Below are 72,089 nucleotides of genomic sequence, written 5' to 3'. Positions count from 1 at the left end.
GAAGTCTTACGATTACTGATCGCGGGTATCATATACCCCATCTCGATAGCGAATGGGTAAGCCCCATTCATGTAGTTCCTAAGAAATCGGGGAGTTACCATGGTTCAGAACGGAAAGGGTGACTATGTTGTCACACAAGGTCCTATGAAATGGAGGATCCAGTATTGATTACAGACGCTTAAATGCTATGACACGAAAGGATCACTTTCCTTTACCCTTTATAGATCAAATGCTCGAACGCCTAGCGGGTCATGCTTTTTTATTGTTTTTCGGATGGCTACTCGTGCTATTTTCAGATTATTATTGATATTGATGACCAAGAAAAGACTACCTTCACATGTCCCTTTGGAACGATGCCTATAAACGAATGCCTTTTGGCTTTTGTAATGCTCCCGAACCTTCCAAATGTGTATGCTTCATATATTTAGTGCCATGGTAGAGCTTTATGGAAGTTTTCATGGATGATTTTTCTATCTATGGAGACTCCTTCACAGATCGCTTTGTCTAACCGCCTAAGGTTTTGACAAGGTGTGAAGAAAAGAGCCTCGCTTTAAACCGGGAAAAGTGTCATTTCATGGTGAAAAATGGCATAGTACTAGGTCACATTGTATCTAGTGATGGCATCAAGCAGATAAGGCCAAACTAGATAAGATAGCGACTTTACCTAAACCACGGACCGTCCGCGATATTAGAGCCTTTCTAGGCCATGCAGTTTTATAGGCGATTTATTAAAGACTTCTCGAAAATAGCTAGGCCTTTAACTAATCTGCTTTTGAAAGATGCAATCTTTGATTTTAATTTTAACCGTAAGCAGGCTTTTGAAACTTTAAAAGTCACTCTAACCTCTCAAGACCAATTATACAAACCTCCCGATTGGTCTAAACCTTTCGAACTCATGTGTGATGCTAGTGATTATGCAGTTGGTACAGTCTTGGGACAAAAACTAGATAATAAGTCCACTGTCATTTATTATGCTAGTAAAACATTAAACGATGCTCAACGAAATTATTCAACTACAAAAAAAGAATTCTTAGCCGTCATTTATGCTTTAGATAAGTTTCATCCTTATTTGGTTGGTTCTAAAACTTTAGTTTACACGGACCATGCAGCCCTTAAGTACCTTCTTGCAAAGAAAGATGCTAAGCAGAGATTAATCCGATGGATCCTTCTCCTGCAAGAGTTCACATTAGAAATAAAGGATAAAAAAGGGGTCGAAAACGTAGTTGCCGCAATTCACTTATCTAGACTCACAAACGACGATTAGATCGATTCGAGTCCATACCGACTCTTTTTCCCCGATGAACATCTCAGATGCCATTTTTTCAAAGACCATGGTATGCCGACATTGTAAATTATCTAGCGGCTGATGTTATGCCTTATAATTGGTCAAGAAATGAACGTAAGAAGTTTTTGGCCGAGTTAAGTTATACTACCGGGATGAGCCCTACCTTTTAAGTATTGTGGCGGATTAGATTATTCGTCGCCAGTATTCCCCATGGGAATACAATGAAGTTCTATCGCTCGCCATGACAAAGAGTGTGGTGGCCATTTTAGTAGGATGAAAATAGCCGCTAAAGTTCTTCAATGTGGATTTTATTGGCCTACCCTTTTAAAGATGCCCAAGTGCATTGCAAGACGGTATTCGCTGCCAACAACTTGGGCTTAATTACTTAAACGTAATATGATGCCATTAAATCCAATCTTGATCGTAGAAATTTTCGACGCTTGGGGCATTGATTTCATGGGTCCTTTCCCCGTTTCCCACGGTTTCATTTATATTCTAGTTGCCGTGGACTACGGTCAAAATGGATAGAGGCCCTAGCTTGCCGTGAGCAATGACCATAAGACCGCTGTATTTTTATTAAAGAACATATTTTCTGTCGGTTTGGCATTCCTAAAGCCATCATTAGTGATGGTGGTACACATTTTTGAAACAGAGTTGTTGCATCCCTAGTGAGAAAGTATGGAGTTACACACAAAGTAGCAACTCCTTATCATCCACAAACTAGCGGACAAGTAGAAGTTTCTAATAGGAAAATCAAAAAGATTTTAGAAACAACTCAGAAACCCCGATAGGAAAGATCGGTCAAAGCGCCTATATCGGATGCCTTATGGGCGATAGAACTGCTTTCAAAACTCCTATAGGTATGTCTCCCTTTGACTTGTATTTGGGAAACTTGTCATTTGCTTTAATTAGAGCACCGCGGCTCGTGGGCTATAAAAAGCCTTAACTTCAATATTGATGAGGCAGTGTCAAACGCAAGTTGCAATTGAATGAGCTTGAAGAAACTGTGAGCGATTCGCACGATCTCGCTGGCGATTATAAAGCTAACATGAAACGCGTTCATGATAAGCATATCTTGGCGCAAAGAGTTTGTGGTCGGTCAAAAGGTTTTGCTTTTACAACTCCCGCCTACATGTTTTCCCAGTGCAAACTAAAACCCGCTGGTCCGGCCCTTTTCTAGTTATCAAGTCACCCCACGGGCAATTACCTTGGTAAATCCAAATGACAACAAGTACCTTTCAAGTTAATGGTCAACGGTTAAAACATTTTCATGAACTTCGTCCCCCGATGTAGGAAGTCCTTTTACAGATCCCCGCCTATGAGGATCGACCCTTGACATTTGGTGTACTTACTTTCATTTCCATATACCGATAAGTGCACCATTCAGTAACCGGCCCTCCTTATGGAGTGTGTGGTCTGTAAGTACCGGATCCTAAGTCCACAGCTCACATAATTCACGCTTTCCACTTTTGCATGTTTTCTCGCTTTTGAGTCATGTTCCTCTATGGAGTGAATTATGTATTTATTGTTTTTCGTGGTTTCTTATAATAAACAAATAAAATTAAAATTAAAATTTTAAATCATAGAAATAACAATCCAACAAGTCTTGGGAATCTGACTTTAAACGACTGACGCTTGTAAACAAATTTTGTGTTTAAAAAAATTTGTTTGGGGTGGGCAAATCGATCTTTCCATTAGGATTGCTCGAACTTTCCATTGGTTTTGTTTAGGCCCATTAGTTCAATTGGGTTGACGTAATCTAAACTTAGATTTCCTTCGCTCGCATAACTTATGTCACACACGACTTCCGAGGCGTTCTTCCACCCTCTTATACGTCACCCATGGTTGGAATTGAGTGTTTTATGGATCATTGGATTGGAAATTTCTACTGATCATTTCCATAACTCATTCGCCAAAATCGGGCAAGAACGGTTGGCGGCAAATTGAGTTTGAAATTGCGCCAAAAATCGAAAATTTCGCAATTCAAACCGGGCTTGGGCCCAAACCGCGACGCATGTTTGTTGCGCCTCCTTCCTTCCCAGAAAAAACGGACGGTTCCTTTCTTTACTTTCCCTTTCAATAAAAAAAAATTATATACCTATTTTTAAATCAAACTTGGAAAACCAAAATAAAAAATATATATATAGAGAGAGGGAAGAAAACCTAACTACACCTACAACAAGGAAATCAAATCCACCTTAAATCTTCTAAACAATCATCACCACCAACCCAACTTCAAAAACACCCACCAATTATAGTTTCCACCACCACCACCAACGCCGCTTTTAGTAGTTTTCTTCAAACTTGCCTCCCCCACAGTCTACAAACCATTAGTAGTCTAAGAAATTTCAATGGCGCTACGACGTAGAATTTTGCCGAAAAACGCTTGCTTTGCTTCCGATGCTTTTACCCATTTTATGACGCTGAGATGTTCAAGAGACATTGAACGGATCGGGTAATTCAACCGAGGAGTTCTACCACTATGATTTGGTAGAACAGTTTTATAAAAAGCGAAATTGGAAGGGGATAGGATTTTCATAAAGTTAGGAGAAACGCCGAGAGAAGTAACGGTGACAGCTTGTTAGTCGAATCATAGGGAATTACGCTTTGAAAGCAACCTAGTAACGATAATTCAGAACCCCAAGATACCGAGTTCCCGCTTTGATGAAGGATACCGTCGTGGAGGGTGAATACAATCCGACATCCCATTGCGTCCGCCGCATCACCACCACGAACCAATCAACCGGGTCAGAGCTCGATTGGTAGGAACGCCCCTGAAAGACAAAGTCGCTGATATCGGCCCGCAATGTCCGACGTTCTCTCGATTTTGCAAACAAAGAAGTATAATTTCTGCATCCTTGATTTAATGTTTAATGTGATTCGAGGAGTGGGGAAGAGTTTAGCGCCTCTTCCCGTATTGATCACTAAGATCATGCTCTCCTTTAGAGTCATCGCAAGATCTGCTCCTATTAAGATCAAATTGCATTCTAATGCAAGTATCTATACGGATTGCATCCAAGAGACTTGGGCCGTTGTCCAAAGAAAAAATGGATGAGTCGGAGGATGAAAGGGAAGATATGACATGGATGGATGAAGATGCATTAGAGAAGTGTAATTCTAATGTAGAACGATGCAAGTGTTGTTGGAACCGCCTTGCGGTGCGTTTATGGTATTTGTGGAGATATCCCAAATAGACAGATAGTAGTTCAAAAAGAAGCAAGGGAACCTTTAGAGGAGATTTGAAATACTCGGCGGGTTCCGGACGATATCTTGTATAACATGGAGACTATCCACCAGCAACAACAAACCCAGTATGCAGTACTCGGTACTGAGATGGAAGCCCAACACTTGTTCCGAATAGAGATGCTACGACGCATGCCACCCGTGGAGGACTTTGTTTCAGCCGAGTCCGACAGGCATGAGCGTCGTCGCCGAAGGACAGATGGTTCAAGACATTCTCCATCCCAGAGCCAATCTCCATCTCAAGGTCCATCATCATCACAAAACTAGGTGTTCACCCCAGTTGGAGTTCGCTGTTATTTCATATTTCGTTTTATTAGAAGGATTTTAATTCAGTAGTTAAATTTAAATAGTAATGTGTTTATTTAATGTTGTTTGGATTTTTATTTTATTTTATTTTGTCTTTTTAATATAATTGGTTATTTTCGAAAATCGCTTGTTTTATCATTTATCCCACCTTCCCCGAATTTGGTTGGGGTGGAAATATTTAGACCGAGCATAAGTCGCTATATGATCATATATATGTTACGTTGTCTTGGAGGAAAGGTTGATAATTTGGCGATATCGGCATATCTATGACTTGTGTGGTGGTAGCATGAAATCTAGGAGAGTTTAGAAGTTACTATTCTAAATCCAAAGATGAAAGATACCGTGATTTTTAGAAATCATGAAAATGGCTTGTTTCCGCTTTCGGTTTTGGGAATTTTCCTATTTCCGAAATTGCCTTCAAATAAATAGGGAACTTTCCCGATTCGCTTTGGAAGCTCATAACCTATTTAAACTCCCTTCTTTCTACACTAACAAACCACAATACATTCCACCATCATCCCACCCATCCACTCCAAGTTTTACTTTCTTTTCATCTAAACTCCGGTTTCGGCCACGAAAGACACTTTTACTTTACTTTTTTTTTTTGAAGAATTTTGTCGAGAGCCGACGCCTCATACCGAGCGCCGACCCACCCTCATCTATCGACCTAGAGCGCGACCCGCCCTCATACCAAAGCGCCCAATTCGCCATAACATCAGAATCGCGATTTACACAAGAGCCGACCAACCTACACGAAGCAGCTGCGGTTTTTCGTGGAACGCTGAAATTTCCAATTTTCGACGGTCATTCCAGATTTTTGTGAAATTGTTCAAAGAGTTATTGTGATGACATCTCCTATAGTCATACCGAACAGTCTTTCAAGATGTGTTGGGCACCGAGACCTATGGACACCGGTTCCGGCTAATGATCCTGCAGCTTAGGATGGCGCCATCTATCGGTAAGTGATGACGAGTCATATTCACCACAACTTATCGCTTATTTCTATGACCATGTTAAATTCTATTGTAATCGATGGAGATCAAGAATTCTCCGTCAGAGTCGATGACACGACACATGAATTCAATAAAAATTTGGTCGCCTTTAGTTTTAGGAATACCAATACCGATCCTCGCTCACACATGGGCATATATGACCGATAATGCATATCTTTATGATTATACATATTTCCATGATTATTATGGGGGAGGGTATTTCGAAAGTAATGGACCGGGGCTTATATAGCATTGCCCTTGGTAGCCTTTCCCTTAAACGTAGGCACCACCATGTTATTTATCCCCGATGAATATTTTGGGGAATGGCGCTTCTTCGAAACAAGATCGGCTGGTGACATTTTCCTCGCTTTAGCCGGGGACGCCGCCACTATGACATTCCCCGAAGTTTTGGTCACTAGTCTTAAAAGAGCCCAAACCATGAGGCATAAGTATCTTCTTATGCCCGTGTTGGTAAGCCGCATCACGCGAAGTTGTTTACCTCAGATTCGCGCACAATTCACAGATTGAAAAGGGTTGAAGTCATGAGACCCACCAATAGGGTGGTTCGCCATCATAATAATGACTTGGCTGGGATGGCAGGTGCACTCATTTGGTCGCCTGCACATCCCATCGCATATAATAACACTTAACAAAGGTTAGCATTAGTAGATGATAAATGGCGGCAAGCTTGGCAAATTATAATGGACCTGGCAGATGCGAAGGAACCCTCATATCTTTAATGAGGAGGAGGATGCTTAAGCCGGAGATAAGGTAAGTTTTTAGTTTTTAGTGTCCGCTATGTCCCAAGCAATTTCATTTTTGTTAACCCCATAATGGGTGGAACTCTTATATAGAGTTGTGTCGTTAGTTTATTTCCTATAATAGTACGCTTTAACTTTGTTTTGCGATGTTCCCCGAATTTCACAAGTTTCAATGGTATTTTTCCTACCCTCTTTATTTACAATACTTTGAGGACAAAGCATGATTCTTGTTTGGGGGGCATAGAAACACGGTAATTAAGGCATCCGTTAGGATATAGATATGTATAATATGCATTTGTTTTCTAGTTAAAATTTTTAAAATTCAAAAATATAAATAAATAAGTTATGCTATACACTTAGGAATATTGGTATTGTTTTCTTTCTCTATGCTCTTAACAATCTAGAAGTCTCAATGAGCTTTTACATCGTAATAATTGTTAGAAACTTAGGTTAATATGTAGGTAATAATCTTTGCATCTATCTATAAATATATTACATGAGTATCTATGATTGTTAGCAAGAAAGTTTCTCAAATCTAGGCTAGAGTACTTATTCTACAAATCCTGTGAGAATATAGCCTAAAAGCCTTATATGAGAGAAATATTTGAGAAATGACACAAGGGAGAAGTAAAATCGGATAGAGATATTACACGTCCACTTGTTTGATCACTATGCCATATCCTAAGCGAGAATTTAGGCCCTCTTTGGATCGATATAGCCAGAAATTCAAACCTATGAATTATTTTCCGCTAGTCGCCCCTCTGAGCCTTTCTTTAGCCTTCCATAAACCACAATTCCTTTACCCTGTTACAAAAACAAAATAAATAAATAAATAAATCAACCTACCCAATTTAGAATAAGTCTGAGAATAGAATGAGTGAAGAAAGAAGAAGAGAAAAACCTGTGTAAACAAAAATTAGTTAGTTGCTTCAGAAAAAGAAAAGAAGTTTCCATCCAAGGAAAAGAAAAAAATATATATAGAAATAAATAAAAACTCTAAAAATAAAATAAAAGGGAGTCAAAAGCCAAAGAAAAGAAAAAGAAAAATATGGCTAAGGATGGAAACAAAGTATAAAAGAAAAAAAATAACAAGGTTTTCTCTAGTTACATAATATGAAGACTCTATTATCTCGTGACTTGTCCTTTGAATATCCATTTCCTTCCTTCTTAAACCATCTCCTAATCCCCGCAACACCTAATAAAGACCTCTAGCTCAAATTAGGAATAGGTTAGTGTGATAGTAAGTGGCGTGATGTGTTTGATCGACCCTCGCTTCCTTGTTGTCATTGAGATTGTAAGGTAAAGTGTGCCCACCGCATTAATCGGAGTAAATAAAACTTGAGTGGAAAAATCGAGTGGTTTTGTCTTGACATTTATGTGAGGACCTACTAAAGGACACTATTCGAAGTTTTCATAAACTAACCTGCTAGGCATTTCATAGTATTACTCATAGTATATATATTTGTATCATAGATGATTGATTATTATGCATATATTAGCTTAGGTTTTTACTTGGTTATTCTTATTCATTTGCTAGTGAGATGTATAGATAGTTGGGACATGAAGGAGGAAACAATAGTTTTATTTCTTAGTCGTTGTAGTATAGTTGAAGTTTGTGAGTACCTTCATCGAAAAACTCTCACGAGGCTATAACTCGTCCACTAGGGAATTCCTAGTGGTTTAAGACCTTGTCAGATATGGTCAATGCAATCGCACTCAAATAAACGAGTAGAGATAGAACTCCATTTTTGGTCACTTATTTTAATTTCTCATCTTTGCTTGAGGACAAGCAAAATGATGTTTGGGGTGGTTTGATAAGAGCCCAAAAAATGTAGTTTTAACCCTTTAACAGTTATACTTTTGGACCAATTATGTGAGTAATAATTAAGAGTTAACACCGACACGTGTTTTTATGCATTTCAGCTTCAAAGTCCATTATGTGCGTAAATGTGCCACTTTTAGTGAGATAAAGGAGAAAAGGTCGGTTACTAAGGAGTTCCGTGATTAAAGGCCAAGATTCAAGAAGATAAAGCCTTCCTAAAGCCCGGGCAAAAAGCTGAAAAGTCGACACGGCCAAACAAAGACACAAGTCGTAATTAACTTCCGAAGCCGTGATCTTTGGACTCGGACCTCGAATTGGGCCTACCTTATGTCAAAACGACCGCTCGGAAAGAGTTTTCCAATGGTCTCAGCCTTGACCCAATCAAGGAGCAAAAGTGGACGAAAAGTCTGTGGAAGCCAACTGCAGCTGAAGAGGCCTTTTTGATCGAAAGACTGGGTTTTGGGCCCGATTCTTCGCCCAAAACATGGCTCCAAGCCCATGCACGATTTTTGATCTGAAAGTATAAAACAAAAGTTTAGCTCTTTGTTAATGGTAGCTAGTTAGACCTAAAATATTATAGATAATTCTAGATCTGTTTTCATTAATTAAATTAAGCTTTAGTTTCATTTTCAATTCTTGTTTTAGATTAAGTCTTTGAATCATTGTTCTTGATTGATTAGATAAATAAAATAGTTGTTTTCTCAATTTCGAATTGTGTTATTTCAATTTATAGATCTGATTTTAATTCTTGTTGATTATCATTCCATAGTTTAAATAGATTGAACCATTGTTAGTTAATTTAGTTAAGTTAGAATTTTAATATGATGTGTAGTTATAATGAAATGGGAAATGATGGTTTGATGACTTAAGGCTAAAACCTCCATTAGAAGGGTTGATGAAGCCTTGATGAAAACTTAGTGGTATAGTGTAGAAACATTGTAGAATCTATTCCAATCTAGAAGGTCGTGATTCGCCATGAGAATGGGTGGACGACCTCACATGCTAGTTAGTACTCGGTAGAAATGCCATGAACACTAGGGATTAGAACTCGAATTTCTTGCCGTAAGAACGTAAGAATCGAGATACAAGAATCTATGTTAGGCTATTAAGTTGGATTCGAGGTGGATTCAATTCCCCTCTAATCATTTATCTAGATTCAAAACAATCATATTTCCATAGCATTAGTAGTTTAAAAGTCAAGTAATCAAATTCAGTAACTATCGTAGTAATCACCTTCGTAAAGCTCTCATTGACTTAAGACCGACTAATTAGATTAGAAAACAATCCATGCTAGAGCACTAGGAGTGGAACGAACTTCTTACTCCACTATATCTCGATAGAATTGAGAGTAGGAAACTTTGATAACATAGCATCAAAAATAGTTTAGTTCACTTACGTTTTGATTTCATCGTTCATTTCGTAGGTAGACTATCAATTTTATGTTTTATCAGATGACATCAAGTTCAAAGAAAAGCTTGAATCGCCTATGCTTGATGGACCACCTAAAGAGCTTAAGAAGGAGCCACCTAAGTTAGAATTGAAGCCTTTACCGTCTACACTCAAGTATGTTTTCTTGGGAGATTTGGGAACCTACCCAAGAGTCATTGCATCGATTTGATCATGGAGCAAGAATCCAGTTAGTAGCACTTTTAAAGGAACACAAGTCAGCTATAGGTTGGACAATTGATGATATCAAGGGGATCAGCCCTATGATAGTTCAACATAGGATTCATTTGGAAGAGGATTCCAATACTTAAGCAAACTACGAGGAGGCTTAATCCGAAGATGAAGGAAATAGTTCGAGAAGAGGACGTCAAACTCCTTGATGCCAGCATTATCTACCCTATTTCTGATAGTCAATGGGTTAGTCCAGTTCAAGATGTGCCAAAGAAGTCCGGAACCACAATGATCGAGAACGAGAACAATGAGTTGATTCCAACCAGGATTCGGGACCGATGGAGAGTTTGATCCATTACAGGAAGTTGAATAGCGCATCGAGGAAAGATCATTTTCCATTGCCTTTCATCGATCAAATATTTGAAAGATTAGCTGGACAAGCTTCCTACCGCTTTCTTGATGGTTACTCAGGATACTTTCAGATCCATATTCACCCTGAGGACCAAGAGAAGACATTCACATGTCCTTTTCAGGATTGTCTGCATCATCTCTCCTTAGTCCTTAAACATTGTTGAGATACCAACTTAGTTCTGAACTGGGAAAAGTGTCACTTCATGGTAAAGGAAGGGATACTGCTGGAAGGAATTCTAGTAGATCGAGCAAAAATGTCTACATGAAGTAAGCATGTTGTCGAAAAGATCCCGTTTTGAGATGGAAACCTAAGTATTCCCCACTGTTAGTTTATGGGATTTACTCCCCGTTGACCTTCAAAGGAAGATTATTTCTATGGCTCGTGTAGGGTTGGGTAAAAGTCCATTTGCACATAAGAGGAGAGTCGTAAGCTAGGTTGTTGTAAGAATTGCCATTCAAAACTTGTCCCGGGTTACCCATTAAGAGAAAATTGTTGGTACAAGGTATACTTTTGTCAATCACATCTTTGAGAGATCGAAGAATTCCTACGAAGTGGAACCGAGTGGGTGGGAGTACTAGTCTTGAGGATCTGACTATAAAGGACTCAAAAAGTCTTGAGGATCGACTTTAAAAGACTCACATTATGTCTTGAGGATATGACTTTAAAAAGACTCACATTACGTCTTGGGGATCCGACGTAAAAGACCTAAAAATTTGTTTCTTGAACTAATTCGATATTAGGCATCAATGGTAATATCCTACCTTTTCTCATCCATTTCATTTTACTTCTTTATACATTGAGGTCAATGCATGCATAAGTAGGGGGAGGTGTACTTGAGAAATGAATTTCAAAATTAGTTTTCAAAACAAAAATATTTTTGTTTCTATATCAAGATAGCATGAGAAAAATGAATTTTAATGATGAGTCTGGGATATATATTCTATACTACTTAGTGTTGAGTTTGATAGATAGTTGATATTATTGATTTCATTACCGCTTAGACTATTTATTATGCTCAGGCATAGTTCTTATTGATAGAATTCTTTATCAAGGCATCACAATAATACTTGGTCAGTTTTGTGTACTTTTACTAGAAGAGAGATTTAAACCCCTAGTAAACTAGAAGTCGATTTTTCAGACTTAGCCCGTGAGACTTGAGCTTTATACCCATTCTTTGGAGAGTTCTTACGAAAAATCCGAGTCTTAGTGACTTAACATCTTTCAGTTCTTTATGTCGTTGTAATATAGTCTCATTATTCGTTGATTTGGTTAATCACGAAGTGACATCAACTGGGGAGATAGCCATTAGGTCTTGTAGTCTATTCGAAACAGAGTATCATACTGATAAGTCAAGTAGTAAACCCATTCAGCCTTTATCCCACCTAGTAGGACCATCATGTTAAACCCTTTTATACTTTTACAATAAGCCATTTTCTTTCATAAAACCCCCTACCCTTTACCCAACTCGCATTACCGCGAGTATAGCCAAAATCTTTATCAACCATACCCATATGTTTTACGAGAATACGAGGGACACAAAGAGGAAGAAATAGCACAAAAGGAAGATTACAAGGAAATACCGGAGAGATACAATAAAGACCATCATTCTGTTCTAAAGTGAAAGAAGCTAGTGGAAAACAAGCATATCCAAGACTAATCAAGGATATACCACCGAGTAAAAAAATAAAAAATAAAAAATAGTTGAAATGTAATGGATGGAAAAGCTAAGACAAAGGAAGAATTTTCTCCGCAATACTGAATTTAAAGAAATCTTCCAAAGAAAGAAGCAAAACCCTTAGTGTTTTTCGAAACAACCTTAGAATCCTTTTTACCTTTTCTTCATAAACCAATACCCAAACCAAGTTACAACCCATGAATTATCACTACAAGATGTAGTGCGAAGTCTAGAATAGGTGAGAGGATGCTAAAGTGAAGGACCCGACACTTCATATGTGATTGACATTCTTTCCATGAGACTACTTTTATTCGGAAGTCCGTTTTTCAAGGTAGTATGTGGGATGTTCAGATGTATTATTCTTTTCCCTACATACATGAGGTAAAATAGTAGACCATCTCCCGAGATTCTTTTAAAGGTATGACCGGTGAGGATTGAAAAGTCGAGATTATCTACCTATGGTAAACTAGTGGATTCCGTTTCTTGGATAGGAGAGTATAGGAGATTGACTAAGTACACACATAAGCCTTGATTGAGAATTTTTGTCAATTTTTACTATCTCTCATCATAATCTATGAGTCTTTGCAAAATGTAGTTAGCAATGGAGATTGTCTATTAGAGTAAAGCACTAAGTGGGTAAGGAATTTCTCTCTCTGAAAAATACTATCATTCTTGAACATGCTATTGATTGATTTTGTGGGTATATCACTTCGAAAACCCTCACGAGACTATAACTCGTTCTTTTTTGGGAACTTAAAGGTTTAAAGCCTTGTTGCATATGGTAAATGCAATCGCGATGCCCCTTGAAAATGAGTTAGGATTTTATTTTTGTTATTAGGATGTGATTTTGATCACTTATCTATTTTTTCATCTTATTTGCTAAGAGACTAGCAAAAGGCTAGTTAGGAGTTGTGATAAGTGCTCAAAAGTGCTATTTAACCCTCGATTATGCCTCTTGTTTAGCCATCTTAGTGGACTAATAGTGTTTATAAGTTGTGTTTTAAGATTCTACAAAAAGAGAGTTTTGTAGAATATTAGAAAAATGGGGTAAAACGAAGCAATTCGAGCATCAAGGATCACATGGGAGGCCCGTGGACAATCATGGAGAAGGCCAAGGAATTGAGCTGTTAAAGATGCGATTGGACCTATTTTAAAGTCTATTTGGAAGCCCAAGGCCAAAGGATTCGTTGTTTGGACCAAAGCCCGCAAAAAGAGAGGATAGAAGGATAGAAGCGTAAGAGAGAAAATCGGCTTATGCATCCGGGACGATATATCGAGCGCCCAGACGATTGATTAACGTCCGGGACGATAAATCGAAAGGCCCGTGACGCATTGATTAAGTCCGGGACACATGAATAATGCGCCCAAACGCATGAAATCCATTAATCAGAGCCAATTCCTTCTCGGTTTTGAAGACGAAAGTCGGACTCTGGAAGAAGTCTATTTGTATTAGAAAACAAATGACGGTTTGGAATGCTTCTAGAGATCATTGTAACCCCTATAAATAGAGGACCTAAGTGCCTCATGTAATGGGCCAATTCACTTATATTCTTGTCTCCAGAACTTGAGGCAGAGAGAGATTAATAATAAAAGATCGGTTTTAACTAGCTGAGTCTTAATAAATTAGTCTTTCTAGTCTTATGTTCTTCAACTCTTCTTCTTCTTGTTCTTCCTTCTTTATGGAAAGCTAATCTTCTCCTTCAAGGGAGAAGATGAAGCCAGTGCTTAAGGTTTAATGATTCTTCTGGTTCATGGTGTTCTTCAATCAGGTTAGTTCTTTATGTTTGTAGTTATTAGTTCCATTGCCCACACCAGGGGATGGAAGTATAGAATAGGGTTTATGTTTTGCAATATTAATATCATGCTAGTGTTCTTTACTTTTCTTCTAGTAGTATAGTTCTTTAGAGTTAGGGAAATATTCTTTGTGTTGCCTTAGAAGGGGTAGCTCGGTGAGGGTGCCTAGGGAAGTATTCTTTGTGTGTGCCTTAAGTGGTGTTTCATTGAATGGCTGCCCTATTAGGGAAGTACTCCTTGATGTTGCTCTTGGTAATACATTGAATGGCTGCCCGAGCTTACATAAAAGGAAAGAAGATATTAATAGCATAAACATAGGAACAACCTTAAGTAGAGTTAATTGTTAATGATGTTTCGTCCAAGAGGGCATCGGCACTCGCTCGATTGCCTAATTGTAGTCTACTTCTAAGAACAACCATGAAGCAGAAGGTCATAGATCAAAAGTATTGGTGGATTCTAATCTCTTGAATTCCCTCTCTTATAAATTCTCAACAATTTAGTTAGTTTAGCTTAGTTTAGCATTAGAATCTACAATCTCTACAATATTAGTTTTTAATCCCTCAAACCCCCTTTCCAATCCTGTCCTTCACATAACATACACTTAAAAGTGGAACGATACCCTACTCATCCTTTACTTATTGAGGGATAATTAGGTTTTGATACGCTTCTATTTGTTCAACGATCATCATCTATCTACATCACCCATCATCTCATCTACACACACAAAAAGAGGAAGTGTCAAAGGCTGAAGCCAATATAGTTGGGGCCTTGGACCTGTCCTATTGCCGATCTGCTGTTCACCTTACCAAGGTAAGATTTTCTTCTCTATTCAATGTTCGGTTTCTCTCATTGTGTTACTTACACATCCTATATTCTTTTCCAGTTAGTGAATAACTTTTTGGCTATGAAAGACCCCATCATTGTGGCCTCCGCTGATTCATTCATCCATCGATGCTATGGCTACCGGTGAGGTGATCCGGGTTTAAGAGGTCGCTAAGAAGAAGACTTGAGCTGCAGATCCAGTTGACCAAATCTTGAGAAAAAGAAGAAATGATACTATCTTTAGGAACATGAGAGACACTATCTCTAACCTTCGAGCTCTCTCGAGAAAGCCCAAAAAGAGATGATGTTGCTTGGTTTGGAAAGTAAAGTTCTTGGAACTACGCGCCCACTTCACTACCCTGCAAGCAAAACATGATCAAGTCCAAGGGGAACTTAATCGTAGGAACACTGAGATGAGGACACTTGGGCAAGCTATTGCCAATACAAATGAGGTCATGTCAGGCTATGAGAGGGCTCTAAAAGATAAACGTCTTCGCTCTGATAAGAAGACTGGTGACCTCTTGGCAGAGACCTCTGAGTTCTATTCTCAAGTGGTGAAAGAGGTGAGGAAGAGGTCAGCTGAAAATGTCGTTCTCTTTGCTCTGAGAGTACTTGATGTTTCTTAAGAGTCGTTCGAGGCTGCTAGACAAGTTAGAGGAGGCTATTGAGGCTACTGGATATGTCTCTCAGTTGGATACTCAGGGGTGAGTGACCAACCCTTTCATCTTGTTTCCTAATCTAGACACCAGTATCTCAGCTATCCAGGAAAAACTTATGTCTGATGCCTCCTCATCTTCTGAAGAAGACAGCGATGATGACCTGCCTCCAGTTTAACTTTCTTTTCTACCAATTCCAGTTTTAGGTGAATGTTCTGTTCAACCAGCCGTTCCAGCTTCAGGTGAATGTTCTATTCAGTTAACCATTCCAACAAGCATTGATGGTGAGCCAAAGTTTGATTCTACCCCTGCTTCATAAGCCTTTCAGTTGATGATCCACATAAATAATTATTTTTAAACAATTATTCTATGGGTCGTAATAATATTGAGCCATGTAGCTCACATACAATTTACTTTACTAAGCTCCTCTATTTTATGTATGCCTTCGAAGTATTTTATGTTATATTACATATATCACTATGCATACTCTACCCCTGTTGCCCCCAAAGTTCATTTGGAACAACAATAGGTGACCCTAGCAAGCTAAACAGATTAAGATGAGGCATAACCAAAATCTGATCAGGATGTCATGGGAGCTATTTCAACTTAACTGTAGCAGAGAGTTCGATCGCATAGAGGCATATGCCTTTGCGAAAGCAACTTGGTGCCATGAGCACAACATTGTGTTTAAGAACGATAGGTCCAATTTATTTTTAAAAAATAAAAAGGGTATCACCTGAATAGCAATGGAGGAGTCTTCCTCAGCACCATCATGTCGATATAGTTCCAGGCCAATGATGGTGTTCTAGGATCTGGATCCCACCCAGATCTTCCTAGCAACCCCTTTGTTTGATGTTTTGAGAGCGTTCGGAACTAGCATACAGTTCAGGCTCGCAAGAACACTATCTCTTGCTCCAAGTCAAACCGGCATACAGTTTACTGAATAGTTAGTGTGGTTATATTCCCTAAAGGCTTAACCCATCAAAGATATTTGCAGTTTAAAAGAACTGGCATACAGTTCCAGCTGAGAAAGGAACTGACAGTTCAACTTTCTCTTACTCAGTATCACTGGTTCTAAAGCAAATTGGCATACAATATTCCTGAACAGATAGTGAACAAATAATTCCCTAAAGGCTTAGTCCATTGAGGATAATAAAGAACGTGCAAAGAATATATTCGATTGCAAGGTGAACAACTTTATTGATGATGAAATATGCATAACAAAGCATGACATAAAAATTTACTGATAGTACTTGCGAAGGTGTTGTTCGTTCCATAGTTTGACAAGAACGTCACCTTCAACAGTGCATAGGTAGTAAAAACCAGTTCGACCAACCTTGTCGATGATGTATGGTCCTTCCCAGTTAGGTCCAAGTTTGTCGTTGGGCTCTAGGATCTCCGCGGAGAGCGGATCGCCCGATTTTGAAAGATCGAATCCAGACTCTCTTGTCATGTGATCTCTTCAAAGTCTATTGGTTAGCAACTAAGTGAAGTGCGACACCTTCTCGCTTTTCATCTAGGAGATCCATTTCTCTAGTGAACAGCTCCTCGTTGTCTAGAGTGTGCACAATATCTGACTTACGAGTGGGAGCTACCAGTTAAGGTATGACGGCTTGTTTTCCCTAGGTCGTGAAAATGGAGACTCACCAAATGATCGCTGGATGTAGTTCGGTATGCCTATAGGACCTTAGGCAGCTCTTCAACCCATAAACCTTTAAAGCGTCATCTAATTTACGCTTCATGTTATTCAAGATGACCATTGTTAGAGGTTTTAGCACGGCCATTTCCTTGGGGATACCTTTGGAGTTGAGAACAAATGGGTGATGTGAAACTCTTCACACACCAATTCAAAGAAACCTCCTCAAATAATTGTTGCCCATTATCTGAAATGATAACTTTGGGTATTGATAGGAAATTAGTCGGTCTATTTAATTAGACTAATCTAACCTTAGTTAAACCGCAAGCGCACAGCTATCGTTGAAAATAGTTGCGACGGCAAACGGGTCGATCCCACAGGGATTGCTATTTATGGACAATTGAATACTAAAATATTACTTAACCTAATTCGACAATATTCTTTTTATGGAAAATTGAATTAACTACTCACTAAACTATTTAAACTATGAAAACTATAAACTAAATAATTGGGTTTTATCAAATAGGAAGAGAATTCTAGGACTATTGAATCCACCGTAAACTTCTGTTTATATTTCTAAGAGTAATTTTAATGTTCCGTTTAATAATGAGTAGCACGAGGGAAAGGTAACCCTTGCTTTCGATGATATGATCATGATAATCTTAACTAAACATGTATCTTCTAAAGTTTATTTGACTACATATCAAACTCAAAAGATTACTTTCGCCTTTTACTGCGTACGAATAATATCTAAATTTGACTTCAACAGTTAAAAGAGGCTTAACTAATAGCAAATATAATATCGAACTATAAAGCATCGTGACATACTATATGAAAGATATAAGCTAGCTATCAATACATGAAACTAGAAGAATATAGCAATTTAAACTAACTGGAAATCATTGAAATTAATTCCAAAAAACACAAACATTAGCCTAAGGTTTCATCCGCCTAGACTTGGGTTTAGCTATACATAACAATGAATAGAAAAACGAAATTAATAGAAGAATTAATCATTGCAAAAACCGTAGTCTCGCGTTGAAGTCTTCTCCTCCAATTCGTTCTGTCCCCAAGCTTCAATTCCGACGTTGCTAACTCGAGTTTCTCCTCCCCCAAGATCTGATTTTCTGGATATTCTGGAGCACCTCTTTAAGTTCTAATTACTCTTTCTTATATACTCGACTAACCCCAAGAGTTTGATTCTCATTAGAAAGTTTGGAGTTCGGGTAGAACATATCACGGCGGTTCGAATCGAATTGCAAACCCAAAGATCGACTTGCTCACGCCTCTTAGGAATTGGATAATCGCTTTTTCTCCAAAAGAAAACGGAATTAGAAATAAGGGTTTAAGCCCACGGGTGATCGATGGTGCGGCCTCGGTCGATTCGGATATTTGATTTGTTAAGTCTCGAACTTTTCTGCTGTTGGAATTCAAGGGAAAGTTTGTTCTCTGCTCACAAGTGAGAGATGGGAGGTCATAAGGATTATACTGTGCATCCGGATGGACAGAAGTGGAGTGGCCATTAGTTTAACTAATGAAGGCATGTATCTTTGGTTCGAACATTACAAAGAATGTTTGAAACTTTCTTGTTGGTCACGTGGGTGTACTTTAAGCCCATAAGCCATAGGCCCATTTCCATTTAATTCCTTTTGTCCTTTTTTTTAGCCCAATGTTAAAAGGCCCAAAACCAATAATCAAGCCATCCAACACAAATAGTCTATTCACCGTCTTTGGACACCTCCATCAACGATAGAAACCAATGTCGACCAACCAAACATTGAACTCATGTATTTTCGTTAGTTTTGCCACATTTAATCAACTTAACTTAAATTCCTGCAAAATCACCGAAAATACACTAACTAAATCAAGCGAATAAATTAAACGAACTAACTAATATAAAATTGAGCATAAATATATAACATTTGTGCGCTTATCAGGTATGCCAAACCTGCAGACAATGTTGTTCCAAATGAACTTTTTGATGACGTCCTGTTCTCGAATGAAGACAAGGGGAACTGCTTCTATCCACTTGGTGAAGTAATCCATTGTGACCAGTAAGAATCTGACAATGCCAGGAGCGGGTGGTAAGGGTCCTACAATGTCGGAGTCCCCATCAGGTAAATGGCCATGGGGTCACAAATGGGTGTAGTTCTGTTGTTAGAGTGTGGATAAGTGGAGCGAATCGTTGACACTTTTCACACTTGCGGGCAAAAACTTGTGCATCATTTAGCATATAAGGCCAAAAGTATCCTTGCTTTAGGATCTTGAGAGCTAGAGTCCTACCCCCAGCATGGTTGCCACAAATTCCTTCATGAACTTCTCGCATAACATGTTCGGTGAGATCTGGGGAGAGACATCTGAGATGAGGTCCCAGAAAGGACTTCTTGTACAGATTGTCTCCTACAAGGGTGAATCTTTGTATTTTTGCAAGCTGACGCCTTGCTATATTCTTATCTTCAGGGAGTGTCCCGTCTTTGAAGTAGGACTTATAGGGATCCATCCAAGTTGGAGTAAGGGCAGGAACAACACAAACTGTTGTAACTGGGACCTGAATGCTAGGTTTCTCCTGGAACTCGATAGGGATTGAACGAGACTTGTTGTTACCCAACATTGAGGCAAAATATGCCAAAGCATCTGCGTGTCTATTGGATGACCGAGGCAGCTGATAGAACTGAATATTCTCAAACTTGCTCTAAAGGCCCTTTACCAGTTCCAGGTATTTTTCCATTCGTTTATCCCTGGCCTCATATCCACCATCAACTTGAAAAACAACCACCGCGTGGAGTCAACAAAACCGTAAGGTGTGTGTCCGTCCAGATCGAGAAACCATTGTGGAGGCCAACAAGAGTGGCTTCATATTCACCTCGTTGTTGGAAGCATTCTAACCTAATCGGATGGATTTCTCCAATCGCATATTGTCAAGAGTGACTAACACAACTCCAATTCCTGCTTTGTCATTTCGAGGATCCATCCATAAACAACAACGCACCCGTGAGCTTGGCTCCCAAGGATCTAGAGACGGTTTTTCGAGATTTAGGGTTTGGATGCGATCATCCGAATCGGGGTAGTTTAGTCGCATTTTATGTATGTAGATTATTGGAAAATCTCCAAGAATTTTGCTAGCGTGCACGACCTTCTCCGAGATTCGGGGACGAAATAATATCATATTCAAGACAGGTTGTATAGACTATTTTGCCACCCTCCCTAACATGTTCGGGTCTTTCTAGAACTAACTGCAAATTGGTACTCTATGATTACTCGATAGTGTGGGACTAGAAGTATGGTCGCAACTTTCTGCTGCAAAACAAGTGCTAGAGCGACTCTTTCAAGTTTTGGGTACCTTGTTTTGTTTGGAAGAAGCATGCGCTCAAGAAATAGACGGGCTTTTCAACCTTGTTTTCATCCATGCATATAGTCTGAGAAACTAATACCGTAGTCGGACAAACAGAGATAAAGACCCAAGATTTCTCCTCAACCGCTTGGAAAGAATCGGTGGTGCCCCCAGGTATGTTTGAGTTGATTAAACGCTTTCGCATTCTTCCATCCATGTAAATGGGGTATTCTTTCAGTAGTAATTGAAAGAGAGGTTTGCACTTTATCCAACTCTTGGAGATGAACCTCGCTCAGTACGCCGCTAACCTGCCCGTAACCTTTTAACCTCTTTCATATTTTTGGGTGAAGGTATATCTTGGAGTGCCTAGATTTGATCCGGGTTTGCCTCAATTCCTCTTTGGTAACTAGATACCCTAAAACTTCCCCTCGATGAGACAGCTTAAAGCACACTTTGGGGTTGAGCTTCATCACGCGATACTCCCCTCGAGAATATCGAATGCACGCTTTAGGTAGGAGAGATGATCTCCTGCCTTAGGCTTTTGATCAAAAGATCGTCTACATACACCTCCATAATGTCACCTATTAATCCTTTGAACATCTTGTTTACCAATCGGGCGGTATGTAGCCCCCGCGATTTTCACCGAATGGCACGACCGATAGAAGTACAGCCATCCTCAATTAGAAATAGGCATGTTTGTGGTCCCTCTTCATACAATGGGATTTGGTTGTAACCGTGACGACCCATCCTCGTGAAAGACAACGGTTATGTCCAACCATTGCATCCACCAATTTATCAATTAAGTGGCGGGAGGGTAGTCCTCGCCCGGACATGCACGGTTCGAATCCGTGAAGTCCATACGCATTCTCCATGACCCTTCTTTCTTCTTATCGACAATATTAGAAATCCAAATGGGAAAATTGATTTCTCCGACAAATTTAGTCTGCCTTCAAATTTTCAACTTCGGTTTTTATAGCTTTGGATTTGTCGCGACTCTATTTTCCTTGGTTTCTCGCTTGACTACTATTACATCATTGCGACATTGAGTCGGGCGGGCATGCCACATAGGGATCAATTCTTAGCATTTCTTCAAACGACCAAACAAACACGCCCTTTCGGCTCTTGAGGAACTATATCGAGTCGCAAGCTTCGAGCCTCAACATGGTGCCGGTGAAAGTGGTTTTTGGCAAGTTGCCTCCCCCCAATATTCACTTCCAATGGCTCTAGTGAGGGATCCTCCTCTCTGGGACCAGTCCGGAGAGAGGGGATCCAACCGTAATTGCTATTTGGTGGGTTGCCTCACCTCTATCAAGGTTCAAAAGGAGAGGGACTGCTTTGTTTCCAAAGCATAAAGACGCCTTGGCAGCCACCTTATCTCCTTTGATTGTCTCAATTTTCCCATGATGTAGGAATTTTAGACATTAGTGATAGGTGCCGGAACAACTCGAAGTCCGATATAGCCGTGTCCTACCTAAAATCATGGATATGGTGTGTTAGCTTTTACCACAACAAAATTTATGATAAAAGTTACTGCACTGGGTGGCTACAGGTAACTAGATCTCCCAACCGTGGAGAGCTTTATCCCAACCGAATCCATATGTGTGGAGCCGGTGGCAACCATCTCTCATCCGGGATCCGCAACTTTTGAATGCATCATAGTAGAGTACATCTCACACAACCGTCTGGTCTACCAATATGCGATGCAAATCATAATCTCCAAAAGGGGAGTGTGAGAACCAACGATCCTCATGGACTTTGGATGTTAAGGCACCAACTTCAGTGAAAAGAATGAGCAGATCTTTCCGGGTACCAGCGTAACATGAGCTCCTAGTCACTGCTCATGATCCTCATCTATTTGGCGATCGATTTGATATCGCAGACCTTTGTCGGGCGACTTGTCCACTTCATTTACTTGCTTTTTACCGTAAATCATATTTATCCGAGTCGGCCGCTGAAAGTCCAAGACTGGGGTCCCGAATCGACGCGTCGATCTCCTCGTGCTATACTTGCATTTGCACGCTCAGCAGCCACAAATTGCTTCAAATACCCCTTTCAATCGATCCTCGTAGTTCATTTTGGTGGTCCCGTCCTAAAGCTCGGTGTTGTGACCCTTACTCTTATGGAACTTGGCAGATGTTCTTTGGTCTCCGTACCCATGGAACCTAGCTTAAAGCGGAGTCGCCATTTGAGGTAACTCCGATATTTGATCGAGTCTAGAACCTCATCCGCATTTTGTTCGTGAGGGCAAAGTTTCAGTCCATCGAGGGAAGAGCTTCTTCGCCTTTCCACACGTGCTTCTTCTGTCACGCTTTCCATATGCACATCGGGTTGCTTTTGGTATTGCCTCCGAAGCATTCGTCCCCTTTGATGGGGATTCAACCTTTGGCGAGACCACGCATTACGGTCTGCCTTCTTTGATTTTTTAGGAAAAGAATTTCCATTCCTTCGAGGGAACTCCAGGAGTCCACTAGTTTTCTTAAACTAACCCGACGCCTGTTGAGATTATCTTCTTCCCACCCCGCATGAGTTTCAACCCTATCAAGGAGTTTCTAAAATCACGGGTGGTTTTGCGGAGAGAGATCCAATAAGGCGCTTGTTTTCATCCAACCTTGTTTAAAAGCTATTATAGCAGTCTATTCATCACAAGACTCTATTTGGATTGAAATTTTCATGAACACTTGATGGAATACACTTACGTGTGAGCTTGCATTAGTATGAATGAAAAACACTTGATTGACTGAATGAACGCATACCTACAAAGCGAGCTTGCGTAGAAAGAATAGAAAAACACAAGATTGAATGCACTTTACGTGTGAGCTTGCAACGTAATGAATGGAAAACACCGTATTGATTGATTGATTGTAGAAAACTCACGTTCTTATCGCTTTTTCCGGATACAACCCTATTCTGAAACTAATACACCAAGAGGCGTGTTATAGAGCCAACAGGACCTTTAAAGGGACATCATGGAACAACCGGAAAAAGCACCAAAAATCAAACTGTCAAAAGTCGGCGGTCAACGATCAACGCCATAGTCAACAATCAAAGTGAGCTCAAAGGCTCAAAAGCACTTGCAACACTCCAAGGCTTCAAGGATCAATGACTAAACCCTTTGTAAGACAAGGACTAAGCCTCTAAACCCTAAACCCTAGCCTAGATCATATAAGTTAGATCTTTGATGAACAACTTCCAAACCCTATAACCCCACTTTATACACCGACAGAATGCAAAACACTTGACTGAACTCAACTACGTTGGCATTTGCATTAGAATGAATACAAAACACTTGATTGATTGAATGTATGCGGAACACTTGATGGAATACACTTACGTGTGAGCTTGCATTAGTATGAATGAAAAACACTTGATTGACTGAATGAACGTACCTACAAGCGAGCTTGCGTAAGAAAGAATGAAAAACACAAGATTGAATGCACTTACGTGTGAGCTTGCAACGTAATGAAGGAAAAACACCGTATTGATTGATTGATTGTAGAAAACTCACGTTCTTATCGCTTTTTCCGGATACAACCCTATTCTGAAACTAATACACCAAGAGGCGTGTTATAGAGCCAACAGGACCTTTAAAGGGACATCATGGAACAACTGGGAAAAAGCACCAAAAAATCAAACTGTCAAAAGTCGGCGGTCAACGATCAACGCCATAGTCAACAATCAAAGTGAGCTCAAAGGCTCAAAAGCACTTGCAACACTCCAAGGCTTCAAGGATCAATGACTAAACCCTTTGTAAGACAAGGACTAAGCCTCTAAACCCTAAACCCTAGCCTAGATCATATAAGTTAGATCTTTGATGAACAACTTCCAAACCCTATAACCCCACTTTATACACCGACAGAATGCAAAACACTTGACTGAACTCAACTACGTTGGCATTTGCATTAGAATGAATACAAAACACTTGATTGATTGAATGTATGCGGAACACTTGATGGAATACACTTACGTGTGAGCTTGCATTAGAATGAATGAAAAACACTTGATTGACTGAATGAACGTACCTACAAGCGAGCTTGCGTAAGAAAGAATGAAAAACACAAGATTGAATGCACTTACGTGTGAGCTTGCAACGTAATGAATGGAAAACACCGTATTGATTGATTGATTGTAGAAAACTCACGTTCTTATCGCTTTTTCCGGATACAACCCTATTCTGAAACTAATACACCAAGAGGCGTGTTATAGAGCCAACAGGACCTTTAAAGGGACATCATGGAACAACTGGGAAAAAGCACCAAAAAATCAAACTGTCAAAAGTCGGCGGTCAACGATCAACGCCATAGTCAACAATCAAAGTGAGCTCAAAGGCTCAAAAGCACTTGAAACACTCCAAGGCTTCAAGGATCAATGACTAAACCCTTTGTAAGACAAGGACTAAGCCTCTAAACCCTAAACCCTAGCCTAGATCATATAAGTTAGATCTTTGATGAACAACTTCCAAACCCTATAACCCCACTTTATACACCGACAGAATGCAAAACACTTGACTGAACTCAACTACGTTGGCATTTGCATTAGAATGAATGCAAAACACTTGATTGATTGAATGTATGCGAACACTTGATGGAATACACTTACGCACGTGTGAGCTTGCATTAGTATGAATGAAAAACACTTGATTGATTGATCAATGAACGTACCTACAAAGCGAAGCTTGCGTAAGAAAGAATGAAAACACAAGATTGAATGCACTTTACGTGTGAGCTTGCAACGTAATGAATGGAAAACACCGTATTGATTGATTGATTGATTGTAGAAAACTCACGTTCTTATCGCTTTTCCCGGATACAACCCTATTCTGAAACTAATACACCAAGAGGCGTGTTATAGTGCCAACAGGACCTTTAAAGGGACATCATGGAACAACTGGGAAAAAGCACCAAAAAATCAAACCGGCAAAAGTCGGCGGTCAACGATCAACGCCATAGTCAACAATCAAAGTGAGCTCAAAGGCTCAAAAGCACTTGAAACACTCCAAAGCTTCAAGGATCAATGACTAAACCCTTTGTAAGACAAGGACTAAGCCTCTAAACCCTAAACCCTAGCCTAGATCATATAAGTTAGATCTTTGATGAACAACTTCCAAACCCTATAACCCCACTTTATACAATCCTACGTAATGCAAAACACTTGACGAACTCAACTACGTTGGCATTTGCATTAGAATGAATACAAAACACTTGATTGATTGAATGTATGCGCGGAACACTTGATGGAATACACTTTACGCGCGAGCTTGCATTAGTATGAATGAAAAACACTTGATTGACCTGAATGAACGCATCTACAAGCGAGCTTATGCGTAAGAAAGAATGAAAAACACAAGATTGAATGCACTTACGCGAAGCTTGCAACGTAATGAATGGAAAACACCGTATTGATTGATTGATTGATTGAGAAAACTCACGTTCTTATCGCTTTTTCCTGATACAACCCTATTCTCAAACTAATACACCAAGAGGCGGTTATAGAGCCAACAGGACCTTTTAAAGGGACATCATGGAACAACCGGGGAAAAGCACCAAAAAATCAAACCGCCAAAAAGTCGGCGGTCAACGATCAACGCCATAGTCAACAATCAAAGTGAGCTCAAAGGCTCAAAAGCACTTGAAACACTCCAAGGCTTCAAGGATCAATGACTAAACCCTTTGTAAAGACAAGGACTAAGCCTCTAAACCCTAAACCCTAGCCTAGATCATATAAGTTAGATCTTTGATGAACAACTTCCAAACCCTATAACCCCACTTTATACAATCGCATTTAATGCAAAAACACTTGATCAACTCAACTACGCTGGCATTTGCATTAGAATGAATACAAAACACTTGATTGATTGAATGTATGCGAACACTTTGATGGAATACACTTACGCGTGAGCTTGCATTAGTATGAATGAAAAACACTTGATTGACTGAATGAACGTACCTACAAGCGAGCTTGCGTAAGAAAGAATGAAAAACACAAGATTGAATGCACTTACGTGTGAGCTTGCAACGTAATGAATGGAAAACACCGTATTGATTGATTGATTGATTGTAGAAAACTCACGTTCTTATCGCTTTTTCCGGATACAACCCTATTCTGAAACTAATACACCAAGAGGCGTGTTATAGTGCCAACAGGACCTTTAAAGGGACATCATGGAACAACTGGGAAAAAGCACCAAAAAATCAAACTGTCAAAAGTCGGCGGTCAACGATCAACGCCATAGTCAACAATCAAAGTGAGCTCAAAGGCTCAAAAGCACTTGAAACACTCCAAGGCTTCAAGGATCAATGACTAAACCCTTTGTAAGACAAGGACTAAGCCTCTAAACCCTAAACCCTAGCCTAGATCATATAAGTTAGATCTTTGATGAACAACTTCCAAACCCTATAACCCCACTTTATACACCGACAGAATGCAAAACACTTGACTGAACTCAACTACGTTGGCATTTGCATTAGAATGAATGCAAAACACTTGATTGATTGAATGTATGCGGAACACTTGATGGAATACACTTACGTGTGAGCTTGCATTAGAATGAATGAAAACACTTGATTGACTGAATGAACGCATCTACAAGCCGAGCTTGCGTAAGAAAGAATGAAAAAACAAAGATTGAATGCACTTACGCAGTGAGCTTGCAACGTAATGAATGGAAAACACCGTATTGATTGATTGATTGTAGAAAACTCACGCTTCTATCGCTTTTTCCGGATACAACCCTATTCTGAAACTAATACACCAAGAGGCGGTTATAGAGCCAACAGACCTTTAAAGGGACATCATGGAACAACCGGGAAAAAGCACCAAAAATCAAACCATCAAAAAGTCGGCGGTCAACGATCAACGCCATAGTCAACAATCAAAGTGAGCTCAAAGGCTCAAAAGCACTTGAAACACTCCAAGGCTTCAAGGATCAATGACTAAACCCTTTGTAAGACAAGGACTAAGCCTCTAAACCCTAAACCCTAGCCTAGATCATATAAGTTAGATCTTTGATGAACAACTTCCAAACCCTATAACCCCACTTTATACAATCCCATGTAATGCAAAACACTTGATCAACTCAACTACGCTGGCATTTGCATTAGAATGAATACAAAACACTTGATTGATTGAATGTATGCGGAACACTTGATGGAATACACTTTACGTGTGAGCTTGCATTAGTATGAATGAAAAACACTTGATTGACTGAATGAACGCATCTACAAGCGAAGCTTATGTAAGAAAGAATGAAAAACACAAGATTGAATGCACTTTACGCGGTGAGCTTGCAACGAATGAATGGAAAACACCGTATTGATTGATTGATTGTAGAAAACTCACGTTCTTATCGCTTTTCCGGATACAACCCTATTCTGAAACTAATACACCAAGAGGCGGTTATAGAGCCAACAGACCTTTAAAGGGACATCATGGAACAACCGGGGAAAAGCACCAAAAAATCAAACTGTCAAAAGTCGGCGGTCAACGATCAACGCCATAGTCAACAATCAAAGTGAGCTCAAAGGCTCAAAAGCACTTGAAACACTCCAAGGCTTCAAGGATCAATGACTAAACCCTTTGTAAGACAAGGACTAAGCCTCTAAACCCTAAACCCTAGCCTAGATCATATAAGTTAGATCTTTGATGAACAACTTCCAAACCCTATAACCCCACTTTATACAATACACCCGGCGTAATGCAAAACACTTGACTCAACTCAACTACGCTGGCATTTGCATTAGAATGAATACAAAACACTTGATTGATTGAATGTATGCGAACACTTGATGGAATACACTTACGCGTGAGCTTGCATTAGTATGAATGAAAAACACTTGATTGACTGAATGAACGCACCTACAAGCCGAAGCTTGCGTAAGAAAGAATGAAAACACAAGATTGAATGCACTTACGCGCGAAGCTTGCAACGTAATGAATGGAAAACACCGTATTGATTGATTGATTGTAGAAAACTCACGTTCTTATCGCTTTTCCGGATACAACCCTATTCAAAAACTATACACCAAGAGGCGTTATAGAGCCAACAGGACCTTTAAAGGGACATCATGGAACAACTGGGAAAAAGCACCAAAAAATCAAACTGTCAAAAGTCGGCGGTCAACGATCAACGCCATAGTCAACAATCAAAGTGAGCTCAAAGGCTCAAAAGCACTTGAAACACTCCAAGGCTTCAAGGATCAATGACTAAACCCTTTGTAAGACAAGGACTAAGCCTCTAAACCCTAAACCCTAGCCTAGATCATATAAGTTAGATCTTTGATGAACAACTTCCAAACCCTATAACCCCACTTTATACAATCGGCATGTAATGCAAAACACTTGATCAACTCAACTACGTTGGCATTTGCATTAGAATGAATACAAAACACTTGATTGATTGAATGTATGCGGAACACTTGATGGAATACACTTACGTGTGAGCTTGCATTAGAATGAATGAAAAACACTTGATTGACTGAATGAACGTACCTACAAGCGAGCTTGCGTAAGAAAGAATGAAAAACACAAGATTGAATGCACTTACGCGTGAGCTTGCAACGAATGAATGGAAAACACCGTATTGATTGATTGATTGTAGAAAACTCCACGCTCTTATCGCTTTTTTCGATACAACCCTATTCTGAAACTAATACACCAAGAGGCGGTTATAGAGCCAACAGGACCTTTAAAGGGACATCATGGAACAACCGGGAAAAGCACCAAAAATCAAACCATCAAAAGTCGACGGTCAACGATCAACGCCATAGTCAACAATCAAAGTGAGCTCAAAGGCTCAAAAGCACTTGAAACACTCCAAGGCTTCAAGGATCAATGACTAAACCCTTTGTAAGACAAGGACTAAGCCTCTAAACCCTAAACCCTAGCCTAGATCATATAAGTTAGATCTTTGATGAACAACTTCCAAACCCTATAACCCCACTTTATACACCGGCCACGCAATGCAAAACACTTGATCAACTCAACTACGCTGGCATTTGCATTAGAATGAATACAAAACACTTGATTGATTGAATGTATCGCGGAACACTTGATGGAATACACTTACGTGTGAGCTTGCATTAGAATGAATGAAAAACACTTGATTGACTGAATGAACGTACCTACAAGCGAGCTTGCGTAAAAATTTCACTGAATTTCTGAGAGAGATCAAAGAGGTGGAGATCATAGGTAAGGAAGATCAAATTGTATGGACATCCTCGACTCATGGGGATTACTGTATGAAAGACACGTATGAGAGTCTGTGAAGTGTTAAACAAATAGTTCAGTGGAGGCAGCTGGTATGGTACCCAAATAGAATACCTCGTCACTCCTTTATCAGTTGGATGGCTCTGAGAGGAGGACTCAAGACACTCAAAAAACTAAAAGAATGGAAGACGATACAAACAGATTGTTGTGTATTATGTTGGCAAGGAATAGAGATAGAAGAGCATCTTTTTCATCATTGCCAATTCGCGAGCACAGTATGGAGAAATCTACTGCAAAGAATGGGATACCATCGCACAATCAATCAAACATGGCAAGGTGAGTTACAATGGATTCAAATGAGAACACGAGGTAAAGGATGTGAGCAAGATGGAAACAGGTTGATGTGGAATGCGTTTATGTATTGGATATAGAGGACAAGAAATAACCGCATCTTTGAATACAAACACTCAGATGCACACAAGGTGGTTGACGAGGTGCTTGGAGATGTGAGAACGAAGCTGCTGGGAATGAATATTCGAATGGTGGAAGGACCGAATGCTCAGAAATTCATAGATAAATGGAACATTCAAATTGGCGCGAAACAAAGGAGACATGAGCACTGTAGCTGGGTGCGAGCAGATAGAGATATATGGAACCTTAACACAGATGGGACGCTACAAGGTATTGAAGGAGGATGGGCAGCTGCTTTACGGAATGATCAGGGGGAAGTTATAGCTGCTAGCCAAGGCAACTCGTAACTGCAGAACATTGCACTAATAGAGTTACAAGCAGTACAACAGGGAATGTGGATGGCAGTGCGAAATGGCATCACAAAGATTGTGTTGCAAACAGATTCTACAAGTGTGATTTCGTTCCTGAACAAGAACAAAATGCATCCATGGGCAGCAGAAACGATGATCAGGAGTATTCAAAGATTGCAAGAGCATTTTGTGCATTTTAAAATTATCCATGTATTCAGGGAAACTAATAGATTAGCGGATGGGCAAGCGAGGTTGTTTTAGAGGTCCCCTACCCCTTTTCATTAGAAAGAGTATAAGCTTGTTACATTCGAATATATAGTTTACCTACTGCATAATTATATATTATTTTTTTTACATCCTCCGAAAACGAACTTGGTACTATCTCTACATAGCTAACAGTTGGAATGTTACTTGCCAATGCATTTGCAAGTTTGTTAGCTTCCCGATATACATGTTTGATAGTGAAAATTTCTAATTCCTCTCTCATTTGATTAATGCTCCTCATCAAGTGTTCTGCTTGCCATGGATGTTGCTTCTCCGAGAAAAAAGCAATTACATTTGCTGAGTCCATTTGTACTCTTATCTTTCTGATGCCCTGCGATATAGCCATCTTCAGCCCTTGTTGGACGCCTTGCAGCTCTATTAAGGCAATGGTCCGCTTGTTGGATCTGCCTTTACTTGCTATTCGAACTTGCCCCTGTTCATCCCTCAATACCGCGACCTATCCACCTAACATTCCCTGTAGCGTACCATCAGTATTTCAATTTTGTATTCCCTCTTCAGCGCTGTCCCATTTACAATACTTTGTCTTCTCCACTATGAAACTCACGTCAACATTCCACAAATCGCTGAACTGCTGCTTTTCTGGTCCATCAGCCATCTTTATCTCCATTGATTGCAACTTCGTTCTTACATCACCCCATAATCTCCACACCACCTGAGTCGCAAGTGCCTGCTTATTTTCGAAAATCTTTTCATTTCGTGTTTGCCAAATCAAGTATATATATCCATTCCATCCTAGCTTTATTGCATCTTGTTTCGGCCCCTTCCCCTCTGATTTGCTCTGTACCCATTCAATCTCTGTATGCCATGAGTACGCAATCCTTCTATTGTATCCCATTTTTTGTATAATCAACTGCCACACTTCCTTTGAGTATTCACAGCCATGAAATAGATGTTCTGTCGACTCCACTTCCTTCCAGCACAGTATACATGTATCATTGTCCACTTTCTTCCATTCCTTCATTTATTCTAGTGTTTTTAGTCCCCCTTTGATCGCCATCCAGCTGATGAAGGAATGTCTCGATATTCGATTTGAAAACCAAATCAGCTGGTGCCATGCTACTAGTTGTTTAGTTCCTCTCAATCCTTCATAAGTATCTCTCATTGTATAGTCACCATGAATTGATGCCGTCCAGACCATCTTATCGCTTCCCCCCATTATTTCTGTCTCATAGTCTATCTGCTCCACTATCTCTCTTATGTGAACTTTTATTCGATCCTGGAAGTGCCATTCTCCTTGTAATATAAATTCAGCAACCTTTGCATTAATGTGACATGTGGAGTCATACTTAAATTCTTGTGGGAACTTATCTTTCAGAATTCCACTTGGATGCCAGGGGTCAAGCCAGAAACTTGTGTTGTTTCCGTCTCCTATTTGATGTATAGCCACTTGCTCTGCTTCCTAAAGCTCCATGAACAGATTTCTAAAGCTCCATGAACAGTCATTTGGTATCTTGAGCTGCCAGAAGTTCCGGCCTTTGATCAAGTTCTTGTGTACCCAATCGATGCATAGTGTATCTGCCTTTGTTACTACTTTCCATATGTGCGTCATGTTGGTTGCTTGATTCACCTTTGCCAAATTACTCAAACCCAGTCCTCCCTCCTCATATGGGTAGCACAAATCCTCCCATCCAATCAAAGCATGTGACTGGTGACAGTCAGGCCCTGTCCATAGAAAATTTCTAAACAACCGATTAATATCATCAATAATCTTCTGTGGTATAATAAATGATGCAAACCAGTATACACTCAGGTTGTTTAGTACTGCTTTAACCAGCTGTAATCTCCCTGCATATGATAAAGCCTTTCCCTTCCAGCTCTGTATCCTGCTTGCAACCTTTGTGAGCAAAGGGATACAATCCGGTGATCTCACTCTTGTCGTAATTAAAGGGAGTCCCAAATATTTCACTGGCAGCTCTCCTAATGGGAATTGCAGTATCCCCTCAATCTCTGTACAAGTGCTATCATCCACTCCAGCAAAGAATATCTGACTTTTTTGTATGTTCACTTCTAGTCCTATGCAAGCTTTGAAAGTGTTCAGATTTTCTTTGAGCTTTATGGCTGTTTGGGCATCCCCATTTATGAACGCCATCAAGTCATCTGCAAAAGACAAATGAATAATAACTGGATTATTGCATTTGTGATGTAGTTTATACTCATTTGTTGTTACAGTATAGTGCATGATTTCTGAAAATAGATCTATCACAAGAACAAACAAGTATGGGGAAATTGGGTCTCCTTGTCGAATCCCTCTCCTCCCCTTGAAATACCCATATGGTGCTCCATTAATCATAATCGAGTAATGAGCTGATTCCACACACACTTTTACCCACTCAATGAACCTTCTAGGCATACCAACTCTCGCAATCACAAATTTAATTGCTTCCCATCTCACTGAGTCATAGGCCTTTTTAATATCCACTTTGACTGCACATCTTGGTGGTCCTGCATCCCTATGGTAGTTATGCATGATTTCATGGGACAACAGAATGTTGTCTTGGATGCTTCTCCCTGTAATGAAAGCAGATTGATTCATATTTATCACCTTTGGCATTATCGGTTTCAATCTTCTTGTCATCACCTTTGTTATACACTTGTATACCACTCCACAACACGCTATTGGCCTATACTCCCCCAGATTGGCTGGACTCTGCACTTTGGGTATAAGTGTAACACATGTAGCATTGACTTCTTGAAGTAGCTACTCTGAAGTGAAGAAATTCTGAATATCCTTGATAAAATCATCTCCGATAATTCTCCAAGTACACTTGAAGAACAGTGCTGAAAAACCATCGCTTCCCGGCGCTTTGTCGCTCCCAATATCAGCCAAAGCCTCTATAATTTCATCCCTTGTTATCTACCTTTGTAAATCTTCATGGTCTTCTTCATTTATGGTTTTCCTCAGCCCAATATCTTGGAACACTGCTAGATCAGTTTCTACCATCTGCTCTGGACTATACAACTCCTTGTAAAATCGCACACATTCATCACCTATGTCATTGAAGTCTTGCATGGTGTTACCATCTCTATTCACCAAGCAAGTAATCTTATTCACCACTCTTCGTGCTTGCACTGACCTAAAGAAATAGGTAGTATTGCTATCACCTACACTAATAACCTGATCTCGCGACTTTTGTTTTTGAAACCCCTCTTCTGTTGTCGCTGCACTCACATAGTGTTTAAGTGCTTCTTTTTCCTTTGTAATCAGCTCTCTGTTATGGGGTTGTGCTTGTAGCTCTGTTTGGATTCCATCCAACTCTTTTTTCTTTTCTTTCACTCTATCGATTACATTTCCTACTCTCTCTCAATTCCAAACTATAAGAGCTCCCTTTGCTACCGTCAGTTTCTTCATAAACACGTACATTGGGTTACCCACAACTGCGCTGTTCCACGCCTCCTCCACAGTTTTCATAAACCCCTCTTCTTTGTGCCAGAAGTTAAAAAACTTAAAGGCTTTTCTCTTTTGATTTCGCTGTGTCATCGAGGTTACTACCATGGATGAGTGGTCAGAGATGGCCCCCGGGTTTAGGAATTCAGCTTCATGGTCTTCAAAATCACCAATCCACTCTGAATTTGCCATTACTCTGTCGAGTTTGCAACTTACTCTCGCCATCTGCTTGTTGCTCCAAGTAAGGTGGTTTCCTTTGTACTTGATATCCACTAACCCTGCAGAAGTTACACAGTTCAAAAAATTTGAAAACTGATTCGGTCCTACTTCTATACCTCCTTTCTTCTCTTCCGGGCTTAGAATAGCGTTAAAATCCCCCATAACTAACCATGGCTTTTGTATAAGACATGATAAGTCTATCAGTGCTCTCCATAGTTCTCTTCTTTCATTCATATCCACACTTGCGTAAACCATTGTTATCACATACTCTTCCCCTGTTATAGTGGTCACTTCCATAGTAATTTGCTGTTCATCCTTTCTCAGTAAAGTTGCTGTGCATACTCTAGGATCCCAACAAAACCATACTCTCCCCATTTCACTATGTGCATAGTTATCCTCCATTGCCCACTGATTAAACGTTTTGTTAAACACTCGATCTCTTTTTCCTTCTTTTACCCTTGTTTCCACTAAACCCATGATGCTCAGTTTATACTTCCTTACCATTCCTTCACTTCTACTTGTTTGAAATTCATGTTAAATCCCCTCATGTTCCAGCAGCCGAGGCGTGTACTCATTTACTCGAGTTTGAATGCTTAAAGTGACCGTACTTGGCTGTCACTATGTTATGTCTCCCTCCTTGAGTTGTATTTTTTGTGGTTCCACTTCCCTTGTTTACTTTTGCTGTGTGTGTTCCTCTAGGGGCATTCTTTCCTTGTTCCAGTGTCTGCTCTGTGTCCTCTCCTTCCAGCTTGTCGATTTGCTTTGTCTCCATATTATTTTTCCCCTTTTCTTGTACTACACTCCCTTGAATACCCTGCTCCTTATCATATTCTGCTCCTTCTGACCTCATCTTCTCTGAATCATTCACTTCTGTTTCTATTCTGTCACCAATCTTCTTCTCTGAATCAGTCCATTCTTTTTCTGCTCGAACACCAGTTCTAGGGGTGTCTACCCCTTGCATATTTCTAGCCTTGTATCTGTTCTGTGATTCCCAGCCATTTTCAATCTCCGTGTTCAGAACTTCTGCCCTTTTCTTCTCTGATTCAGTCCCATCTTTTTCTGCTCGAACACCAGTTCTAGGGTTGTCTGCCCCTTGTATAGTTCTGGCTTTGCATCTGTGTTTTTACTGGGTGATTCCCAGCCCTTTTCATCCTCTACATTCAGCACTTGTTGAACTTCAGTGTTTTCTGGGTGCTCTGCTGTTGGTTTATCGATTTCTTGTTGCTGCACTTTCACGCCCTTTTCTTCTTCATTCTTGTAATTTTTTCCTTTCTGTAGCCAAACTTTAGGTGCGTTAGCTGTTTCTACTTTTTCCTTTTTTGGGCATCTTTGATCGGTATGCCCAAACACTTTTACATTTCTCGCATATTGGTGGCTTCCAATTATACTCGAAAGTCACTTTGTATGCTCTCATTTGATCGAGTATCATTGGAATGTGATCTGGATATGGGCACTCCGTGTCTATTTCTACGCAAACTCTTGCATAGCTAGTTCGTGTCATGTTCTCCGTAAGGCAATCGGTGAACATTGGGATACCTACAGCACTCCCTACTTGGCTAAAACCTTCTTTGTTCCACATTTCCATCGGCAAACCTTTAACAACCACCCAAATAGGAATGGTCCTTAATTCTCTCGTTTCTGCTTCCACAAATGTTCTCCACGGCCTAATCACAAACAAGTGACTGGCAATGTGAAAAGAACCTACGTCCAGCACCACCTACCTCTCTTCTTCCTTCTCAAACTTAAACGTAAACATCGCATCCCCATATGGTTTCATAACAAAACTTTTGATCCCCCAAGTTCTACCAACAACATCCTTCACAAAGTTATAATTTAGTCTTCTTCCAACAAAAGATCCAACAATTAAATTTTCAAATTTTTTGTTGTATTCTGAGAACTGTGAACTGGTAACGTGTATTACTGGCTTGACATTCACAATGGATGGGGGGACGTAAGACAGCGCTGCACTTCCTACAGCCTTCTTTCCGATGATACCTGCCCATGAGCTCTTGATCTGTTCCTTCTCCTTTTGTCCATCCTGTGTTCCTTCTGTTTCTCTACTCACATTCACATTGTCTCTATTTATTTCCTCTTGTATTTTTTGGCATTTGGATTGCTCTTCTTTTTCTAGTGTTTTTCGCTGCTGAGTGTTGCTCTTAATAGTCATGGACATACTCTATGTACCATTGATGGTATCTTGTATTGGTAGTAGCGATACTACCTCTACTTCTGATGTTCCTTATGTTTTCTTCCTGCCCTCTATTCCTTCGAGCGCTTCCTCCTTAATCTTAAGACCTTCCAGTTCAATGCCGCCCTCTTCAGCATTAGAATCACTTAGTTGATCATAATGGTCCTTGTTAACATGTCTTTCTCTTAAGGGCATTCCAACTTCCACTCCTGGTGCCCTCGTGGCTTTAAAGTATCGCTCCACATCATTCTGGAGTTTCTCGAGTGCATCTTTGGTGAAAGGCGATGTAATATACGGTGACTTACCTTCAGTAGCTTCCTCCTCATGGATCTTTAGCGCTATATCTAGAGCAAGATCGTCCATACTTTTCGTTTTTTCAGATCCAATCTTTTCGCGGTTTAATATTTCCCTAAACCTCTCCAAAGAACCATCTCCATACTTTTTCCTGATTACAGCTTTTATTAACTCCAAGTCGGCTTCCTCACTCAGAGGTGTTTCTCGGTCAGAATCATCTCCTACATTGCGAACTCTAGCTGGTGTGCTAGGGTTTGCAGCTTCTAAACTACCTAAACCGTGTGGTTTTTGCATGATTTTTTGTTTTTTGGTGTGAAAAGTCCTCAATACCCCTAAGGTAATAAATCACCCCTTAGAGGCCACCATTAACAACTAAACAAGCTAAAAAATAATTAGCTAGGAATATCCCTACTGTTAGTTACATAGAATTAGTTCCAAGTTCATTTTCTGAGGATGTAAAGAAAATTATATTTGAAGATGCTAGTGGTAAACATTACCGAAGATTATAATAATTCAACTTTTTTCTCCTCTATGAGGAAGGGGTAGGGGACCTCTTAATTAAAAAACCCCGCTTACCCATAAAATAAAATAAAAATAAAATAAAATAAAATGCAACTACATGTGAGATTGCACTATAATGAATGCAAAACACCTGATTTATTTATTGATTGTAGAAAACTCTTGTTCTTATTGCTTTTTCCGAATATGGAACTAATACCTCAAAAGACATGTTATAGAGCCAAAAGGACCCTAAAAGGGACATCATGGAACAACTTGGAAAAAGTGCCCAAAAGTCAAACTGTCAAAGGTCAATAGTCAGCGATCAAAGCCAAAGTTAATGATAAAAGTGAGCTAAAGGGCCCGAAACTCAAAAGCACAGGAAACACTCCAAGACTTCAAGGATCGATAACTAAACCCTTTGTAAGACAAGGACTAAGCCTCTAAACCCTAAACCCTAGCCTTGATCATATAAGTTAGATCTAAGATGAACAACTTCCAAACCCTATAACCCCACTTTATACACAGACAGAATGCAAAACACTTGACTAAATATATCTACGAGAGAATTTGCTTTAGAATGAACACAAAACACTTGATTGATTGAATGTATGCGAAACACTTGATGGAATACACTTACGTGTAGGCTTCCATTCGAATGAATACAAAACACTTTATTGATTGAATGAACGTACCAACAAGCGAGCTTGCATTAGAAAGAATGCAAAACAAATGATTGAATGCACCTACTTACGAGCTTGCACTATACTTAATGCAAAACACCTGATAGATTGATTGATTGTAGAAAACTCATATTCTTATCGCTTTTTCCAGATACATCCCTATTCTGGAACTAATACCCCAAAAGAAGTGTTATTGAGGCTAAAAAAGACAAAAGGACCCTAAAAGGGACCTCATGGAATAACTGGGAAATAGTGCCAAAAAGTCAAATTGTCAAAAATTAACGGTCAACGATCAAAGTCATAATCAACGATAAAAGTGAACTCAAGGGCCCCAAAACTCAAAAGCACAGGAAACACTCCAAGGCTTCAAGGATCAATGACTAAACCAATTGTAAGACAAGGACTAAGCCTGAAAACCCTAAACCCTAGCCTTGATCATATAAGTTTGATCTAAGATGAACAACATCCAAACCCCATAACCCCACTTTATACACCGATAGAATGCAAAACACTTGACTAAATGCTAGATTGAATGTATGCGAAACACTTGAGAATGAACGCAAAACACTTGATTGACTACGTGAGAGTTTGCTTTAGAATGAACGCAAAACACTTGATTGATTGAATGTATGCGAAACACTTTATGGAATACACTTACGTGTGAGCTTGCATTATATATTTATATGTTTTATTGGCAAGCTTGTTTTAAATGAGATCAGTAACTCTTTGATGCTGGCGGGGTTCGAGCCCCAGGCCTCTGGTATCGTCACCCAATGGTTTTACCGACTTTGCTATTCGGCACCTGCAAAATGAAGGGAGAAAAAACCTAATAATGAATACAAAACAATTGATTGATTGAATGAATGTACCAACAAGCGAGCTTGTATTAAAAAGAATGCAAAAATAATGATTGAATGCACCTACGTACGAGCTTGTACTATAATGAATGCAAAATACCTGATTGATTGATTGATTGTAGAAAACTCATGTTCTTATCGCTTTTTCCGGAAACAGCCCTATTCTGGAACTAATACCTCAAAAGACATGTTATAGAGCCAAACGGAGACAAAAGGACCCTAAAAGTGACATCATGGAACAACTTGGAAAAAGTGCCCAAAAGTCAAACTGTCAAATGTCAATAGTCAACGACCAAAGCCATAGTTAACGATAAAAGTCAACTCAAGGGCCCAAAAACTCAAAAGCACAGGAAACACTCCAAGGCTTCAAGGATCAATGACTAAACCCTTTGTAAGAAAAGGACTAACCCTCTAAACCCTAAACCCTAGCCTTGATCATATAAGTTAGATCTAAGATGAACAACTTCCAAACCCCATAACCCCACTTTATGCACCGATAGAATGCAAAACACTTGACTAAATGTATCTACGTGAGAGTTTGCTTTAGAATGAACGCGAAACACTTGATTGATTGAATGTATATAAAACACTTGATGGAATACTTACGTGTGAGCTTGAATTATACTAAATGCAAAACACTTGATTGATTTAATGAATGTACCAACAAGCGACCTTGCGTTAGAAAGAATGCAAAACACATGATCGAATGCACCTACCTATGAGCTTGCATTATAATGAATGCAAAACACCTGATTGATTGATTGATTGATTGTAGAAAACTCATGTTCTTATCGCTTTTTTCGGATACAGCCCTATTGTGGAACTAATACCTCAAAAGACGTGTTATAAAGCCAAAATAAGACAAAAAGACCCTAAAAGAGACCTCATGGAACAACTGGGAAATAGTGCCAAAAAGTCAAAATGTCAAAAGTCAACGGTCAACGATAAAAGCCATAGTCAACGATAAAAGTGAACCCCCTTGGCCCAACAACTCAAAAGATCAGTAAACACTCTAAGGCTTCAAGGATCAAGGACTAAACCCTTTGTAAGACAAGCAGTAAGCTTTTAAACCTTAAACCCTAGCCTTGATCATATTAGTTTGATCTAAGATGAACAACATCCAAACCACATAACCCCACTTTATACACCGATATAATGCAAAACACTTGACAAAATGCATCTACGTGGGAGTTTGCATTAGAATGAATGGAAAACACTTGATTGATTGAAAGTATACGAAACACTTGATTGAATACACTTACGTGTGAGCTTGCATTATAATGAATGCAAAACACTTGATTGATTGAATGAACGTACCTACAAGCAGCTTGCGTTAGAAAGAATGCAAAACACAAGATTGAATGCAACTAAATGTTACCTTACACTATAATGAATGGAAAACACCTGATTTATTGATTGATTGTAGAAAACTCATGTTCTTATCGCTTTTTTCGGATACAACCCTATTCTGGAACTAATACCTCAAAATACATGTTATAGAGCCAAAAGGAGACAAAAGGACCCTAAAAGGGACATCATGGAACAACTTGGAAAAACTGCCCAAAAGTCAAACTGTCAAATGTCAATAGTCAACGATCAAAGCCATAGTTAACGATAAAAGTCAACTCAAGGGCCTAAAAACTCAAAAGCACAGGAAACACTCTAAGGCTTCAAGGATCAATGACTAAACCCTTTGTAAGAAAAGGACTAACCATCTAAACCCTAAACCCTAGCCTTGATCATATAAGTTAGATCTAAAATGAACAACTTCCAAACCCCATAACCCCACTTTATACACCGATAGAATGCAAAACACTTGACTAAATGTATCTACATGAGAGTTTGCTTTAGAATGAACGCGAAACACTTGATTGATTGAATGTATGTGAAACACTTGATGGAATACTTACGTGTGAGCTTGCATTATAATGAATGCAAAACACTTGATTGATTGAATGAACGTACCAACAACTTACGTAGTGTTTTTTTGTTAATGTTGGCCTCTAAGGGGCGATATTATGTTTTAGGGGCATTTTAGTCTTTTACTGGAAAAAAATAGAAAAACATGCGAAAATCAATTGAAGCTAGGTTTGCTGCCGCCGCTAGTCCTCATACACCGACTGGATTTGTTGAGGAAGAAGAGATCAAGAGAAATACTCATTCAAGTGAAGATGAAGATATCGATTATTACAAATCTATGCTCATCAAGAAGTATGGAGAAGGTTCGCTGGAGAGATTTAGGAGGAGGCTCGACCAAATCAAATTTGATGGAAGTTGGGTAAATTATAAGGGCCGCGCGATAAAGGAGGAGGCGCTGGATCTTGTCTCCAAGGGCGATGAAAGCGGATGGCGAAGGTGTATCGGCGAACGAAGGTCCGGAAGGGCGGGCGTAGATCTACCAGAAGTGGATGAAGACGCAACTTTTCAACAAATCGGAGATGAACAGAACTTTAATTCACTAGACACTTGTATATGCATGACTACGGGACAAAGGAAAGATCTCGAGTTTGAATATCGAGTGATACAAACTCGATTGGGAATTGAAACTAAGGTATGTGGAAATGAGGCAGAAGAAAAGAGTGGTTCCCAAACAAAGACTCAATCAACAACTGGGTGAGTGATTAGTCGATGTGGCAAAGAAGACGATGATCCATCCTCTAAAGTGATGCAAAGTCGAGAGGGGTGGCTGGCGTAAGAGGAATTCAATTATCAATAGCCACGCAGAACATCAAAATGTCATTACTCATCCATCCCTTGATACCGAGTAGTGCAAAGACAAGGGGTTGAAGTCGAAAAAGACGAAACCAAATGAATTACCAAGAGCCATGAAGAGGAAAGTAAGGATCGCACCAAACACCGCAGAGCGAAACCAATTCATGAAGGAAGCACCATAAAGAAGACATGGGCAGAGATGCTCGGAAGCAACTCGGTTGGAAATGAAATATTAGATTTTGTGCCACCAACTTTGGTGGATGGTAAACCTGTTATTCATGTTCAGAGTGACCAATTTTTGAATACAGCCGATCCAGAAATGATCAGGCTAAGTTTCTTTTTCCCATGATGTAAGAAAATATATATGATGATGAAATGGGGAAAAAGTATGAGAGATTGTAACGCCCGTTTTGTCTTTACTTATTATTTTTAATAAAGGGGTAGGGGACCCCGTTAACAACCTCGCTTACCGATCAAAAACAAAAAAAAAAAAAACAAGCAAGCTTGCGTTAAAAAGAATGCAAAACACATGATTGAATGCACCTACGTATGAGCTTGCACTATAATGAATGCAGAACACCTGATTGATTGATTGATTGTAGAAAACTCTTGTTCTTATCGCTTTTTCCGGATACAACCCTATTCTGGAATAAAGCCCCCAAAAGACGTGTTATAGAGCCAAGATAAGACAAAGGAACCTGGAAGGGACCTCATGGAACAACTGGAAAATAGTGTCAAAAAGTCAAACTGTCAAAAGTCAACGGTCAACGATCAAAGCCATAGTCAACGATAAAATTGAACTCAAGGGCCCAACAACTCAAAAGCACAGGAAACACTCCAAGGCTTCAAGGATCAATGACTAAACCCTTTGTAAGACAAGGACTAAGCCTCTAAACCCTAAACCGTAGCCTTGATCATATATGTTTGATCTAAGATGAACAACATTCATACCACATAGCCCCACTTTATACACCGACAGAATGCAAAACACTTGACTAAATGCATCTTCATGGGAGTTTGCAATAGAATGAACGCAAAACACTTAATTGATTGAATGTATGTGAAACACTTGAATGAATACACTTATGTGTGAGCTTGCATTATAATGAATGCAAAACACTTGAATGATTGAATGAACGTACCTACAAGAAACTTGCATTAGAAAGAATGCAAAACACAAGATTGAATGCAACTAAATGTGACCTTGCACTATAATGAATGCAAAACACCTGATTTATTGATTGTTTGTAGAAAACTCATGTTCTTATCGCTTATTCCGGATACAGCCCTATTCTGGAACTAATACCTCAAAATACATGTTATGGAGCCAAAAGGACCCTAAAAGGGACATCATGGAACAACTTGGAAAAAGTGCCCAAAAGTCAAATTGTCAAATGTCAATAGTCAACGATCAAAGCAATAGTTAACGATAAAAGTGAACTCAAGGGCCCAAAAACTCAAAAGCACAAGAAACACTCCAAGGCTTCAAGGACCAATGACTAAGCCTTTTGTAAGACAAGGACTAAGGCTCTAAACCCTAAACCCTAGCCTTGATCATATAAGTTAGATCTAAGATGAACAACTTCCAAACCACATAACCCCACTTTATACACCGACAGAATGTGAAACACTTGACTAAATGCATCTTCGTGGGAGTTTGTATTAGAATGAATGCAAAACACTTGATTGATTGAATGTATGCGAAACACTTGATTGAATACACTTACGTGTGAGCTTGCATTATAATGAATGCAAAACACTTGATTGATTGAATGAACGTACCTACAAACAGTTTGCGTTAGAAAGAATGCAAAACACAAGATTGAATGCAACTGGAGCCAAATGGAGACAAAAGACATGTTATAGAGCCAAATGGAGACAAAAGGACCCTAAAAGGGACATCATGGAAAAACTTGGAAAAAGTGCCCAGAAGTCAAACTGTCAAATATCAATAGTCAACGATGAAAGCCATGGTTAACGATAAAAATGAACTCAAGGGCCCAAAAACTCAAAAGCACAAGAAACACTCCAAGGCTTTAAGGATCAATGACTAAACCCTTTGTAAGAAAAAAACTAACCCTCTAAACCCTAAACCCTAGCCTCTATCATATAAGAAGGAAAATACTATGGAGAAATTTGGTTCAGATTTCATGTACGGTACAAAAGCCATGGATTATGTTGGGTGATTTTAACTTGGTGCTGAGTTCACAGGAGATAATTGGAGGAACAGAGACAAGACCGCATCATTTTCATGATTTGTCCAATGTGTGACACTAGCTGGGCTCACATACCTTAAGTACAACGGGAATTTCCTCACATGGAGTAACAAACAAGCAGCAAGGGCATGGAGGAAACTGGATCGTGTGATGGTAAACACAGAATGGGTAAGTGATTTTAGTGACATAGAGGCAACCTTTAACAACCCAGGTGCAACATCAGACCACTCGTCAATGGTGGTGAAGTCAAGTAAGGCAAAAGGTCAGAGTAAGAAATCATTCCGATTCTTTAATAATTGGATACAAGAGGATGGATTTATGGAATTGATCCAAGAGTCATGGCACATCCCGGTAGTTGGCAACCCCATGTATATCTTCATGAAAAAGTTGAAGCATGTCAAGGCTGAGTTGATATCCTGGAATCGAGAGAAAGGTTGGCTACAACAAGAAAGCAAGAGGCAAAAACAGAACTGGACCAGATTCAGACGCAACTACAAATACAACCGATGGAAGCAGAATTATTACAAATGGAGAGGATAGTTACACAGAGGTATGTAAGGGTAGCAGTAGTGGAAGAGTCAGAATATAAACAAAAATCGAGATATCAAATGGTAACTGTGGGAGATAGCAACACCAAGTATTTTTTCAATTCAGTGAAGGCGAGAAGGATGACGAATAAAATAACTTGTCTAAAGGACACGCGGGGACGAATACTTGAGGAAATTGAAGATATAGGGGATAAGTGTGTGAAGTTTTATAAGGATCTATACAGCCCGGATCAGATGGACGAAATGGATTTCAATATGCTTAATGACACACAGGTGGAGCAATTAAAACAAAATGATCAAGAGGAATTGATTAAGGAGGTGAGCAGGGATGACATCATAGAATGCTTATCTAACATCGATAGTGACAAGGTGCCAGGGAGTGATGGCTTCTCGTCCTTGTTCTTCAAAGCAACGTGGAGAATAATTGGAGATGATTTTGTGAGGGCAGTAAGGAATTTCTTCAGATCGGGCATGATGCTACAAGAGGTGAATTCAACTTGTATTACTTTGATCCCAAAGGTGCACTCTCCAAGTTCACTCAGTGATTATATACCAATTGCGTGCTGCAATGTGGTTTATAAGTTTATAACAAAGATTCTGACATGCAGAATGAGATCATTTCTACCCAAGGTGATAGATATCATCACTTAACCAATCGGCGTTTACATCAAGGCGGAGTATACAGGATAATATTCTGTTGCCACATGAGCTTCTGCACAACTACCATAGAGATAATGGTCCTCCTAGATGTGCAGCAAAAATAGACCTAAGAAAGGCCTATGATTCAGTAAGATGGGAGGCAATGAGATTTGCGTTGCTTAGATTGGGAGTCCCATTAACATTTGCAAATTGGGTCCAAACGTGTATTGAAACACCTAGGTTCTCGATTATGATCAATGGGACACCGTTTGGGTACTTCCGAAGTAAGAGAGGGATAAGGCAAGGAGACCCTATGTCACCATATTTGTTTGTGCTGGTAATGGAGTTTTTTACTCAGATACTAAGGAGAAGAGTTAAGGAAGGAGGAGAGTACAAGTTACATTATAAATGCATTAATCCGCCAGTTACACACTTGTCTTTTGCAGATGACTTAATAGCATTTATGAATGGAGATTTGAATACAGTAAGAAGTTTAAAAGAATCTCTGGACAAGTTCAAGCTGTGTTCGAGGCTGCAAGTAAATTGGGGAAAGAGCAACATGTTATATGCAGGAATGAATGACACTATGTGTACACAAATAGAAGGGATAATCCAATTCCAAAGGGGAGTGTTGCCAGTGAGATATCTAGGACTGCCACTGATAACGACAAGGTTAAAAGCTACAGATTGTATGTCATTGATAGAGAATGTAAAGAGAAAGATACAGAGTTGGAAAGGAAGAGCATTGTCTTATGCAGGGAGGCTGCAACTAATCAAGGCAGTACTAAATAACATGAGCATATATTGGACTTCTTCGTTTGTGCTACCTCAAAGAATCATCGATGAAATTAATCAGTTATGTAGGAACTTCCTATGGTCTGGACCAGAGTGCACCACTTCACATGCACTAGTTAGCTGGGAAGAGTTATGTTATCCTTATGAAGAAGGAGGGTTGGGTATAAGAGATCTGAACACAGGGAACCTAGCAGCAAGTCTGAAGCACATATGGTATATAGTGAGTGGAAGGAACACACTGTGGACAAAATGGGTACAACAGAATCTGATAAAGGATAGGAACTTCTGGCAGGTCAAGATACCCAATGATTGCTCATGGGTATGGAGGAACATCCTTAAATATAGAAAGGAAGCTAAGCATATAGTTCATCATCAGCTGGGGAATGGGAGGAATACAAAGTTCTGGCTTGATCCATGGCACCCATTAGGTATACTCACGAATCATTTTCCACTATCTCTTACATATGATTCCAGTTGTAGATTAAATGCAAATGTTTCCAATATGATTGAAAATAGTGTTTGATGATGCTAGTGGGAAAGAGTACTTAAGATTGTAATAATTCAAAAAAAAAAAAAAAAAAAAAAAATCTCCTCTATGAGGAAGGGGTAGGGGACCTCTTAATTAAAAAACCCCGCTTACCAATCAAAAAAAAAAAAAAAGTTGTTTGTTGAGGCAGCGGGAACTTAAAACAATACCAATATGGGTAGTTGTGAAAGGTCTGCTAATGGAAATGTGGAATAAGCAATGATTTAGCCAAGTTGGGTGTGCTGTAGGTGTGCCGATGTTCATTGATCGATTAACTGAGAATATGACGTGAACATCCTATGCAAGGCTGTGCGTAGAGATAGATGCGAAGTGCCAGTATCCAACTGATATTCCAATTATACTGGATCAAAAAAGAGTCTACAAAGTATCGTTTGAATACAACTGGAAGCCACAGAGATGTATGGGTTGTGAAGTGTTTGGCCATTCTAACCAAAGCTGCCCAAAGAAGTTGAAAATGGAAAAAGATAGTGTAAACAAGGTCTGGCTGCAGAAAACGCATACTAAAGATGGGGAAGAGCACCTGAGAAAGGAATCACAAGTAGACCAGAAGCTGAAAGGCAAGGAAGTAGACACAGAGGTGCAGGAAATTCATGAGATTGAGGAAGATGGGTGGGAGTCACCGAGTAAGAAACATCAATGTAGAAGGCATACTGTGAATGGAGAAGGAACCTCGAGTGGAACTGAAACTGCAGCAGAGAAGATTGATGGCGATAAAGGAATAGGAAATAAAGAGTAGGAGAAAAAACAGCAAGAAAACAGACGCGATGAGAGCAATGAAAACTCAGCAGAGCAAGACGTGGGACATGAGAAACAAAATCATATATCTACAGAGAAGGAACAAACTAGAAATAGAGAAGGTACAACAATGGGGACAGAAGTGAGAAGAGTACATGTATCAAACGATGATAACCGGTTCAAACTTCTCTCTGAAAACACTCACACAGGCATGGTGCAGAGAAAGGAAGTGGAGCAAGCTATGAAACAGGTAACAAGAATAGGGCAGATCGCAAGCAGTAAAGGAGGGGCAAAACCGAGCCTTTTGGTATACCCAAACAAACGTAAATGATGATAAACCTTTCTTGTTGGAATGTGAGGGGATTCAATCAAGCTTTTAAGCAAGTTGAAGTCAGAGAAATGATAAGCAAGTATGAAACAAGTGTTATGGGACTTGTCGAGACTAGAGTAAAGCAGAAGAATCAAGACAGAATCTTCAATAAGATTTTACAAAGTGGAGAATGGAAGGGAATAGTAATGGAACTGAATTGGGGAATATTTGGTTATGCTGGAATTCGAGAGAGTGTGGGGCAAAACTGATGCAAAAAGACTCGCAACAAATTATGATGGAAGTGGATATAATATCAGGAGAGGAGTTCGACGTATCAGTGATTTATGGCAGTAATGAAATGGGAATAAGAAGGCAGCTGTGGAGAAGCATTCTAGAACTATCATGTACTATCCATAAACCTTGGATTATCTTGGGGGATTTTAATTCAATTTTGAATACCCAAGAGAAGATAGGAGGAACCGAGGTTAGGCCGTGTCATTATGCAGATCTCTTAGATTGTGTAAATGCCGCTGGTTGGTGGATATAAAAAGTAAAGAGAATTTTTTAACGTGGAGCAACAAGCAAGAGGTGAGGATCAGTTGTAAATTGGATCGAGTGATGGCCAATGCAGAATGGGTAGGAGCTTATGGGGATCATGAGGCTGACTTTAGGAACCCAGGAGCAGTGTCTGATCATTCAGCCATGATAGTAACTTTAATAGCACATAAAAATCAGCAACGCAAAGCCTTTAGATTTTTCAATTTCTGGTATACTGAGAAGGGATTCATGGATGTAGTAGGGGATACATGGAAGAGTGCAGTTGTTGGTAATCCGATGTATGTATTTATGAAGAAGCTAAGGTTAACAAATTCGGCACTAATACAGTGGAATAGAGAACGAGTTGGGAATGTGATAAACAGAGTCAGCGAAACAAAAACTTCAATGGATCAGGTACAAATGCAGTTGCAAGCACAGCCCATGGAGCGATCTCTGATCAGAAAAGAAAAGGAAGCAGTTACAACACATGTGCAAGCTATTAACTCTGAGGAGGATATGATACGATAGAAATCAAGGGATCAGGTGATAGTAGTGGGAGATGATAATACCAAATACTTTTTCAAGTCTATGCAAGCACGAAGGGTAGTTAACAAGATATCATGTTTGAAAGATGCGGCTGGAAATGGTATACAAGAATCAAAAGCTATAGGTGATGAGTGTGTTGTGGCTTTCTATGAGGCGCTATACAGCCCTAGTAGCATGACGCTAGTGGATTTCTCAGTGTTTCAGGATATGGAGCCTCGGCAACAGCTAGACATGAGATAATGGGATAGATTACAGCAAGATGTTACAAGAGATGAAATTATAGAGGCTGTAGCAGATATTGATAATGATAAAGCGCCAGGAAGTGATGGTTTCTCGTCGTTCTTTTATAAATGTACTTGGAAAATTATTGGTGAAGACTTTATAAGAGCAGCAAAGAACTTCTTTCAGTCTAACCAGATGCCAAAGGAGGTAAATTCGACATGTATTACTCTTATCCCTAAAGTAATTATACCTTCTTCATTAGGGGATTACAGACCTATTGCTTGTTTTGGGGTGATGTACAAATGCATAACTAAGGTCACGAAGAAAAGAATGAAAGATATCATGCCAAGAGTTATCAGCTTTCATAACTGGAAGGAGTATACAGGATAATATCCTACTATAACATGAGATAATGCATAATTACCACAGGGATCAGCAACCGCCCAGATGTGCTGTGAAAATAGATTTGAAAAAAGCTTATGATTCAGTGAGGTGGGAAGCGGTGGTTTTTGCAATGCAAAGAGTAGGTATACCAGCCAAGTTCATTACATGGGTGAAAGCTTGTGTGGAGACAGCTTCTTATTCTATCATGATTAATGGGTCATCTTACGGCTACTTTAGAGGAAGAAGGGGAATAAGACAGGGAGATCCAATCTCACCGTATCTATTTGTAATGGTAATGGATATGTTCACGGATATGATGCATCAGAGTGCGAGGAATGGAAGGTATAGGTTACACCAAAAGTGCATAGACCCTCTTATCACTCACTTGTCATTTGCAGATGACTTAATGGCATTTATGTACGGGGATGTACAAAGTGCGAACACTCGAAAGCAAACCCTGGAGACGTTCAAAGCTGTGGCAGGACTAGAGGTGAACCAACAAAAGAGTAATATTTTCTGTGCAGGAGTGGATGATATTACAAGTACAGAGATAGAGCAAGTCTTGCAGTTTGAAAATGGAGAGTTGCCAGTGAGATATCTGGGGTTACCCTTAATCACTACGAGATTAAGATCAGTGGACTGTAGTCCTTTGGTGCAAAAAGTGGCGAGAAGAATTCAAAGCTGGAAGGGAAAGCTACTTTCATATACAGGAAGGCTACAGCTGATAATAGTAGTGTTAAACAACCTGAGTGTTTACTGGCTGGCTTCGTTCAAAATCCCTCAGAAAACTTTTGAGGACATTAACAGATTATGCCGGAATTTCTTATGGACAGGACCAGATTGTATACAGTCACATGCATTAATAGGGTGGGAAGCTGCGTGCTTCCCTTACGAGGAGGGAGGACTAGGGATTAGGAACTTGGAAAAGGTTAATCAAGCGGCTACGATGAGGCACATATGGAAAATTGTAACAAAAGCAGAGAACTTGTGGGTAACATGGATATACAGGAATAAGATTAAAGGCCAGTGTTTTTGGATCGTAAATATTCCACAAGACTGCTCATGGAGCTGGAGAAACATCCTAAAATGCAGAGAAGAGGCAGCTGAGATTGTCAAACACCAAATTGGTGATGGGAAGGATACAAGCTTCTGGAATGATCCATGGTACCTAACAGGTATACTGAGGTCGAAATATCCACAGGCATTACTATATAGCAACTCATGCAATGTCCAGAACAAGGTATCTGACTTCATAGAAGCAGGGAGATGGAGTTTTTCGAAAAATGTTCAGACTTATCTCAGAGAATTTATGCCGGAGATTGATGATATAGAGATAATGGGGCCAGAAGATAGAATTGTCTGGACGGCTTCAAACAATGGAGAGTACAGTTTAAAAGAAACATACGAAAGTTTAAGAGGTTCCAGACTTAAAGTGAAATGGACCAATATTGTGTGGTATTCAAATAGAATACCGCGCCATTCCTTTATAACTTGGATGGCTATTAGCTGCGGACTGAAGACACTAAATAAGCTTAAGGAGTGGAAGAAAATTCAATCAGACACTTGTGTGCTATGCTGGCAAGGAATTGAAACTGAACACCACCTTTTTCATCACTGCAGTTTTGCAAAAAAGGTATGGAATTTAATTTTACAGAGATTGGGTTACAATAGAGTTGGTGCGCTGACTTGGGAAGGAGAGGTGGAATGGGTTGAAATAACAACAAAAGGAAAAGGGTTTGTTCAAGATGGGTTGCGACTAGTGTGGAATGGCTTTGTTTATATGAAATGGAAAACTATAAATGAATGCATCTTCAAGAACAAAAATGCAGACGCACATCAGGTGCATGAGGAAGTGATTAACACGACTAGAACCAAGCTAATGGGGTTGAATATCACAATGAAACAAGGCATTGAAGCACAACATTTCATGGAAACATGGAAAATGGACGTGGGGATTATGAACGAGAGAAGGCAGTTATGTGTATGGGGCAGAGCAGAAAGGGATGTATACATTCTCAATACAGACGGTACTCTACAGGGAGCTGATGGGGGATGGGCAGCAGTACTACGAAATGGAAATGGCGAAGTCTCAGCAGCAAGTAATGGCATCTCAAATATGAAGAGTATATCACCGATCGAGTTGCAGGCAGTTGAGCAAGGAGTCCAAATTGCGCTGAGGCATGGCGTCAAAAAGCTTGAGGTACAGACGGATTCTACCAATGTCATATCTTTCTTGAAAAGTACAAGAAAGTATCCATGGATGGCAGAGAAACTTGTGCGAAGAATAAAAGCTATGAAGGAAGAGTTGGAGCATTTCAATATTATACATGTGTTAGGAAAACGAACAGGCTAGCGGATACGCTGGCACAGAACATTCCATCTAGTAGATACATATAATTAGTTCCTAATTCATTTTTTGAGGATGTAAAGAAAATTATATTTGAAGATGCTAGTGGTAAATAGTATCTAAGATTGTAATAATTCAATTTTTTTTTTATCTTCTATGAGGAAGGGGTAGGGGACCTCTTAATTAAAAAACCCCGCTTACCCACCAAAAAAAAAAAAAAAAAACTTGATGGAATACACTTACGTGTGAGCTTGCATTATAATGAATGCAAAATACTTGATTGATTGAATGAACGTACCAACAAGCGAGCTTGCGTTAGAAAGAATGCAAAACACATGATTGAATGCACCTACGTACGAGCTTGCACTATACTGAATGCAAAACACCTGATTGATTGATTGATTGTAGAAAACACATGTTTTTATCGCTTTTTCCGGATACAGCTCTATTCTAGAACTAATACCTCAAAAGACATGTTATAGAGCCAAAAAAAGACAAAAGGACCCTGAAAAGGAGCTCATGGAACAACTGGGAAATAGTGCCAAAAAGTCAAACTGTCAAAAGTCAACAGTCAACGGTCAAAGCCATAGTCAACAATAAAAGTGAACTCAAGGGCCCAAAAACTCAAAGCACAAGAAACACTCCAAGGCTACAAGGATCAATGAATAAACCCTTTGTAAGACAAGGACTAAGCCTCTAAACCTTAAACCCTAGCCTTGATCATAAAAGTTTGATCTAAGTTGAACAACATCCAAACCCCATAACCCCATTTTATACACCGACAAAATGCAAAACACTTGACTAAATGCATCTATGTGGGAGTTTGCATTAGAATGAATGCAAAACACTTGATTGATTGAATGTATGCGAAACACTTGATTGAATACACTTACGTGTGGGCTTGCATTATAATGAATGCAAAACAATTAATTGAATGAATGAACATACCAACAAGTGAGCTTGCATTAGAAAGAATGCAAAACACATGATTGAGTGCACCTACATACGAGCTTGCACTATACTGAATGCAAAACACATGATTGATTGATTGATTGTAGAAAACTCATGTTCTTGTCGCTTTTTCCGGATGCAACCCTATCTTAGAACTAATACCTCAAAAGACATGTTATAGAGCCAAAAAAAGACAAAAGGACCCTGAAAAGGACCTCATGGAACAACTGGGAAATAGTGCCAAAAAGTCAAACTGTCAAAAGTCAACAGTCAAGGATCAAAGCCATAGTAAACGATAAAAGTGAACTCAAGGGCCCAAAAACTCAAAAGCACAGGAAACACTCCAAGGCTTCAAGGATCAATGACTAAACCCTTTGTAAGACAAGGACTAAGCCTCTAAACCCTAAATCCTAGCCTTGATCATATACGTTAGATCTAAGATGAAAAGCTTCCAAACCCCCCTTACACCGACAGAATGCAAAACACTTGTCTAAATGTATCTACGTGAGAGTTTGCTTTAGAATGAACGCAAAACAATTGATTGATTGAATGTATGCGAAACACTTGATGGAATACACTTACGTGTGAGCTTGCATTATAATGAATGCAAAATACTTGGTTGATCGAATGAACGTACCAACAAGCGAGCTTGCGTTAGAAAGAATGCAAAACACATGATTGAGTGCACCTACATACGAGCTTGCACTATACTGAATACAAAACACCTGATTGATTGATTGATTGTAGAAAACTCATGTTCTTATCTCTTTTTCCGGATACAACCCTATTCTAGAACTAGTACCTCAAAAGATGTGTTATAGAGGCAAAAGAAGACAAAAAGGCCCTGAAAGGGACCTCATGGAACAACTGGGAAATAGTGCCAAAAAGTCAAACTACCAAAAGTCAATGGTCAACGATCAAAACCATAGTAAACGATAAAAGTGAACTCAAGGGCCCAAAAACTCAAAAGCACAAGAAACACTCCAAGGCTTCAAGGATCAATGACTAAACCCATTGTAAGACAACGACTAAGACTCTAAACAGTAAACCCTGGCCTTGATCATATAAGTTTGATCTAAGATGAACAACATCCAAACCCCATAACCCCACTTTATACACCGACAGACTTGACTAAATACATCTACGTGAGAGTTTGCTTTAGAATGAACGCAAAACAGTTGATTGATTGAATGTATGCGAAACACTTGATGGAATACACTTACGTGTGAGCTTGCATTATAATGAATGCAAAACAATTGATTGATTGAAGGAACGTACTAACAAGCGAGCTTGTGTTAGAAAGAATGCAAAACACATGATTGAATGCACCTACGTATGAGTTTGCACTATAATAAATGCAAAACACATGATTGATTGATTAATGGTGGCAAATAAGGGGTGATTTTTAGCCTTAAGGATATTTTGGTCTTTTGCTCATAAATTAGATTTTAGGTCGATTTTCAAATGAAATTAGGTCATTTTACTCCATCTGTTGGTGGCGCTGGAGAGTGTTGGGAAGGCTCGCTTGAAAGAATGTTGAGAAAGAGAATGTTGAAGATACATCCAGATCTACTCGCAGGTGAAGGGGAGGAGATAAGGAATCAAGAAGGCATAATCGGAGATGAAGAGAATCTGAAAAAAGAAAATGACGGGGACGTTCTCAAGAAAGGTTCGCAAAGAGGTAAGGATGAAGTCATAAGGTCAGATCCTAAAATTGTGGATCTTGTGATTCGGGATGATGGAGACAAATTGAAGAATGGGGATAAAGAACGAATCCATGATGGGAAGCTTTTTGAGAAGAAAAATGATTTGAAGCAATCTGGAAGTCAAATTCTGGTTCGTGCTACAGTAAAAAATATTCAGAAAGATGGTGATTTTGAATTCAAACAAGTCAATAATGTTGTAGAAACGTTGGATTCTGATTATGTGTTTAGATTAAGAGAAGAAGCAAGTCCTTGTACAAAGCCGCTGCCATCAGCCATAAAGAACAGTGAAGAAGCCATGAATGAATCATCCTATGAAGATCGAATGAAGCACAGTCGAGGGGCTGGAACAAACAAAAAAAAATGTATGCTAGAATCACCGTTTGAATATCCAATGTTGCACAGTAAAGGTGGCAGCGATACTGTGGCATTGTGTGGAACTATAGCAGACAGAAACATAACTACAGAGAATGCTGGAAATAATGCAGGTCAGCAACCAAGATTGGGTGAGAAGAATCAAGGTTTGAAGGAAGGTAAAACCATAAAGAAATCATGGGCAGAGATGCTTGGCAGCAGCGCGGTGGGTAAGGAAAAGTTAGATTTTGTGCCGCCCATGATGGTGGATGGGAAACCTGTTATTCATGTTCAGAGTGATCAGTTTCAGCATGAATGTAAGACTTATGAAAACCTTGTGGTAGGACAGTTTGTAGGAAGAAGAATGGGGTACAAGTATGTGAAAGAAACACTAACCAAGACTTGGAACATTAAGAATTGCAAGATGAACTTATATGGTGATAAAATGCTTACGTTTCAGTTTGAAAAGGAAGAGGATAGGCGGGAGGTTCTTGAAATTGGATGTATTCATATTGCTAGCCAGTTATTTGTCATTAGGCCTTGGAAATTATTTATTGAGAATAAGATGGATGATTTAAAAACACTCCCCATTTGGGTGGTTGTTAAAAATTTGCCATTAGTTATGTGGAACAAGAAGGGGTTTAGCAAGATTGGCAGTATAATTGGTAATCCACTATTTGTGGATAGACTAACTGAGAGCAAATCAAGAACTTCTTATGCGAGGGTGTGTGTTGAAATTGATACTAAGTGTCAATACCCGAATGGAGTACCTATAGTTATTGATGAGCGGAGAAAGTTTAAGGTTACATTTGAGTACACCTGGAGGCCAGCAAGGTGTACTTGTTGTGACACCTTTGGGCACTTTGAACAAAGGTGCCCTAAGAATGTCAAGGTGGTTTCAGATCCTAGAAAGGGTATTTGGCTTAAGAAAAAAGATGTTGAGCATGGGATACTAGATGAAAGGGAAGGAGATGAGAAAGGGGAAAGTCCTAAAGAAGTATTAAATCCTGTTAATTCAGTGGAAAAAGATACCGAGAAAAGTAGTGAAGAAAATGAGCCAGGGACTGAGATAGGGCTTGTGCTAGTGGTTCTAAGGGTTGAAATGGACCAAGAGGGGAGGACTCAGAAGTCGGTGAATCAGGAACATATGAGTGCAAATGAGATTGGGAAGGATGGCTGGGAAACGCCACCTAGGAGGCATATGATCGTGGCAAGGGCAAAGACAAAAGACTGGACTCTTCGAGACATCGGCTCTGATGATCGGAAAGGAGAGGGTGCAAGAACCAGTGAAGGCAGCACTTGTAACCAACAAGGGCACAATTATTGTTGGCAGCAAATATGCGGGGGTGTCCAGAGAGATAACGGAATGGGGGAACCAACGCTTTTCTCACAAACCTACCTAGAAATGGGTTTTAATGCTATGGATAGTTAACTGATCCCTAGCAAGTACCACTACAGCTGATTCATATGCAATGATCAGGCCATGGTCCTTTCCTCATGATGTAAGAGATTATATATGATGATGTAATGGGGAAAGAGTATGAGAGATTGTAATTTCATTTTATTCCATTATTTATTTTCAATAAAATAGAGGTAAGAGACCTCTCAAAAACCCTGCTTGCCTTTCAAAAAAAAAAAAACAAGTACTGTACATTTTCAAGATTTGCTAGAATGTGTAACAATGGCTGGGTTGGTGGATCTGAGATATAAAGGGCACAAATTTAAGTGGAATAACAAGCAACGTGTAAGAATATGGAGAAAACTGGATAGAGTTCTAGTGAATGGGGAATGGATCAGTGAGTTTGAGGATACTGAGGCAGAGTTCTTAAACCCAGGGGCAACATCAGACCATTCATCAATGGTGATGTATCCATACACAAAGAAATCAGAAAAAGAAAACTTTCCAATTTTTAACTTCTGGGTTGAGGAGGAGGGGTTTAAGGAAACTATGGAAAAGGCCTGGGCTATGGAGGCAGTGGGAAATCCGATGTATACGTTTATGAGAAGATTGAAACAAGTCAAGATAGAACTGATTGCATGGAACAGAGAACGAATGGGTAAAGTGCAAAACAAGGCAGAGGAGGCAAAAAAGGCTATGGATAAGGTGCAAACTGAGTTACAAAAAAAAAAGTTTGTGCTTTTGAAAAAAGTTTTTTGCTTTAATGATGGAAAATAAGGGGTGATTAAGTTCTTAGGGGTATTTTCATAATTTAACCCAAAATCATGGAAAAACAGAAAAATATACACGATTTTAGAGGTTTTGCAGGAGCAAACCCTAACTCTCCAACTAGGGTTTACGAGGAAGAAGATATTTCATCTGATGAGGATGATATAGAGAATTATGTGAGGCTAAATTATGGGGAAGGATCTTTGGAAAAGCTCAGAAGACATCTGTGTGAAAAGGAAAAGGAAGCTAGAAACTCTAGCCTCCAAATCGGTACTGTTCATGAAGAAAAACAAATTCGACATATGGAAGGTGAGGTTTCGTGTCAACAGAAGGAAGGTAACCAACAAGCTGTTAATGCTCAGAATGAAGTTGTTGGAGCAATCCACCATGGAAACATGAGTTCGCAAGACCAAAAACTTAGATCCGAAATAATAGGATCTGAAAAGGAGAGTCCTACACGGACTGAAGCAACTATGGTGTCGCACTTGGATGCTAACAAAGATGACCAGGTAGAATATATTCAGAATGCACTCAATGAAGTCTTTGGAGTGGTTGACAATGAAGATATACCCGAGAATTTTACAACCAACAAAACAGCAGAGGAACTTATCCAAGAAGCAAAGGAGTTGTTGGCGGTCTCTTTGGATACAACCTTGAATCGTAGAGCTATATCCCTACTCCCGGGATTGAAGGGGTTGAACTACAAAACGCAACAAGCTAGAGACATTACTCATCTTTGGCGAGGCTGTTGAAAGTAATAAAGGTGGAAGCTTTAAGAGTCAAGACTTACAGGAGATGATCGAGACCAAGCGGTCGGCCGAAAAAGAAGTTTAGCGTAATCGACACAAGCTTCGTGGGAGCCAAGATCTGCTGAGAAGAAAGTGAGACAAGCTTAATCAAAGACGCCAACAAAGAAAGTACACTGGAACCAAGAAGATGATGAACAAGGAAACCATGCACGACTCATTCTCAACTCGAATGCAAAGTCGAGGGATGGAAGCGAAGATGAGGCCGCCTAATGCCGCCGAAAGGTTTCGCGGTGGATCACGCGAACACTAAGTACCCTATCACCGATGGAAACGAGAAGATGATACCAGCACCAAGTAGAGGGGCTGGAAACGAAAGCAAAAGCGACCAAAGACATCTAACAAAGAGCCATACGAATGATGAAATAAGTGTGGATGATGCAGCGCAGTTTAATCTCGAGAAAAAAAAGTCGAGGTCTTTGGACTAACAACAGCCATGACGAATAAACAGAGAGAGCGGGAACAATTATTATTCAAACTTCGAGAGAGGAGAATAGTAGGGGGCAACGATATTGGGACATGCTTTGGCAATCAGAAGCAGCGGGAGAGACTCCGATGCAAATCGCAGCAGATCAACAAATTATGCTTGGAGGAGAAGCACAAAGAGAGAAAATGAAGGAACAACCACAAAGAAGTCATGGGCAGAGATGCTTGGCAGGAACTCGGTGGGTAAGGAAAGTTTAGATTTTGTGACACCCACGTTGGTGGATGGGAAACCGGTTATCCATGTTCAAAGTGAACAATTTATGCAAGAGTGTAAGAAGTATGAACACCTTATTGTAGGTCAGTTTGTAGGAAGAAGACCGGGGTATAATTATGTGAAAGAAACAGTATCTAGGACTTGGAACATAAAGAACTTCAAGATGAACTTATATGGTGATAAGATGTTTACATTCCAGTTTGATAAGGAAGAGGATAGGCGAGAGGTTCTAGAAATTGGATGTTTTTATATTGCTAGCCAGTTATTTGTCATTAGACCTTGGAAGCTATTTGTTGAGTATGAGATGAATGATATAAAGACATTACCTATTTGGGTGATTGTTAAAAATTTGCCATTAGTAATGTGGAACAAGGCAGGGTTTAGCAAGATTGGTAGTATCATTGGTAATCTACTTTTTGTGGATAGACTCACTGAGAGCAAATCACAAACTTCCTATGCAAGGGTGTGTGTTGAAATTGATACAAAGTGTTCTTACCCGGAGGGAGTACCTATAGTTATTGATGAGAGGAGAAAATTGAATGTTACTTTTGAGTACAATTGGAGGCCAGCAAGGTGTGATTGTTGTGACACCTTTGGGCACACTGCACAAAAATTCCCTAAGAATGTCAAGGTGGTTTCAGATCCTAGAAAGGGTATTTGGCTTAAGAAAAAAGATGTTGAGCATGGGATACTAGATAAAAGGTTAGGAGCTGAGAAAGGGGAAATTCCTAAAGAAGTATTAGATCTTGGTATTTCAGTGGAAAAAGAGGTCAAGGAAAGCAGTGTAGAAAAAGAGCCAGGGACTGAGACAGGGCTAGCGACAGTGGTTCTAGGGGTTGAAATGGTTCAAGAGGGAATGGCTAAGCCGTCAGTGAATCAGGAACAGGTGAGTACAACTGAGATTGGGAAGGATGGCTGGAAAACGCCACCTAGGAGGCATATGATCAGGGCAAGGGCAGTATAGAAGACTATGACTGCTGAGACATCGGGTACAGTACCTGGAAAAAAGGAGAGGGTGCAGGAACCACTCAAGGCAGCACTTGTAACCAACAAGGGCACAGTTACGGTTGGCAACAAACCAAAGGGCTAGCCAGTGCTTATCCATATTATGAACAAGTTAGCTGATGCCTAGCAAGTACCACTACAAAACTGATCCATATGCAAAGATCGTGGCAAAGTTCCTTTCCTCATGATGTAAGAAATTATATCACGATGATGTAATGGGGAAGAGTATGAGAGATTGTAATTTTCTTTTGTTTCTTTTATTTTTAATAAAGGGGTAGGGGACCTCGTTAACAACCTCGCTTACAGATAAAAAAAAAAAAAAAAATGACCCAACAAAATGACCCAACAAATCAAGAGCTGAGCATTAAGGAGAGAAGAACCATTGGTGAGTATGTGAAAGCGGCAATATCTGAAGAGTCTCTACAAAAGCAAAAGTCAAGAGACCATGATGTAATCTTGGGGGATAGCAATACAGAGTATTTCTTTAAGTCTATTAAGACTAGAAGAAACAAAAACAGAATAACTTGCCTGAAAGATGGGGGAGGAAATGTCATAGAAGATTTAAATGACATAGGAGAGGAGTGTGTCCAGTTTTATAAGCTTCTTTTCAGCCCTACTTTACCAGAAGAAAGTTTTGTTGATTTTGCTCATACACATCCTAGAGAGAGAGTAACACAAGAAGAAAAACAACAGATGCAAGAGAAAGTGACCAAAGATGAGATTATTGAAGCTCTAGCAAACATAGATAATGATAAAGCTCCAGGGATAGATGGCTTCAGTTCTTTGTTCTTTAAGGCATGCTGGAGAATTGTGGGAGATGATTTTACTAAAGCTATTCAAAATTTCTTCAGGGCTGGCATAATGCTTTCTGAGGTAAATACTACATGTATTACTTTAGTACCTAAAATGCAAAGCCCTTCATCCTTTAGTAGGCCTATTGCATGCTGTTCTGCTGTGTGTATAAATGCATCACCAAGATTATAACTGCTAGAATGAAGTCCTTCATGCCAAGAGTTATACACCACAACCAGTCAGCTTTTATCACTGGGAGGAGTATACATGACAATATTCTGCTATCTCATGAATTAGTGCATAATTAGCATAGAGATAAGGGGCCCCCCAAATGCATGGCGAAGATTGACCTGAGAAAGGCATATGACTGTGTAAGATGGGAAGCTGTTCTGTTTGCTCTAGGAAGGATTGGGGTACCAGACAAGTTCATTGGCTGGATAAGTCAGTGTATGAAGACTGCAAGCTACTCTATAATGTTGAATGATTCACCCTATGGGCACTTCAGAAGCACTAGAGGAATCAGGCAAAGAGATCCTATGTCACCTTATCTTTTTGTGCTTGTAATGGAATTGTTCATTGAAATTATGATGCACAGTGTAGAGGAAGGAAGATATAAGCTACATCATAAATGTCATGAGCTTGTTATTACTCATCTCTCATTTGCAGATGACTTGCTAGCTTTCATGCATGGTGAAAAGGAGACAGCTATATGTTTGTAACAAAACTTAACAAAATTCAAGAAGTGCTCGGGGCTAGAAGTAAATGTGAACAAAAGTCAAGTATTTTTTGCTGGGCTAGATCATACTCAATGTAATGAAATACAGAATGCATTACAGTTTCCAGTGGGGGAATTGCCAGTGAAGTACCTAGGACTGCCTCTGATTACAACAAGGCTGACTTCCTTAGATTGTTTGCCATTATATGAGAGAGTGCAGAAACAAATTCAAAGCTAGAAGGGGAAAACTTTATCCTATGCAGGCAAGCTACAACTCATAAAAGTAGTACTCAATAACCTGAGCATCTATTGGACTGCTTCATTCATGCGGGGAAGTCTCTATCATATGCAGGGAGATTGCAGTTGATCAAAGCAGTACTAAATAATCTGAGCGTATACTGGTTTGCTTCTTTTATTATAGCGCAAAAGACTATTGCTGATATAAATAGATTGTGTAGGAACTTTCTATGGATAGGGCCTGATTGTACCCAGTCACATGCATTGATAGGATGGGAGAGTCTGTGTTATCCGTATGAGGAAAGGGGACTGGGCATAAGGGATCTGTTGAAAGTGAATCAAGCATCCAACATGAAGCATATTTGGAAGTTAGTGACGAAAGCAGAAAACTTATGGGTGGATTGGATTCACAAGAACTTCATCAAAGGGCGAAACTTTTGGCATCTCAAAATACCTAATGATAGCTCATGGAGTTGGAGAAGTTTGCTCAAGGGATGAAAGGAGGCAGCGCAAGTAGCCACACATCAGATCGGAGATGGCAGAAATACGAGTTTTTGGCTGGACCCATGGCATCCAAGTGGAATACTAAAAGATAAGTTTCCGCAAGCTCTCACTTACAGCTCTAGTGGACATTTCAATGCCCAAGTTTCTGATTTTATACAACAAGGGGAATGGAGGTTTCCATTGTACATAGAAACCCAGATAAGAGAGGTGGCTAAACAGGCGCAAGAAGAAGTAGAAATAATGGGTGGAGATGATAAAATTGTATGGACTGCCATGAGTCCGGGGGTGTATAGCGTGAAAGATACTTATGATGGATTGCGAGGGATGAGGAAAGCAGTAGATTGATTTAATTTATAATAAATGAAAACCGTCATTCGGGTCGGTTAATACCGGTTAAACCGTAACCCAATCGGTTCAGTTCGAATATCGGTTCAGCTGGAATTTATTTCGGTTCAGTTAGTATAACCCAGCCGGTTCGGTTTGGTTCCTGAAACAAACAAACCGAATGGGTTGGTTTAGTCCCACACCTAACCCGAATCGACCCGTGCACACCCCTAGTTCCATGAGGTCCCTTTTGTCTCCTTTTTGTCTATAGAACACGTCATTTAATATATTTGGTTCAGAATAGGCTTGTATCCGGAAAAAGTAATAACAATATAAGTTTTATATATTATATAATGTATAATTTTATTAAATTGAAGCATTACAATGGGATAAAAATACATATTTTAGGACATATTACCCTAGTCAACATACCTAATTTCGGGGCTTGTCAACACTTTTATATGTGTAGAGATGTACATAATTGGCCCTCTCATATCGTATCCTACAAGTAACTTAATATAAAACCTTCTTGTGCCTTATTTTAGTGGATAAGATCAAGCCATGTTGGGCCCAAGCCCATGCATGTCTTTGGGAATTTGAGCCCTTAAATCTTTTGAAGCTTTTGTGCTTAGCCATTGTCTTGCAAAGAGTTGAGTCCTTTGTCCTTGAAGCCTTCGAGTGTTTCCTGAGCCTTTGAGTTTTTGAAACTTTGAGTTTACTTTGACCGTTGATTTTTTGACACTTTTTCAAAGTTGTTCCATGAGGACCTTTTTATCTCACTTTGGGCTCTATAACACTTCTTTTAAGATATTTGGTTTAGAATAGGCTTGTATCCTGAAAAAGCAATAAGAATATGAGTTTTCTACATTATTGATTCTATAATTTGACTAAATTGAAGCATTACAAGAGGATAAAAACGCATATTTAAGGATTGATCACGTTAACCAACATACGTATTTTTTTGGAATCTCTACACTTATATATGTGTAGATATGTACATAATTGCCCCTCTCATATCTTATCCAACAAGTAACCTAATAATATATACTAAAATATACATATTTAATTGACTCCAGTTTGGAGAGAAGGCAATTTCATTGAGATCAATTGGCAAAGTACTCGGTCAGTTTGCAAGACAATGATCAAGTTGTTTTTATTGTAAAACCCCCATGGATAACCAAATGGGAGGTTCCAGAACATGTTTATTATAGGTTTTGTTAAGTTCTTATAGTGCTACTGTGTGAGTAGATCCGTAAGTAACTCCTCATGTACTCTCCTCCCCCCCAACCACCTTTATCAATACAATTTTTTGCGTACTGAGAAAAAAAAATATTTAATTTAAAATATATAAAACCCCGTAATTTCGGGTTGGCTAATATCGGTTAAACCGCAACCCAGTCGGTTCAGTTCGGATAATACTTCAGCTGGAATTTATTTCGGTTCAATTAGTATAGCCCAACCGGTTCGGTTTGGTTCCTAAAACGCACAAATCGAAAGGGCTGGTTTAGTCCCAAACCCGACTCGAATCGACCCGTGCACACCCCTAGTTCCATGAGGTCCCTTTTGTCTCCTTTTTGGCTATAGAACACGTCTTTTAAGATATTTGGTTCAGAATAGGCTTGTATCCGGAAAAAGTAATAAGAATATAAGTTTTCTATATTATTTAATATATAGTTTGTTTAAATTGAGGACTAGCAAAGTCGGTAAAACCTTTGGGTGATGATACCAGAGGTTTGGGGCTCGAACCCTGCCAGCATCAAAGAGTTACTGATCTCATTTAAAATAGGCTTGCCAACCAAAAAAAAAAAAAAAATTGAAGTATTACAATGGGATAAAAACGCATATTTTAGGACAGATCACCCTAACCAACATACCTATTTTCGGGGCATGTCTACACTTTTATATGTGTAGAGTACATAATTGGCCCTCTCATATCTCATCCAACAAGTAACTTATTCTAGAACCTTCTTGTGCCTTATTTTAGTAGATAAGATCAAGCCTTGTTGGGCCCAAGCCCATGCATGTCATTGGGAATTTGAGCCCTTTGGTCTTTTGAGGTTTTTGTGCTTAGCCATTGTCTTGCAGAAAGTTCACTCCTTGGTCCTTGAAGCATTCGAGTGTTTCATGAGCCTTTTTGTTTTTGGAACTTTGAATTTATTTTGACCATTGACTTTTTGACACTTTTTTCCACTTGTTCCATGAGGTCCTTTTTGACTCATTTTTGGCTCTATGACATGTCTTTTAAAATATTTGGTTCAAAATAGGTTTGTATCCTAAAAAAGCAATAAGAATATGAGTTTTCTGCATTATTGATTCCACAATTTAACTAAATTGAAGCATTACAAGAGGATAAAAATGCATATTTGAGGATTGATCACCCTAACCAGCATACCTATTTTTTGGGCATTTCTACACTTATATATGTGTAGATATGTACATAATTTCCCCTTTCATATCTTATTCAACAGGTAACCTAATCTAGAACCTTCTTGTGCCTTCTTTTAGTGGATAAGATCAAGCCTTGTTGGGCCCAAGCCCATGTCTTTGGGCATTTTAGCCATTTTGCCTTTTGAGGTTTTTGTGCCTAGTTATTGTCTTGCAAAGGGTTGAGTCCTTGGTCCTTGAAGCCTTCGAGTGTTTCCTAAGCCTTTGAGTTTTTGGAACTTTGAGTTTACTTTGACCGTTGACTTTTTGACACTTTTTTCCAGTTGTTCCAGGAGGTTTTTTTTTACTCACTTTTGGCTCTATAACATGTCTTTTATGATATTTGGTTCAGAATAGACTTGTATCCTGAAAAAGCACTAAGAATATTAGTTTTCTACATTATTGATTCTATAATTTGACTAAATTGTAGCATTACAAGATGATAAAAATACATATTTGAGGATTGATCACCCTAACCAGCATACCTATTTTTTGGGCATTTCTACACTTATATATGTGTAGATATGTACATAATTTCCCCTTTCATATTTTATTCAACAGGTAACCTAATCTAGAACCTTCTTGTGCCTTCTTTTAGTGGATAAGATCAAGCCTTGTTGGGCCCAAGCCCATGTCTTTGGGCATTTTAGCCCTTTTGCCTTTTGAGGTTTTTGTGCCTAGTTATTGTCTTGCAAAGGGTTGAGTCCTTGGTCGTTGAAGCCTTCGAGTGTTTCCTGAGCCTTTGAGTTTTTGGAACTTTGAGTTTACTTTGACCGTTGACTTTTTGACACTTTTTTCCAGTGTTCCAGGAGGTTTTTTTTTACTCACTTTTGGCTCTATAACATGTCTTTTATGATATTTGGTTCAGAATAGACTTGTATCCTGAAAAAGCACTAAGAATATTAGTTTTCTACATTATTGATTATATAATTTGACTAAATTGTAGCATTACAAGAGGATAAAAATGCATATTTGAAAATTGATCACCCTGACCAACATACCTATTTTTTGGGCATCTCTACACTTATATATGTGTAGACATGTACATAATTGCCTCTCTCATATCTTATCTAACAAGTAACCTAATCTAGAACCTTCTTGTGCCTTCTTTTTGTGGAAAATATCAAGCTTTGTTAGTCCTAAGCCCATGTCTTTTGGAATTTGAGCCCTTCAGTCTTTTGAGGCTTTTGTGCCTAGCCAATGTCTTGCAAAAAGTTGAGTCCTTGGTCCTTGAAGCCTCGGAGTGTTTCCTGAGCTTTTGAGTTTTTGGACCTTTAAGGTGACAAGGTCAGTTCGGTCGTCGGTTTAGTCCCAAATCCGACCTGAACCGACCCACTATAAATAATATATAATAAAATATACATATTTAATTGATTTAATTTAAAATATATAAAAACCGATCATTTCGGGTCGGTTAATATCGATTAAACCGTAACCCAGTCGCTTAAGTTCGGATATCGGTTCAGGTGGAATTTATTTCGGTTCAGTTTGTATAACCCAGCCGTAAGTTTGGTTCCTAAAACACACAAACCGATAGGGTCGGTTCTGTGGTCGGTTTAGTCCCAAACCCGACCCGAACCGACCCATGCACACCTTATTTCCATGAAATCCCTTTTGTCTTCTTTTTGGCTCTAGAACACGTCTTTTAAGATATTTGGTTCTTATTAGGCTTGTATCCTGAAAAAGTAATAAGAATACAAGTTTTATATATTATTTAATATATAATATTACTAAATTGAAGCATTACAATGGGATAAAAACACATATTTTAGGACAGATCACCCTAACCAACATATCTATTTTCGAGACATCTCCACACCTTTATATGTGTAAAGATATACATAATTGGCCCTCTCATAGATCCAACAAGTAACTTATTCTTGAAGCTTCTGGTGCCTTATTTTAGTGGATAAGATCAAGTCTTGTTGGGCCCAAGCCCATGCATGTTTTTGGGAATTTGAGCCCTTTCGTCTTTTCAGGCTTTTGTGCCTAGTCATTGTCTTACAAAAAGTTGAGTCTTCTTTGACAGTTTACTTTGACTTTGTTTTTGACCGTTGACTTAGACTGTTTACTTTTTGGCACTTTTTCTCATTTGTTCCATGTAGGGGTGTGCATAAAACCGACCAAACCGACAAAACTGACCGAACCGAACCGGTCAGTTTCGGGTCGATTATGTTTATTAGTCGGATAGGATCGGGTCAGTATATTTGAAAACCAATAGGGTCAGTTCGGTCATCGGTTCAGTCCCATATCCGACCCAAACCGACTCGCCATATATAATATTTATTAAAATATACATATTTAATTGATTTAATTTAAAATATATGAAAACTGGTCGGTTCGGGTCGGTTAATATCGGTTAAACTGTAACCCAGTCGGTTCGGTTCAGATATCGATTCAGCTGGAATTTATGTCGGTTCAGTTAGTATAACCCAGCCGGTTCAGTTTGGTTCCTGAAACACACAAACCGATAGGGTCGGTTTGGTAGTCGGTTTAATCCCAAACCCGACCCGAACCGACCCGTACACACCCCTAGTTCAATGAAGTCCCTTTTGTCTCCTTTTTGGCACTAGAACACATCTTTTAAGATATTTGGTTCATAATAGGCTTGTATCTGTAACGCCCCCAGATCCAACACACATCCCGAGGACATGGAGATGTATCTCAAGGCATTATGTCATCCAAATTTTATAAAATTTTGACAGAGTTTCTTTTGAAATATTGACATTTCAAATACCTAAACCCTGTCATAACCTGAACTTCAAAATAATATAATCCTCATAAATCAACCCGTCCAAGCTATAACTTGACTTTATACATGATAGTGATAATGTATATATACAAGACTATTTGAGTGTGAACTGTTATACATATACATTAGGTATTTACATCGAAATAAGTTGGATCCTTTATCATCAAGCATAGTGAAAACCCCCCAAGTCACCATAACCATCATCACTAGTAGTAGTAATTTTCTCCTCCATAACGGTTTTACTACGTTTATGTGAGAGAGTGAGAATCTAACAACCTTTTACTACATTTATTTTTTCTAATAAAAGGGGTAGGGGACCCAATAAAAACCTCGCTTATCAACCAAAAAATAAAATAAAAGTAATTGTCTCCTCCACTGGGCAGTTAAATCGCTACTCGGCCGCTACTAGGTGGAGGTGCGAGTAGCGAGTAGGTCTACTCGGTCGGGGATTACTCGGGATTACTCGGGCGATTTTTTAAACCGCTACTCGGTCGCTACTCGGTGGAGGAGCGAGTAGCGAGTAGGTCTACTCGGTCGGGGATTAATCGGGATTACTCGGGTAATTTTTTAAAACACTATATTTCTTTACAAATACATGTTACATACTTACATACATATAAATTAACATTGAAATACCAATATTGTACCTGGTAATTGACCACTAGAATTTATATAAAATTTTGTGAACTTGTGCAGCCAATATGGGATGAAGGCATGAAGCGAAGAAGGATGACTCACGATTGTATCTAGGAGGATGAGCTATCATTGTCTTGTTATGTGCGTTTTTGTATGGTTGATTTTAGGCAATACGCCGATGCTGCTATAGATTTCATATGTTTTATAGTTGGACAAAATCCAAGGCAATACAAGTGATAATAAACTAAATATTTTTCGCACTTAAGCAATGCCAAACCCAATGAGTAAAGTCATCTTAGAAATCAGAAGATACACCATTTGATGCTATGTAATGCAAATTCGGTCCCCTGTTGCATAGTTAAAATGCTATGATTAATATGATGAAGACTTGAAAGGTTACAGATAAGGCAATGACTCAATGGAGCTAATAGCCAATGAAACAGAATATAACAAAAGTGTTGAGAACATCTGTTTAGGTGGGTTATCTCTGACAACCAAATCCAATGAAGCAGAATATAACAAAAGTGCACGCCATCAAACAAAGTAGCAGAATATATGCCAATATCAGATAAAAAATGCTTAAAAGCACTTGAGCAATTCTCCGTAGTACTAATAGAGTAGTAGACTATATTACTAATAGAGTAATAGTTCAAACTTCAAACAAAGAGAACATGTTAACAATAAAAACTCAAAATGCCAGCAAAAACGTCCATAACTAATGACTACTAATCATCTCCAACTTCAATATCAATATCGTCATCACTTCCATTGACATCATCGTCATCTCGATTTTCTTCACATTGCTCTCCACCTCCTGTGTGGGCCTCAAAGTCCACCTCATCTCCTTCATCATCGGCTTCGTCATGAATTGTAACCGAGTTTCTGGTCCTATTCCTTGTACTTGGCCCCACATTAATATCGGCTCCCCTCGCTGCTCGAACTTGCTCCCAAGTAAGGTCATCACCTTCCACCACGAAGTCTTCAAGCTGCGTCTCGCTTGGTATGATCCAATCATCATTTTCATCAATTGCTTTCAAAAGAATAGGATCACTATCACTGTCGGCCAATCTTTCTTTGAATCACTTCTCTAACATTCGATTGTATTGAATGTAAACAAGATCATTCAATTTTGATTGAATAAGGCAATTCCTCTTCTTTGAATGTAACTGAAATTGAAATGAGAGAGGAAAGAAAGAAAACATATTAAAAATAATTACATAGTGATAGAGATAACCACTATATAACTAAAGTAGTTTTGGACATTCTAATGTACTTACATTATCAAAGGCACTCCAGTTGCGTTCACATGGTGATGCACTACATGTTTGCGATAAAACTTTAACTGCAAATTTTGCGAGGCTAGGAGCATCACTCCCATATTGCAACCACTATTCGTCTATATTTAACATGTTATGATGAATTGATGATGTTAAAGTCAATATTTGAAAAGATACAATAAAAAAACTACTAAATAAAATTATTATGTCAAATGAAAGCTTACGAGGTTGCATAGTTGCTCTTCGACTTATGGCGGACTTTATTCCAAATGTCCCCTCTGCATCTCTATAAAGTTTCAGTTCATCCATTGCAGCATCCGACTCGGACTCGGGTATAAGCACCGCCATAGCTTTAAAAAGACCCGTTTTAACTACACTGTTTATCTCCATCAGAGCTTTAGTTTCCTTGAAATAGATTGATGGATTTAGATAAAATCCGGCCTCATACCAAAATGTTTGGAGTTAGTACTTAATATATACCTCAAGGCTCAAGCTGATATCCTTGTAAAAAAACTTTAGAAGTTGTTGCCTGCATGCAATGGACGATGGAGTTGATATTCCCACCTCCTGTCAATAATGGTCTTCACCTTCGTCCATGTCCTTATGTCCGACCCCAAGTTCTTTTCAATTTGCCCCTCTGCCCTCTTCATAGCCTCATATAAATAGCCCATACATGGCTTCTCTTCTCTATCCACCATTCTCAAAACATCCACCAATGGGGCCATCACTTGACAAGAGTAATAAACATTATCCCAGAAAGACTCCTTTGCAACTATTCTTTCAACTCTCTTTCCATCGGATTTTTTTGCAAAATCACTATTTCTCCAATATTCAGAAACAAACAACACCTGCACGTGGTGCCTATTCTCCCACATACTCCGCAATGTGTAAAATTGAGTAGCAAACCTAGTCACGCAAGATCTGTGTAACTCTCTACCTCCGGTCAACTTCCGCAACCAAGCTAACACTCTCCCATGGTTATAGAGATAAACCACCACTACTTTAGCTTCAGATAATGTAGACTTTATTTTGGGCAATGCGGTCTTCTCTCCACTCCCAAAATCTTGAAGCATCAAATTAATGCAATGCGCTGCACAAGGAGTCCAAAACATCGAGCCATGCTCTTCTTCCAACATTGCTCCCGCCAATTTTTAGTTTGATCCATTGTCGGTCACAAACTATTGAAAAAAGAAATACATCATTAAATTGATAAATGGATTTTTAGTAACTTGTTTTATACAATGTACACAACTAGTCAACTACACACAAACGTCTAAGTAGCTTACCGAAACAATGTTCTCAGCCCCGACTTCGACAATCACTTCATTAATCATTCCCACAATATAGATTGCTTCCTTAACTTCTTCTGATGCATCAATTGACTTCAAGAAAATTGTGCCTTTCGGACAACTCACCATAAAATTAATCAAACATCTACCTTTTCCATCAGTCCAAAAGTCAGAAATAAGTGAGCATCCATATAGCTGCCAGTGCGGTCTAAAAGAATTAACAAATTCTTTTGTCTCCGCGATACACCTCCTTTAGCAAAGTCACCAAGAATTATGATAGCTAGGCGGGGCATAGCTGTAAGGAATAATAATAATAATATAAGCACAATATTTCAAAATAACTAAGTATTTTTAAATTCTAAATAAGTTACCTCTTCCATATTCTCCAATAGCATGAATCATTTTCGTGAAGCTTGGTGGGCGTACTGCATTGAAAGGTAATCTAACTTCGTATGCCCACTTTGCTATACAGAGCCATGCTTTTTTCTTCAAAACTTGCTTCTGAGGGTTGTTTTTATCCAAAGTAGATTGCTTCATATTGTCGGTTGTCAATAATTGATGAAGAGGACCTCTAACATTGTCAATGGCTTTTCTTCTACCAATGGAAATACCTTGGTTTCTATTACCACCACCACCACTACAAATATCTTGTTCTTCTACTACATCATCATCTTCATCTTGTCTCTGAAGAAGGCCATGTACTCTATCCTTATCAAGCTTCTTCTTTTTTACTTCCCGTAATGTTGCATTGACTTTATGTTGAATCTCTATGGTCACTTTTGGACATGACGTCACATTCCCTTTCTTATAAACTAGATGTTCCTTCAACCGATTTATCCCTCCAGACATCCTTTTATCACATAATGTACACCAAACAAAATTTTTATTATTTGGGTCCCTACACTCACCCCATTCCCATGCCATATCATCCGACTTCCTCTTCATTGAGGTGGTTGTGGCAGCAGTTGTTGTGGCAGCACTCACAACAGGCTCATTCGAAGCTCTCGAAGACGACATCTCTAAATTTCAGGAAAAAAAATCAAAGAAATAAATCAATTAATATATCACAGACTCACAGTAGATACTCGAAGCTCTATTTTTGTTCACATATCACACTATCACAGACTCATAGTTAAGTAGTTAACATATCACAGACTCATAGTCGGGGAAGTGAATGCATTTTTATTTGCAGATTGTTGTCCATTTGTTAGTTCTGACATGGCAGATGCTCAAGAAACAGACAAGAACATTGAAATATGGAAGATTAAGAAATTGATCAAAGCACTAGAAGCTGCTAGGGGGAATGGAACTAGTATGATTTTCGCTTATCATGCCCCAACGTGATCAGATAGCTCGAGTTACAAAGATGTTGGGTGATGAATTTGGTACTGCGTCCAATAACAAAAGCAGGGTTAATCGACAGTCAGCTTTAGGTGCCATTACTTCTGCTCATCAAAGGCTAAAGCTTTATAATAACATTAATAAGGTTCCTCCCAATGGTTTGGTGGTACTATAATGACTGATGATGGGAAAGAAAGGAAGGTCACTATTGACTTTCAGCCTTTCAAGCCCATAACAAGTTCCAATACTGAGGCTCTGAATGAACTATTAGAATCTGATGACAATAAAGTGATGACTGATGAGTGATGACTGATGAGAACTTGAGAAGTGAGGAGTGAGGAGTGAGGAGTGAGGAGTGAGAAGGAGGAGAACTTGAGTAGTGAAGAGAAGAAAAAGAAAAAAAAATGGAGAAGAAGAACTGCTGGAGAAGACGAACTGCTGGAGTGTTGCTGTGTTGGAGAAGATGACGAACTGCTAGAGTGTTGCTGTGTTGGAGAAGATGACGAACTGCTGGAGTGTTGCTGTGTTGGAGAAGATGACGAACTGTTGTGTTGGAGAAGATAACAGAACTCAAACTTTTGATTTCCCGTAGCCCTAAAGTTTTTGTTTTGTAGTTTTGGACCTTTTTTTTTTTTTTTTCCTGTTTCGCGGGCTTTAAAAAAAGCCCGATTTCTCACTATTAACTCACCCGGGCCCGATTACTTAAAAAATGAAATATCGGCCGATTTCTCAGCGATTTCTCGTCCCCGATCACTCATGGGGAGTAATGGCCTAACCGGATCGGCTAGGCACCGAGTAGGGAGTACTCGGCGAGTACTCGGCGATTTTATAGCACAGCTCCTCCATAATGG

General features: G+C 39.3%; 1 protein-coding gene and 1 long non-coding RNA gene across 2 annotated transcripts; both read right to left on the bottom strand.

Moving 5' to 3' along the window:
* Positions 1-31,074: 31,074 nt before the first annotated feature.
* On the bottom strand, positions 31,075-31,560 carry LOC147516396 (uncharacterized). The gene has a single exon (XM_086593261.1). The coding sequence runs from the start codon at positions 31,558-31,560 to the stop codon at positions 31,075-31,077; it is 486 nt and encodes a 161-aa protein (XP_086449387.1).
* A 36,264-nt stretch (positions 31,561-67,824) lies between these two features.
* On the bottom strand, positions 67,825-70,043 carry LOC147516395 (uncharacterized). The gene is made up of 3 exons (XR_015213656.1): positions 68,833-70,043; positions 68,609-68,727; positions 67,825-68,497 (listed from the first exon to the last, which is right to left on the bottom strand). It is a non-coding gene; the product is annotated as an uncharacterized LOC147516395 (long non-coding RNA).
* Positions 70,044-72,089: the final 2,046 nt, after the last annotated feature.

The sequence above is a fragment of the Coptis chinensis genome, chromosome 2 (genome assembly GCF_015680905.1).
Source record: "Coptis chinensis isolate HL-2020 chromosome 2, ASM1568090v1, whole genome shotgun sequence".
Taxonomy (NCBI): Eukaryota; Viridiplantae; Streptophyta; class Magnoliopsida; order Ranunculales; family Ranunculaceae; genus Coptis; species Coptis chinensis.
The sequence above is the reverse complement of the archived record's forward strand: the minus strand, read 5'-3'. Positions and strand labels throughout refer to the sequence as shown.

What these genes read in the sequence shown, in the direction of transcription:
- LOC147516396 (XM_086593261.1), bottom strand. Translation starts at nt 31,560, where the DNA reads ATGAAGGAATGGAAGAAAGTGGACAATGATACATGTATACTGTGCTGG.